Below are 72,089 nucleotides of genomic sequence, written 5' to 3'. Positions count from 1 at the left end.
TTAAAAAAGACGGGTTACAACAGCATCTTCAACTATCACCCCCACCCCCCCCCCCCCCCCCCAAAAAAAAAGTATATCAGCCATTTTTAGGAGCCAAATCATCATACGAAAAAATGCCGCGAAAAATTCTACCCCCAAAAATGGTGCCGCGCACAAAGATCCCCATGGCCATTTTCAAAAGTTGGCAGGTATGATTTCTGCTCAGACACTGGTGACGTTTTACAAAGTCTGAGTAGGAGCATCAAGCTCCTGAATACCGAATAAGTTGGGAAATGTATATTCCATATGCAGGTGAAGTTGGTATATTGCTACTAAGGTGGGGGAAATTGATAATTTCAAAATCAAAATCGTCTCGTTTGTCATAGATTCTGGTACTGAGATGACTGTGTATGTCAAATTCGAGGTATAAGTCCAAAAATGAGGCGGAGGAAGCCGTGTCTGTTGTCTCTTTAATTACTAGTTCTGGTGGAGATATTAATGGAACCCAATCTGAAAAGTTCGGATTGTTAATAGAAAGAACATCATCAATATATCTGGGAGTAAAATTAAATAACCTGGCTTCTTTGATCTTCTTGTTTTTGATAAGTGTGTGAAGGAACTCCGATTTATATGAAAATAAGAAAAGGTCAGCAAGGAGAGGCGCGCAGTTCGTTCCCAGAGAAATGCCGACAATTTGTTGATCTCCAAATTCAACAAACAATAGTTAGACCAAAACTAGAATACTGCTGTACATTATGGGATCCTCACACCTCAGAAAATATACATAAATTGGAACAAGTACAAAGAAGAGCTGCAAGATATATTTGCAACAGATACCACAATACCAGCAGTGTATCTGAAATGATAGAACATCTAAAATGGCAATCCTTACAAGAACGCAGACTAAAAACCAAACTCCAAATGTTGCACAAAGTCATAAACAATGAAATTGCAATACCATCGCAAGATTTACTCATAAAAAGCCAGTCTAGAACAAGAACTACCCATCAACAGACAACTTCAGTGTAATAAAGACACCTTTAAATTTTCTTTTTTCAGCCAAACAATCAAAGATTGGAACAAATTACCACCCGATATCTCAAACCAAACCTCTACAGACAACTTTAAGAATGCACTCACTCATGAGGTGCTTCTTAAGGTAGCACAATACAAAGATTTTTTTACTTCCAATCACTAACCCTTGAAATGCTGTAACTTTCTTATAAATGCATAGAACATAATAAAAGAGGTATATATAGATAGATAAAAGATTAATCTTTTAAACGAATGTAATATTTTTATTATGCAATCATTATGTAATCAATTATTATGTAATTAGTGGCAAAATCTAGGTAAGTTCACTTGAATGAATTTAGCTCTATCATCTCTTTAACTATACTAAAAATTTTAACAGAATCTTAATCAACACATCATGGGCTTCAAAAGGGTGTCTCAGATTGTCTCTATGGTGTTCCATTCTCTCATAAATCTCTAATTAGTGTAAACATCCTAACCACATAAAAGAAGATAATGTTCAATTAGGTGTAAAATTTGTTCTATACATTCTATCTGAAATCTGAGACACCCTTTTGTAGATAATGGCCATAGGAACAACATATAATAAAATCAATCCTCTAGGGATACCTATGCAGAAGCTAATTTCATTTGAAAGTGGAAATTTGGTGAAAAATATTTTAGACACAGTTAACATTATAATTGGTTACATAATTGTTGCATAATACTAACATTGCATTTATTTGAAAGAGTAATCTGTTAGCTATCCAAAACTACCACTTTTATAAATTTTCAAGCATTATTAAGAAAGTTACAGCATTTTAAAACTTGGGAGTTGTAGTTATAAAATCTTTGTATTGTGCTACCTTAAAACATTCTCTCATCTAAACTAAATGTGCTTATTGTTTTTATCTTATAGTTATAAAAAATATATACATAAAAAATGTAAAAATCGAAACTTAAAAAATTGTAAATTTCATAAATAAATAAAAAAAAATGAAATTAACTTAAAGCGACCTCATACAGGCATGCGCCGGAAAGTAATCCTCAAAAAGTTGATGGTATTCCGTAACTAAAGAAGAATGGACGTACTTCAGCGCGGTGATTTAATATGATATAAAATATAAAGGATAAAGCTCCAGTTCTGTACGTGATGTCGCTACCAACTTCAATGTCAGTTTATCACAAATTTTTGCGACTTTTGTGACATGTTCATCCCCCTTTTGCAAATTTTCATCTCAAATAAATGCAGATTGTTGCCATGGTTACACCAAAAAGAGGTTATATTTCACCATTATAACTTTTGGAAATTAAATCTATCGATGGTTCACTTTCCATAAATATACACATGCATAACACAAATATTAAGCCTTATTTGTTAGAAAGGAAGGGAAAGAAAGAGGGTGCTTAAAAATAATGAGCGTCAATTTCAAGTTTTTTTCCTAACTGTGTATTGCTACCTTAACATCACTTTCAGGTATACAGTTGTGCTTTTTTTCTGAGACAAGTGCTTGTCGCACCATCTAAAAGAACTTGTGACCATCCGTTGTTCAGTACTTTAGTACTTTGACTTGTACTGCTACGTCTCACTCATGCAGATCTTCACAGATCATGTTTTTGACGTTACCAACTTCAATGTCAGTTAATCCAGTGCAATATTTAACATGATTTAATATGATATAAAATATAAAGGATAAAGCTCCAGTTCTGTGCGTAATGTCGGTTCCAACTTCAATGTCAGTTAACCCAGTGCAATATTTAACATTATTTAATATGATATAAAAGATAAAAGATAAAGCTCCAGTTCTGTACGTGATGTCGCTACCAACTTCAATGTCAGTTATCTCACAAGTAGATCGATTCAAAGTTCAAACTAATTAACTTTAGCAGAAAACGTAACAATTGCTGACGCCGTGGCAATCACCGGACAAGCAATCCATAAGTCTCGCTTTACGCTACTTTCGCGTCAGGCGAGACACAAACTAGAGGATATAAGGAGTCGATGTCACATCTTCAACATTGGACTCCCTTTTTTTGGAATATCTGCTCTTGCTGATAATTTTTCTTAGAAAGTTTTGATCTCTCTTATATAGCATTCAAGATATAATGCAAAAACGGAACAAATGGTAATAATATTTATGAAAAGACAAACATTTCGGTCTAATTCATTGATATTAAAAAAAAAGATATAAGTATGGTAGCAAATGAGACCACTCCCCAAGAGACCAAATGACACAGAAATAATAAAAAAATATAGGTCAGTCGCCGTACAGCCGTCAACAATAAGAAAAGCCCTAACCGAATAATCAGTAAAAAAAGACCCCGAAATGACAAATGTAAAACAATTCAAACGAGAAAACTGACAACTTTAGTTATGTACAAAGTAAATACAAACACAAATATGTGACACAGCAACAAACGACTACCACTGAATTACTTGGAACAGTCACGTACAGAATGTGAGGGGAATTAACCAGCTTGAAGGCGCCAAGCCTCTACTCTATCTATGTAGTCTAGATTTCAGGTATCAAAGTTTCTCACTATCTATTGCAGTATTCAATATATTAGGCCAACAGTAAACAAACAAAATATTTATTTTAAGGGCAATAACTCCCACAGAAATCTTTTAACAACTTGAATATAAGTGAAATGTCGGTCGATCTCAACATTCTGAACAATCTATCTATTGTTTTTTCTTCTAGATAATAGTAAAGTTTGCGTTTTACCATAATATTCTATTTTTAGCCACGTCAGCCAAGATGGTTGGCAAGTGAAGTGATCGGACAAAGTTTGTCAACTACATACTTGGATTGTAATTGTTGTCAGCTTTTGGTTAATTTGACACCCAAATTGCACCTATTTTGCAAAAGTAGCAGTGAAAATCTTACATGTTTTCTCGGAGACTAAACAATTTGTATTTTGATTATTTGACATTATATAAGTCTTTCAGCATAGGTAAACATATCTAAATATACACAAAACGTTTACAATATAAATCAACAGATGAAGCTGAGACTACTATATAACACAGAGATTGGTCACTACCGATTTATCGTGTAGTGTGAGTCTCCACCTTTTCAGCTACGTTAATATAACGTAGTTTCGTATTTAACCGTAGTTTCGTATTGATCAGTAGCAGACGACATAATTATATATCACCACCTAATCACCGAGACTACTAATTGTCTATTTCAGCATCGGATATAATTAAAAATAAATTATAAAAAAATTGAATTAGAGGGAAAAGGATTTTTTATTTATTAATATCTTTGTATGGAACGCGCAAATCACATTAATAGATAATCACAGTTTATCGGCGACAATGATAGATTATCGGTCGACCATTATAGATGTACGGCGTAAAGTATACTTCACGGTCGACCATCATAGATGGTCTAATTAATGTGACTCGCGCGCAGACAATGATAGTTACTTCTTCGATAATGCATTAACAGTCGATAAGGTGAATTGTTTCGAAAATGATAGTTGACCTCAACACTTACGATTCTGATCACATTAAGAACATTGCCATTTTAATATTTTTGGAACTTATTGTTAGGGTTCACCTGAGAAGGAAGGAATATATACATTGTATTTATATATGTGTGTAGTTCATGATGTTCAAAATATATGTATACTAGACTATACTGTTGTTATTGTCTTATTTATGTCATACATTGTACTATGCTCTTTGTGAGACGTTTTGATGGAAATTAAAATCTTGGTTTTTTCTTGAACTTAAGTCTCGGTAATTATTGATATATAAGGGCTTGAACCCGTATAAACCCGCTGCATTTGTTTGCACCTGCCCTTTGTTGTTCAGTTGTTGTCTTTGTTGGTGTATTAGTTCATTCATAAGTGCTTCTCGTTTCTCGTTTTTCGTATAGATTAGACCGTTGAGTTTTCAGTTTGAAGGGTTATACACTAGCCTATAAGTACTTAAAATTCGGGTGTTTCCTCCATCTTTTTTGATGTAGCAGATAACAATTGATCTTGATCTTTAATGTAAAGGGCAAATTTTGAGAGAAGTATGATGTAATTCAAATGTGTAAGACTTTTAATGTTAATACAGAAAATTATGTGTTTTCTCATATTTACAGCTGTAATTTTTATTTCAGCTTTGCCAAATGAGTGGAGATAACTCAGATAAAGTATTTTTACAATTATAGAAAGTGATGTGAATTTACCTATTTTTAATATGTAGCAAAAAAAAGTTCGGTGACCATATTTTCTTTTTCGTATCTGAGAGCATGTTATAAGGCAGCAACCATTTGATTTTCGGGAGGGGGGCTATGGATTTTTTGGAGAAAAAAAGTTTGTTTCCAGGTTTTTGAGAAAAAAATAATTTGTTTTTGACCCTGAGAAAAAAAGTGTTTGTTTCACCCTCAGCTATATGTAATTCTAAAATTGAAAGAAAAAAATTGTTTTCGTCTTTTCGCCAAAAAAAAGTCCTTGCCCCCTCCCCAGAAATTCAAATGGTTGCTGCCTAAGAGCTATATAATTTAACTAGAGGCTCTAAAGAGCCTGTGTCGCTCACCTTGGTCTTGTGCATATTAAACAATGGACACGGATAAATTCATGACATAATTGTGTTTTGGTGATAGTGATGTGTTTGTAGATCTTACTTTACTGAACATTCTTGTTGCTACAATTATCTCTATCTATAATGAACTTGGCCCAGTAATTACAGGGGAAAATATATTCTAAAAATTTACAAAAAATTACGAAAATTGTTAACAATTGACTATAAAGAGCAATAACTCCTGAAGGGGTCAATTGACAATTTTGGTCTTGTTGACTTATTTGTAGATCTTACTTTGCTGAACATTATTGCTGTTTTATCTCTATCTATAATAATATTCAAGATAATAACCGAAATCTACCAAATTTCCTTAAAATTACTAATTCGGGGGCAACAACCCAACAACAGGTTGTCCGATTTGTCTGAAAATTTCTTGGCAGATAGATCTTGACCTGGTGATTAATTTTACCCCATGTCAGATTTGCTCTAAATGCTTTGGTTTTTGAGTTATAAGCCAAAAACTGCATTTTACCCTATGTTCTATTTGTAGCCATGGCGGCCATCTTGGTTGGTTGGCCAGGTCACGCCACACATTTTTTAAACCAGATACCCCAATGATGAGTGTGGCCAAGTTTGGTTAAACTTGGCCCAGTAGTTTCAGAGGAGAAGATTTTTGTAAAAGTTAACGACGCCGGATGCTGGACGCCAAGTTATGGGAAAAGCTCACTTGGCCCTTCGGGCATCTCCTGCTTCACTCGTGGCATCAATTTGTGTACAATCAGTAAAATGTTAATAGACGATGAAAATAGCCCAACTGAGGTGCTCTAGAAGGACTAGCAACCTCTGTGCCACTAGTGGCACTATATTATGTAAAATAAGTAAAATGTTAACAAAGACACAACGGACGCCAACAGATGATACTATTACAATTAACTGAGGTCGCCTATCAGGATGAGAAGCTCCTGTTGCACTAGTGGCACTATCTTTATAAAAAAATAAGTAAAATGTTAACAAACGTAGACACAACAGACACCAAGTGATGATGCATATAGCTGATCTGAGATCCCCTATAAGGACGAGCAGTTTATCTTACACTATAAAAGCTGTGCAATTCGCCTATGTGAGGACAAATTGTTGATTCGAATTAGGGATTGGGACACTTGCATTTATATTAAACAGGCATTTCAAAAGCCTCAGACAACAATTATTCTTTCCATTTGATGTAATACATGTTTTTGTGTAAAAGTCAAATTGAATTAAAAAGTTTGCACTGCATCAAACATAAAATTGTCCAGGACAATCCATTAGCGATTTTTCTTTTAAGAGCCATATTAACATGCCAATGGTTGGATTTGAATCTTGAATACATGGCGTAGCTAGTTAATTTCTACCCTATGCGGGCTGAATCACTACTTTCACTTTCAACAATATTTTTTCCATATGTTTTACTTATTTCTATATACCGGTAATATATATCATATGCAACCGATAGAACCACTTAAATAGTAAAAATTTCAAAGAAAACAGTAGAAAATTAAAATACCCCATATGATAATTGAGAACTATTTTCCTAGACCAGGAACAAAGGGAATTAGTTGTGGTCTGAAGACTTTATCCTATTGTAATGTCTGTAGTCATGATAAGACAATATGGCCGCTATTCATATAAGAAAAGTGCCCCAAATTACGAACTTCTATTGATGAGAATAGCTGAACTATGGTGCCCTGAAAAGACAAGCATTTCTTACTTCACTAGTGGATGATGTAAAATAAGTACATTTTTCACAGACGACGACATAACGGACGCCAATTGAGGAACAAAGCTGAACTGACTATGCGGTATGGGCTTTGCTTATTTTTGAAGCCGTACGGTGACCTATGGCTGTTAATGTCTGTTTCATTTTGGTCTGTTGTGGATAGTTGTCTCGTTGGCAATCAGACCACATCTTCTTTTTTATATGAGGTGCTCTGGAAAGACAAACAGATCCTGCTCCACAAGTGGTACAGGTTAATCATGTTAATGTAAAGTTACCAACATTATTTATAGATGTTTTTACTATACTGTTAATTGAATGTACAAGCATGTTGATTACCAACATAAATGCGAAATATCAAAAATCATAATATGTACATAGTATGGCAAAAATCATATATAAACACAATTCTATTGTAAAACTCATCCATAAATATTATTATATGGTAACTATCACATAGCAGAAATCATATATAAATATGAAAATACAGTAGCAATCATCTATTTGAACATAAAATACGGTAGCAGTCATCTATTTAAACATAAAATACGGTAGCAATCATCTATTTAAACATAAAATACGGTAGCAATCATATATTTAAACATAAAATACGGTAGCAATCATATATAAACATAATTATATGGTAACACTTATATATAAAGTGATATAATAAAATGTACATGTATATGAACTTTTACAAATTGTGACTTGAATAAAAAGCATACAGAAAAGAGGTGCACGTTTCATCCTGCACGACTACAAATCCGGAGAAACAAGTTGCGATACATATATGCTATTAAAGCTGGGAATACAACATCTATAAGAACAAAGGAAACATCAGAGGCTGATTGTGTTCTACAACGTGATTGGAGTATTGGTGCTGGTTACTGAACCATTTAACTACCTAAAAAAACAGAAACCTAGAGGCTCTCAAGAGCCTGTATCGCTCACCTGACTTCTTTTATATATATAAAAAAAGATAAAATCTGGCTACAAAGTAACAACACTTGGCCAGCACCTCAAAAGGAAAGGAACAAATATGTTTGGTTTCATTTAATTCAGTGGTTCTCTAAAAGAAGAAATTTGTATGCATTTTCCATAGGGTCCTATGTTAAACTAAGTCCCCCCTGGCGGCCATCTTGGATGATAGATCTGCTACAAAAGTAACAACATATGGTCAGGATCTCATAAGGAACATTCATGCTATTTTTGGTTTCATTCCATTCAGTGGTTCTCTAAAAGAAGTCATTTGTATGAATTTCCCATAGGGTCCTATGTTAAACTAAGTTCCTCCCTGGCGGCCATATTGGATGATGGATCGGCTACAAAGTAACAACATATGGTCAGCACCTCATAAGGAACATTCATGCTATGTTTGGTTTCATTCCATTTAGTGGTTCTATAAAAAAAAATCATTTTGTATGCGTTTCCCATAGGGGCCTATGTTAAACTAAGTCCCCCGCTGGCGGCCATCTTGGAATCTGGATCGGCTACAAAGAAACAACACTTGGTCAGCACCTCATAAGGAACATTCATGCTATGTTTGGTTTCATTCTATTCAGTGGTTCTCTAAAAGAAGTCATTTGTATGCATTTCCCATAGGGTCCTATGTTAAACTAAGTCCCCCGCTGGCGGCCATCTTGGATGATGGATCGACTACAAAGCAGAGATGGGTCCAATTACTTTCAATGTAATTGATTAAATTACAATTACTTTGTCATTTGTACGATTAAATTAAATTAATGCTTACATCATTTCTGAAAGTGTCTGATTAAATTAATGATTACATTAGCCAAGTAATCATGATTACACACTTTTTGAATGATATGAATGAATTAACATTTGATACAACTAAAGCACTTTTTAGAAAGGATTTTATTTTATATATTAGAAAATGATAACTTCAAACTTCATTTATTTAATAAACCACAAAAGTTCACTACATACATACATGAACATTGTGTCAGTGGTTATGACCCACCAACTTTATCATCATTGATCTCTGAATTATTTTGACTTCAATTGAATATGGCATTATACAGAGTTTGCTGTTTGTCTTCTGACCTCTTTGAGACTTTATATGTATTTCAAGGTGAGGTTTATGGAAGTTAAAATATGGATGAAATAAAGTCCCCAGTTAAAAACTGTGTAAAATTTTAATAGAATTGTTTAATCAATTGTAAACAAAATAGAAATCCTATAAATCATTGCATTTTACATGTCCAGTTTAAGCAAATACATAAATTTGCTTATCTAGAACAAGATATTTGTCCAACATTAATTTAGTTAGATAAATTTTCACATGTCTGATTAATCTTTTATCATATACATTGTCCTACAGCTGTACTCAACATGCTTAATTGGAAACTGCAATAAATACAAACCTTAATTGGTTTCCTACCTGTCAATTCAGTTGACAAAAATCACAATATTAAAGGGGCACTAGCTGTCAAATTCATGGTCACCGATTTAACTCAAATTCTCATATTTGATTTATAACAATGTAAAACATTTATCCAAACTATCAAAAGTCTAAAATAAACAGTTTACAGAGCATGGGGTAGATAATATATAGGTTGGTTATGTGTGTATTTTAGTCCAGAAGCCATCTAATTAACTATCGATTGACCTCAGATGACCATATAAGCGATGTAAACATAAATAAGGATATGAATGATTAAACCAACACGTGCAATTGGATTTTTATAGGTCTGTTTGATTTTATTTTATAGATTAAAAATAGATATTTCTCATTGTTTTTAACCGTATAAGAATGATTTTATGTGCATCGACTTAGTAATCACATGATTTACCGTAGTTTCACTTTCATTGTTGACATTCTTTTTCTTTTCTTTAAATAACCAGTACACGTACAATGCATGTGTTGTCAATCTCTAGCTAGGGGTTAACTTGAAGTTCACATGAATACGGATTTAAAGAGGTCGACTCATTCACTTGCAAGTGAATAACTAATTATCAATGTTTCTTAGCGTAATTTGACAAAATTGAATCTTTTTGGCTACAAAAAGTGAATTGTTATTTCACTATTTCACTTTCATTATTGATTGAACAGAAAAAAATCAAACTTTAGATTTTTTATATATCTCGTAGCTATTTCCCTTTAACAAAAGATCATAATTCAGGATTAAAGAAAAGTATATTATTACTTGAATATAACAGTTATTATCAAATATATATATGTACATCTTTAAATTGTGAATATATGTACAATATCTTTTACTAAAGCCTCGGTCACACCTTACCGGATAGCTCGAACGGGCGCCAAACGGATAACTTTTTTTCAATCCATTCATGTTCGTTAGACGTCCGTTCTTATCCGTTAGACGTCCGTCCTTATCCGTTGCATGTCCGTTAAAACGTACGTTTTATCTGTCGACGTCCGTTCTTTCCGATTGAAAATTTTTAGCATGTTCAAAACTTTGAACAGACGTCCAACGGATAAAATGTCCATTGAACGTCCGTTAGGCGTCCGTTTTGTACGGTACTCGTCCGTTTCGTTTCCGTTTTGTATCCGTGACGTGTCCGTTATACATCCGTTGGAGGTCTGGAAGATAAATTCACCAACGGACTTCTACCGGATGCATCAGATAAAACAGATGTTGAAAGGATGAGAAACGGACTTCTACCGGACGTATAACGGATAAAACGGATGATGAACGGATATGAAACGGATAAAAGCCAATTGAAAATTTTGCGTCAGAAATGCCAATTATTGGTATGTCAGATTTCTTAAGGTTCATGAATTCTTATTATTCATAATCGATCTTAGAGTATAGACACGTCTTCACAATCAAGCAGTTCATATTCAGGGCAGACACTGCCCTTTGGCGGAATTTTGAAGAACAAACCAAAACAAGTAACACAGAAATATTTTGAATATTTATGCGATTTACATGTTTTATTATTGTCGCCTTTGATTTTTCCGTATATCTTGTTCATTTGTTTTATCCGGTACGCTTCCGTTAGGTGTCCGTTTTAGGCAGTACTCGTCCGTTGGATGTACGTTCGGCATCCGTTCTGTCCGGTACGTGTCCGTTTCTCGTACGTTGCATATCCGGTGTGTGTCCGTTATGCATCCGTTACACGTCCGTTTTATTCGGTCAGTACATCAGCGGACTCCCAACGGTTAACAATTTTGTCAACGGACAACTTTTATTTTCATCCGTTAGGCGTAAGTTCGTGCTATCCGGCAAGTTGCGACCGAGGCCTAATGCCAGTACAATATATTTTACTAATTGTATTATATCATGTATATGTCTCTTCTTAGAATATAAATGATGACTTTTCAATACTGTAACTGTTTATTTTTTACTAAAGTATACAAATCAATTAACATGCTTTAGGCCAACTAAAATTAATTAGTAGATTTTCATCCAAATTTTTGAAAAAAATGGGGCGGGTGGGAGGATTTTATTTTTTAAATTTTATTTCATATGAAACCCTCGTCACAAGTTCTTCATACCCCGGGGTATATGCTAGTGGAAAGCAAGCTTGTATAATGTATATACATGCTGTATAAGGAATTCTACACTATTTTGTAAACCCTTAAATAAAAATCCCTGATTGGCACCACTGTTATACATGTAATTGCCGCTTTAGAAACCTATGTATAGTATATACATCAAAAAGAAGAAAAATGCTCTCTTCTGTTGGGTTATACCTACACCAAATTTATTTTGCTTTCTTTAAGCAATGGTTTGTAGTCCCCATAAAATCAATAAAATGTATTCACCGTGTATCATCGTACATCGGATATAGGTACTAACCAAGCGGGCGTGAGCGATTTTGATCTTACACGGTAACGAAAATCTTTGTTTTGTTCACATAATATCTATGTGTACTATAATCTAAACATAATTGCTGTTTTAAGAAATGATTTGGTCGTATGTTGATGATTAGAGATGTCTCATTATTTTCCCAAAACAAGAGGGATTACTAAAACATTGTAAAAACATGTGCAAGTACTTGTCAAAGAAGGTGGCCCTCGTCTCATCCGATATAATTCTATATTCATTGCAACTCTTTTTCTGATAAAAGGTCAATGTGTGTGTGTAATAAATATAGCTGTTTCAATAATTGGCATTGAAATCTTTCATACATATGTTATTTTTCGATATTTTATCCCTAACGAAGAGTTGTGTACGGTGTTAAGCTGACCACATAAATCCTTATGTACGGTGCATAGTTAAGTTGTTGTACACCGTACACAAACACTTTATTTTCATACTTGTTTATTACCCAAAAAGTTTGTGACTGGTAACTATTACTTTTGCCCTGTATTAGGTTTCTTTCAGATAAAACATATAAATGTCTCAACAACTGTATTGAAATTGAAAGTTGGTGTTGACATTCACAACTATTTGCGCATGTACAAGTTAATTGTTCTTAGATTATTAGAATATCAAAGTTGTTTTATGAATAGAAAAAAATCGATGCGAAAATTATTTGGGAGCAGGAATTTCAAATGTTGAGAAATGTACATTGAATATTGATAAAGCAAAACAAAGATTTTCGTTACCGTGTAAGGTCAAAATCGATCATGCCCGCTTGGTTAGTACCTATATCCGGTGTACTGATGATACACGGTGGTATTGGTATAATTGTATGTAACACAAGTATTATGAGTACAGAATAAAATGTAAACTCAGTGTTGAAAGTAATTATGATGTAAAACATGAATTTAATCAAAAAGTAGTTGTTGTTTAATGACTAAATTGAGGGTATTGGGGCAGTTACAGAGGGTGTTTGGCATTACGCTCCAGATAGCATTTGTACTAAAAAAAACTGTGTTTGCTTTGAACAAACTCTGTCCTGCGCCGAACTTTTTCTTACAAAAAAGGGAAGTGTCTTGTAATGCTAATACGCGTACTGAATCCGCATATGATGAATAAGAGATTGATTCATGTCCCTATTTTATGAATACTTGAGCTATTGTGTGTCGCTTTTAAAAGTTATATAAGGATCATGACTGAATTTGAATTACAACATTAGAAAATTGGCATTGCATTGTATAATTTTTCATCCTTCCCTTAAAAAATCAATGAGTTAACTTTTTTACCAGGATTATCCTACTAAAAAAATGTTCATGCACCAAACTGACTTTGTTTTACACTCAATTTTTTTTTAAACCTCGCATTCGCCTCGGGTGACTATAGTATATTTTGTGTTATTACTGCTCTGTCCAGATTTTACAAATACACAATATGTATTTATCTATAACTAGATACTAATTTTCACAAAATACACAACCTTTAAGATGCAAAATTAGAAACACTGTTTCAGCGCTTGAATTTTGTTTTTTTCAAAGATAGAAAAAGTATTGAAACAATTTGATAAACTGGTGTTTTATACTTTAGAAAATAATTCTGTAATATACTATAGTGAAATACTATACACAATATCAAAGTTTATGGATGTGAAAAGGTCAAGGCCACTTCTTCTTTTGCTATGTCTTAAATGGAAAAAAAGGTTCCAAATCAACGCCATTTTGTAATGGCAGCTCTTCATATAATTAGTCAAATTTGTCGTTTTAACATCGTTTATAGCATATGCTTATGATTGAATCGTTTTTGTAGCATTCTATTGAATAAATATCAGAATATTTCTCTTTTTTGTCCTTGTGTTTGAAATATTGATATTTTTAGGTCTGACCTTTGACCTCAATTTCACAAAATTGTGACCACTCTGGATTTTTACGACCCAGCTTTTCTTATTGTACACGCTGTCCTCTTTCCATCGATATATAATTTAGGTGTGTGTTCTTCCGGACCATTAAAGTTTTAAAAAATGAACTCTGGTTGCAGTACTTTATGGACATATAACTGATCGACAGGTGTAGTGTGTCTCAGATTTGTGGACAAGAACAATGGGTATTTAAGGTAATTGTATTTAGTAGCAAGTAATTTCGTACCCAAAATTAACATTTTATAAACAACATTACCAATTGATAGGCACTTGTGTGAAAAGTTTATACGACGAAGGACGTCTTTTTATGATAAAAGATTCTGATATATATATATTCAGTATAGTTCATATGTAGATCTATGTGGTTTTTCTACTAATAGATTTTAGTTTGATGTGAAGTTGCCATTTCCGTATTTAGAGTATATATATGTTATGTATAAGTTATCATTTGCAATTTTACATTTGTACAAAAATTGACAAAAATTCACTTATAACTAGTACAATTATTTATAATTTAAATGTTGGTGAATAAAAGCATTGATACATTATAGAATATATCTTGAATGACCACACAGTACACCTTAGTTACAAAATACAAAAGAAGTTCTGATAGAGATTTTTTTTTGTATTTTGTTAATATAAATATTTGCTGTGCAGTCATTAAATTAAATACAATTTTATAGTGTGTATCAATACCTTCTTTCATCAGGGGCCACTCCAGTCATGATGCAGTGATACCCTATATAATCACTAAATTTTCCCGACAACAGCACCCTCTCCCTCCCTCGGATCCACCTATGATATTATATATTATTGTACAAGCTATAAGCGAATTTTGGTCAAATCTTGCACAAATTATAATTTGTACAGGCATTTTTTGTGTAAAAATTTAAGTCAAAATTCAAATTATAATTTGTACAATATTTTTGTATAACTCATAAATTGTACAAAATGATAACGTGTACACCCCTCAGCCTGATCCGCATTTATGAGACCTTCATTTTACCCTTTTGTTTGAAATTGATTATGCATGTACAAGTTGTAAAAGTGAAACCAGGGTGAACCATTTCGTTGACTCATTTGATCCACAACAAATATCATTCATATGCAGATAAATACGATAGTTAGCATTTTTTTTGGCCATGAAACAGATATAGAAAGTATCAAGTGCACGCTCTCCCTTCATGTTTTATATCCATGTTTCCATCGTCTTATATCACCGTCAGCAGGAAGTCATCTCGATGTTAATTTGATGGCGTCTAGACTGAAAAAAAAACCCAAATGTTGACATATTGTCAAGTTGATGCAAGTTTTTAAATTATGTCTTATTATGTTATAAATCAAACATGGGTATTAATACATTGATATAACCAGAGGGTTCCGAATAATACAAAAAATCAAAAAACATGACCAGCGAGCATCCTTAAAGGTTTAGAATGTTTTCATTTCTGCCTATTAAAATGTATTAATATGTACTATTGTTTGTGTACCGAAATAATCACATTGCATGTGTGTTTCATTATAATTTTTTTATTGGCTGACAGCAATTGCGAAGTGTTTAAATATCATATTCAATAAGCGAGTTCGGAGTTCTGTAATGCGCAGGTGCGAAAAAATTCAAGGGAGATCACCCACTAAGGTCGAAAGGTCATTGCAGATAAACAAACGGGATAAATACACAACGGATATCGTGAATATGCTTTAAAACGTTAGTAATCGTTGCGCAGGAAGAAACATATTTATTGTTACGCAACATACGGTAGTATTGAATGATGAACAGAGGGTTTTCAAATGAGTTTCACGGAAAATTGTTCCAGAAAAATTAAAAAAACGGAGATATTGGACGGTCATGACAGTACCGATGGCAATAATGCGACTTCTATGTTGAATGATTCTACGCAAGTAATTGTTGGGTCCCGTTATGGCCTTAATCATAGTCATATAACTTACTCATAGCTTGTTGTGATGGCTTATTATAAAAAAAATGAAGGGATAGTTGTATCATTGGCACTCATACCACATCTTTTTATATCTATAAACAGACTTTTTTTTACCACTACTAGGCACTAGTCTATAAACAACACTCGAATAAATACTGAAACACTTTATGTAAGCACATGTGTATTTATTTATTTTTAAATAAGATAAGCACAACTTAATAATAGGTATTTGCAAGGAGCACTTAAATTATTCCACCTACATGTACATGTAAACTACAAATTTATGTGTGAACAGTATAACTTAAAGTAAATATGCTATGTCCAAAATGTGACCATTGACAAAACTCAAAACTCAAAACACAAGAAATATTAAATGCTTTAAAGTTTTAGACCATGTCAATACATGTATAACACAACTACTAAAAATAAATAAAGAAATAGCAAACTGTTCTTAATTAATGCGCATAATGACAGTTTGGAAATGCACAGAAAGTATTTCTTAAAAAGTGTTTTGGGCAAATTCTAACAATAGTCTAACACACATGTCACATCACAATAAAAAAATTCTGTTATTTATAAAAAAAAACAATGTATAAAGTTTATAGTGGCAGTCATTTGTTAGTTTATTCCAAGGATTTGTATAGTTGATAGTTGGACACTGCATAACAGTTTTGTAATATATCTTGGTTAATTGGCACAAGGTACTGGTCATCAGCTAATAATGCAGATCTCTTTCAGCCTTAAACTGTTTTAGTTAACATCAATTAGAATTTGACAAAATATTGGTGCTCACTTCATTCAGTTTACACAGGTTGCTCTGTAATGTTTTATATTACTTGGTGGCAATAGGTTTTTATTGGTCTTTGTTTCTTTCAGGTATTAGTCCCCGGCCCATGAATTAATGTCCAGCAGGCATAGTTTTGTAATAAATAATGTCCATGGACAATATTTACTTATTCAAATGTGTCCAGGTCACAATTTCCTATAAAAATATGTCCCCAGGAATGAAAAAGTGTCCATGAAAATATTGACATAGAAGTAAATATTTGTGAAGTTTTATTCTATTGTCAACTGTCATCCACCCTCGGGGGGGGCTACTTCAAACTTTTTTTGGTAGGGGTGAGCAGCTGAGACATCAAGTACCCCACCCTTTTCATATATTAATTAACAAAAAACAGAACTATAGATATATTTCAATATTTTCCCCACTTATCATCTTGTTAAGAAGGAAAATAGTCGCAATAATATCACCTTCTTTTCCAATAAATTCGTCGTCACATCTTAAACACTTTTTTCTTATTGCCCATTTTACATCTTTCATTATGAAGATATTTCAATTCCAAAATACAATACATGACACTTTTTAGAAGTGGAGCGTTGCCATTGGCTATTGAAACGGGACGATATTCCAGACCGCAGATACCCTTGAATGAACGATTATGTAAACTATGTGACCATTCAACCGTAGAAAATGAAATACACTTCATGATGAACTGTCCGCTCTATTCGGACATTAGATTTGAACTTTTTCAAAATGCTAAACAGTTGATTGACAATTTTGAAATATTAACAACTGCACACAAGTTTACATCTTTAATGAAATGTGATGAAATCCAACCACTTTTGGCTAATACACTCCATAAATGTTTTATGAGACGTAAAAAATTTATATAATATTGTTTAAACTAAATGTAATGATTTAAATTTCCTTTTTTGTATTTTTACTTTGTAAATCTTTACTTAACGAATTTATTTTGAATTAATCGTTAAATTTTTACCGTAAATTTTACTAAAAATTTTACTGAACTATAACTGAATTCTTACTGATTTTTTTTTTTTTTTAACCTTTACCCTAGTGGCGTTTTTAAGCGAACTAAACTGTAAATATACTTCTTTTGTATTTGTTGTTGGTTTTTTTATTAGTAAGTTCTATATTATTATTTTGAAGCATTCATGAATAGATATTTTATAATTGTGTGTACATATTTAATGAGTTTTAAATCATGTAATGAATGACTATGCCTTTTTATAAAAACATTTTCCTTCAGTATAACTGTTATAGCTTTTATTTGTATATACAGTGTCTCGTAAGTCTTTATAGGCTGGGTATTGATCTTTTTTTTTTTTTATGATGTTAACGTTTTTATGTATTTTTATGTAGATCAATATGTGACACTTTAATAAACTATTAGTTATCTTATCTTATCTTATCTTATCTACATCATTGGCGGTTCCAGGGGGGGGGGGGGGGGGGGTTCCGTGGGTTGGAACCCCCCTTTTTTTTAGCCGATCAATGCATTTGAATGGGAGCATATATTTCGAACCCCCCCTTCACTCTGGGTTGGGAATCCCCCTTTTTAAAATGGCTGGATCCGCGCCTGTACATATAAAAGACGTTTGGTCAGATCATAGATGGTATTACAAAAATGTAAATCTGTGGTCAGATAAATGTAATATCACCCAGAGTGTAACACTTTCACTGATTTTAACATGTTTAAATATTAATTAAAAACTGGTAAAAAGTTTCATTGCCGTTCCCTCTTAAAGGACGCTGTCACAATAGAATTTCTTTAAATAATTGTTATCATGTTTTATGTATACAAACCCTTGAATGTTAATTAAGTGCAAATGTCAAAATAGTTGGATTTATTGCATCTATCACTGGCATCAGTGAAAAATACCACATCAGAATAAATAGAGTTTAATTGGTTTGACAAATAACTGCTGCATTTACGACTGTGGTTTAACCGCATCAAGAATAAATACGGACATCTGATTAGTTTCAGATACTTATGATATAATCAAGCAAGGGACAATATTAACCTATTGATATATTAAATCTGAATTTCTCACCCCCTTTTCATATATCATAGAGCATGAACAAGTGACCTATTCCAGCAGCTCATCCCTACCACTAATTATATAGCAAGTAGCCCCCCCCGAGCATCCACCCAAGTTTTTTTTTAAATAAGGGGGCTGAGGGGGATAAAGGATCTAGAATTAATCTTGCTGCCCTTTTTATGACTTAAAATTCTTGTTATCCCTTCATTTTTACATTCACCCCAAATAATACAGCAGTAGTCAGTAAGCATTAAGAACAGAATATACCCATTGTAATATATGCTTTCCTTGCATTTTATATAGACTTATAGTATATGTGAGCCAAAATTTGTTCCTGTGAAAAAAGTTCCAGTGGAACTAATTTCACAGGAAATATGTTCTGGGAGAACTTTTTTCACAGACAATTTCTATATAATTTGTTCCATCTCTATGAAATAAGTTCCACACTTTACTTGGTGAAATAAGTTCTGAGTTGGTGAAATTTGTTCCTTACCTAGTGAAATAAGTTCCATGTTTGTGAGATTTGTTCCTTACCTGGTGAAATAAGTTCTGGATTTGTGAAATTTGTTCCTCACCTGGTGAAATAAGTTCCTTGTCTGTGAAATATGTTCCACTGGTTAAACAAGTTATCTTATATACTGAGCACTTGTCATCAGTGAGTTTAAAGTCATTATAAAAACATGTATTATATTGATAATGTAATAAATAAAAAGTGTAAACATCCAATTGGATCATGTGGAGTAAAGCAAAAGTTTAATAACATGCTCAATTAATAATACTAAAAATGGCACTTATGAGGCAGGAAAGAGTAGAATAAGAAATAATAATAAAAGTTATCCTGAAAAAAAGTATTATAGTTAAAGATGAACATTTGTACTTTTTTGAAAAGGACAAAGTGACTGATCAATTATATTAAAAAACATAAAGAAACAAAAAACACACTCTTTTAAAACTATACAATGACCATAGCTAAGTACATGTATGATTAGAACACCCATGACAGATCATCAGGAAAGAAGGAGGTCGAATACCACATAAACGATAAAACATAGATACATTATCATCGCTTTTATTTCTTATCTTCATCCTACAGTCATGCCTTCAATTGCAAATGTACCCCATGCGAGCACAGAACTTATTTTCTGTGAAATAGGTTAGAGCAGAACATTTTCATTGATTTCTATAAAATACCTTCGTTTAAAACTAATATCACAAGAACTTATTTCACTTTTTTTTTTTAATGTTAATATTGGAACAAAACTGATGGTTCTGTGATTTTTGTTCCGGAACTTATTTCACAATTGGTTAAAAAATTAGTTCCGGAACAAATTTTATAGTGCTGGAACATATTTTCTGTGACATAAGTTCCGGTGGAACATATTTCCTATGAAATTTGTTCCGGCGGAACAAATGTCATGCCGGAACAAATTTTTTGTTACATATACAGGTATAGGCTGTCTGTATATCTTATATTTTTTTTTATAAGAGCTATGGGTATTTTGCAAAGTAAATGTATTTTTATAAAGGTAACCTTTTGGTGCCTTCAATTTGTCACAGTACTGATCAGCTTTCAGTTTTCTCTCTTCGGCGGGTGTTAGCACTGGCTTAATCTTCATCAAATCAGCGGAATAAACCAGTGCTACAAGTTCTTCTTTCTTCCCAGATGTTTTCAAACCACGTATCCGCAGATACTGTTGTAGCACTGGTACCGTCCACCGTTTAAAAGTATCAATCGTGGTGTCATTTTCAGACATCTCGATAAAAACCAACTCTCTCTCCTCAAAATGTAACCGCCAAAATGCTTTGTTTATCTTCCGTCCGATCCCACAATGCAAAGCGGCAAATCTCCTATGTACCGGAAGTAATCGAAACTCCGAACTCGCTTATTCCGTATAGATAAAGCAGCTATGAATGCACGTGCTTTCCGTCACAATGTGTAAAAAGAGCATTACAAACACACGGAAAGCATGAGATAACTTTCAATTGTTCATGGTTGTAGCATGACAATGTACTTATAAGAATTTGATGCTTCCTTCATCAGGATTAGACAGTCAGGATTCTACTTTGTCAAAATTATCTCCCCATTACGCCAGTCCATTTTCACAATCGTAGAAATGGAAGCCATTGTAGGGATGACGCGCTGCCAATTTATCCACATTGCACCATTACGATCCTTATATGTCAGTTGTATTGTAAAAGACAAATGTATCAACAAGCTAATGAGCATCAGTTAATGATCTTGTGTGCAATGAGTCGACTGAAACTATTGTCTGATCGGTTGTCAGGTGGAATTTTCGAAAATTCATAAACATTTAAAAAAAGTTCTAATTAAATATTTCGTTGAAGGGCAGACTAGATTTTTTGGTGGTCAAAGTTATTTTTTTAATTGCATGTATAAAAAAGGTAGTCTCAAAACCTCTAATTGGCCGTTTTAGAGTCCAAAGACTCATGGGTAATTTCATTGTTCAGAATGAAAATAATGTCACGTCATTGGTTAACTTTCCATTGTTTATGACATTTATATAAGTTACCTCATGTTATATTTTTTTTACAGAAATAACCTCGATATGGATCTTATATATAAAATGCACTTTTTTAATTGCATGTATAAAAAGTAGTCACGAAACCACCAATTTTAATTCTACTATCTGAATCTTATTGATACAAATTAATAATGTCTTTAAAAACAGTCCAATGTTAAAATCTATTGAAAAGATATGTTGTAATCTCTCATCTGGATAGTATTTTTTAAAATGTCTTTGAAATGGATACCTTGTTATGAAAAAAAAGTCGGGTAAACTTTTACATTCAAAAATACAGAACTCCGAGGAAAATTCAAAACAAACAGTCCTTAATCAAATGGCAAAATCAAACGCTCAAACACATCAATTAATGGATAACAACTGTCATATTTCTCACTTGGTACAGGCTTTTCTTATGTAGAAAATGGTGGATTAAACCTGGTTTTATTATCAGCTAAACCTGTCAACTTTATGAAAGTCCTTAATTTGTTCATTTTTAAATTAAGACAAGAAATTATGCATTGTAATACGTCTATCCATTAAAATATAAAACTGTTATGTCACGCTTCCTGCTTGAGTAATCAATGGAACGAAAGTCAAAGGTTCTTTAAAACGTACTAACGACACTAAAGTTTAAGAGTTTGAAATTACAATTATTCTGAATTATTACATCTGGTTATATCTACGACTACTAGAACATTCTCAATTTTATTTTAAAACTACTTAGTGCTATAGTAGTCTCACTTTTAACTTGTATGAATAGAATGACTACGAAAAAATAATAAATATGTACAGAAATTGTAAACAATTGAATACAAGATCTATAAAAATGTCGATATTTTAAAAACCCACATCGAACTAGGCACCTAATTCCATGATTATAATGGAGTTAATCAGTTCTTTAAATCAGTCAATTTAAAAACCCACGCATCGGTACTTGGTATCTTTGTAAATGATATAACTGGTAATGTTATATTAATCCCGGATGGTTGCACTATTGAGTAACTAAAATAAGCTGAATATCCTAGCATCGTTATAGAAGTGCTGCTACTGGCCACAGGTGCACTCAAATACAAATAACTGGTGTCAGGCCAGTCTAGTAAAATGGCATAAACGTTGGTTCCGCCTTTCGTTTTCTTCATTGTATACCATGCACTCGTGGCGTTGTCTTGCTGTGTTGTCCATGACTTTGAACTATAAATTGCTTCCCCGTTTATTGTCATCCATTTTCCAAATTGAAGAAGTCTTTCTTCATAGATAGGCTGGATTGTTCCATAGCTAGTTGGTCCAACGTTCATAATCATATTTCCTCCGCTGCTTATAGTTTGAACAAATGTAGATATCAGTTCTTGTGACGTATAAAAGTCTTCTATTTTTGCTTCTCTTCGGAAGCCCCAATGATCTTTGTCTATCGTCATCGTGTTTTCAAATTTTCTTTTCTGTAGAGTTTTAGGATTATACCTATTTTTACACGAAAGATATCCTCCATGGAGACAAATATCGCCGCGCCCCCATCTATCATTGGTGACAACAGTATCCTTGACTGGACTGTCATTGTAGAGCCAAGCGATGAATTCCTTTGACGTCCAGTAACTGTCCGATGCTTCCCAGTCACCATCTGACCAAATTACTTCCGGTTTATATCGATTTACCAGTTCATATAGTTCTGGCATTGTTTTTGTTTTCACAAAATTTTGTGTTGTGAAATTATTTTTTTTGTCCTTCAGATACAACGGATTGAACCATTCAAACAGAGAATGATATAAACCAAATCGAAGATCTGTTGTCTCCCGAACCGCAGTAGCTAATTCACCGACTAGATCTCTATGTGGTCCAGTGTCGTAAGAATTCCAGTTCCATGAATAATTTGACGGCCAATTTGTAAATCCATCTTCGAGTTTAGAAACTAACACAACGTATTTAGCCCCGGAGGCCTGTATTATAGCAGCCCATCGTTTTGGATCATAGAACTCTGTTTTGAAATCTGCTGCAAAGTCAGCATATGTAAAACCCGGTCGATAGTTACGTTTCATAAAATTGTTAATGTCTTTATGTCCATTTTCCCAATATTTCCAGAACCAAACAGCACTATAACTTGGGACAGAAAACACTCCCCAGTTTATAAAAATACCAAACTTAGCTTCATCAAACCATGTCGGAAGTGGTCTGCTATCAAGAGATTCCCATGTTGGCTCGTATCGTTGTCCGACTGATAAATTTGCACAAAACAAAAGTAAGAATACACTGTAAATAGCCATGTTTGACTTCCTCCACTTTTGTGAGTATGTGTTCCTCCACCTGTTAAATAATCAATGATAAATATAACATTACCAGTTATTATTTTATTTACTATAAAGTTCTTTACAAATCCTTTGATAAAATTGACTATGAAATAACGAAGTATTCTTTTTTCTTATTATGAAATTTGAAATATCTCCACTTTTGCTTAACTCGTTTTCACTTTACTGACAAAACAGGTTGTTTTTCAATTTCAACGGTCTCAATTATCATCATGTGTATATGACACCTTAAACAAATAAATATGTATAAATTTGTGATGCATATTATTTATAAAAGAACAATAAATGTCTAGTAAAAAAATACCTGGCTATACTTTTATCTCATTAACTTACCTGGAACTTTAATGTTTTAGCAGAAATTTTTTGACTCTTGAAAAAAGATCAGTATCCTTTTAAAAGACAGCACATTGATAGAAGTACTAACTATTCATCTCAATTTGAAATACCAAGGAAGTCATCATAGGTTTTTTTATTATCTTTTTTGGAAAAACCATAAAATTTAAAAAAAAAAAAGAGTGTAAATTGACACAAGGAAAATCCTATTACATTTCTAAACCTGATACTACTTTCAGTAACACTGTTATACACCTTGTGATATTGGTATTGAAATCGTCGTAATAAAAAGATTGAATGGTTTTGTGAGGAAAAAAATAAAATCACAAAAATACTGAACTCCGAGGAAAATTAAATCGGAAAGTTCCTAATTGTATGGCAAAATCAAATGACAAAACATATCAAACGAATGGACAACAACTGTCATATTCCTCATATGATACAGGCATTTTCAAATGTAGAAAATGATGGTCGACTGAACCTGGTTTTATAGCGCTAAACCTCTCACTTTTACGACAGTCTCATCAAATTCCGTTATATTTACAACGATGCGTGAACAAAACAGACATAATAAATAAAATAGTCAAATTATATGTGTACAACATTCATCACTGTGTTACAATCTTCAAACAAACAATTTTACAAAAAATCACACAAGCATATGCATCTATCATATTAAAATTACAGTCATTGCTTCGAATTTCTGTAGAATTCTAAGAATCCAAAAAATTGGTAAATACCACTACTCGATTAAACTATAGTCCGGCCGATTGGTGCAGATATAGAGCAGAATTGCTCACTTGATGAGGAAAGCATGAAACTTTGCATAGTAGTTTTTGGTTATGTACCATTTGATTTCAGCTATGGACCCACTCTGAAAAATCCAATATGGCTGCCATTTTCAAGATTGCGGAAAACGGTATAAATATCAAGATTGTCCTAAAGGTATTCTATATAATTTCGGAAATTAAAGTAATGATTCTTTAAAAATGGACTTCATGTTTTTGAATTTGTTATCAATTAATTTTAAAATATAAAAAAAAAATAATAAGGTTATTTCTATAACACATACATTTGCAAATATGGCTGCATATACTAAAACAAATAGTGAAATTCAAAATGTTAATCAATATTTTACATGTTATTGTAATTGTTCTTTAAACGCTTTCAGTTTTAATGGTTGGAATGAAATAGGTTGAAACTAGTCGATTGAACGTTAATATAGGTCGGTTAAATGTGGTTGAATAGTAGGTAACTCATATGAATTTTGAGGCAGTGCCGAGGGCACCTTGTCTCGTGTCTCTTCAATGCCACGTCTTACGTCACTTATCGCTTTTTCATCTACATCGTAAAACTATTCTATGTAATGCATAGGTGTACCTTTCTTCAGGCGGATTAGACGATTGTCACCATTTAAAATGGTTAAGGGGCAACCATTTCCTTTCCAACTACGTGCGAAACAAATTTGCAATTATTCAGCGATCATGGTCCTAAAATGCACTCCTGGTCAGCGCTTTTATTAGTTTTAATGGTAACAGTCATTTTTGAGATTAGCGGAACTGTGATGGTTCGTTTTATGCAAACTTGCTGAGTTGAAATCTCGTTTCCACTGTTAACAAATGCCGCATTTATCACTTTAGTGTTGATGGTAATTGTGGGAGTACTCAGGTTTATCACTGCACTCAGTGTGTCCAGAATATCTAGCCTAAATATAACAAAACCACGTAGCGTTACTTTCTCCAAATCTCCATTTTCTGCCGGTATTAATTTCTCATTTACTAATGTTATCATTATAGCAGTGTCCACAATCATGCTCAGATTCTTGTCATGACCTCGTACTGCTAAGCTCTTTCAAATGGTTCGTCTGATGACAATATCGGACGAGGCCGTGGGCCTCTGTTCGATTTTGTAATGAGGTGATGTTTCATGGCCAATATACTTTAGAATCGTGCGTTGGCCTACTGGCCCGATCCTTTGCTGTTTAAAGACTCCATTGTTGGGGTTGCGCTTTTATTTGGTCCGTATCCTGGTGAAGGTGACCGTTGTCTGAAATAACCGGGATTTCTTCAGTTTGTCCGTGAAGATGCTAACCGTTGTCTTTATAGACTATATGATATCTAACTTAGTGGAGAGGGGGGTGCGATCGATGGACATTAAGCTAGGATGTATTTCTATCTGGCGATCTACCGCGATTGTATTGCTCAGAAGATCTTCCACGTGTTTATTGATCAGGTGATCTTCCATTGAACTGGTGATCTTCCATGATTATTTGATAAGAAGAACCGAGGTTATATATTAATCGGCCAATCCACGGTTATGCTGATTAGTTGAAAGCATAATATCAGCTAGTTTTGTGACAATTTATGTCAGGTTATGCACCTCGTTATCCAAATGACTGCTTATATTTCCTTTATCGGTCGGTGATACTGCGCCATCAGCAAAGTAGACTTGTCGATGGTCATAATTGGCACTTTTTGATCCATATATCGCCATATGGTTTGCTATTGAGGTTTTCAATTGTTTGAACGCCTTGTTTAATGTTCCTTGGTTCCTGTCTATTACATGCCTTGCAGAATCTTTGTCTTTACATCCTCGACGGAATGCTTCAGTTCCAATCTGGTTTGATCGTCTTTCTTGTTGAAGCGCTGCTACACACATTTTTTCTGTTTTCGCATTTTCATTTACCGGCAGTTCGTTCAAATTGGTAAATAAACGACTCCCAAGTCATGGATCCTCTTAAATTACGTTTTTGCATTTTTGGGAGCTGTAGGCTTCGGCTCCGGTCCCTTGCACCAATATTTTCTTGCCATCGGGTATATTCTCTCTCCAATGAGGAGTCTGAAGAAGAGGTGTTGTCACACTCTTTTGGTTTCCTCTGCCCTTTCCTGGATCGGTCAGTGGAGTCAGCTTGCTGTTATGTGAAGCCTGTTAGAGCTCCAGGACCTGACGAGGTTGTCATAATTGGAGTGTTAAATGTGGGATTTACCATTGACTCGACGGGGATGATACCGTAAGTAGGCACTGCATTCAGCATTGGAGAAACTTGATAGAATCCACTTGAAGCCAATTGTTTCTGTAATGGTGTGCGTAAGAAGACACAAGCCTTTTTCTAGTATCCTTGATAAGTACTAGAGGTTTATAGTATGGTCTTAAATGGAGATTGTTGTTGAATACTTTGAACTGTCTCATGCAGGGCAAAGGACCTTGACATAGGACTTTTGACTTAAGGTGAAGAAACCTTCAATCCACCTGCCCAGTAGTCAGCACTTCGGTGTTGACATGAATATCAATTATGTGGTCATTTTTATAAATTTTCCTTTTTCAAAACTTTGATTTTATCGAAAAACTAAGGATTTTCTTATCCCAGGAATAGATTACCTTAGACGTATTTGATACAACTTTTTGGAATTTTGGATTCTCATAGCTCTTCAACTTCGTACTTGTTAGTCTTGATACATATTTTGATATGACCGTCACTGATGAATCTTATGTAGACGAAACGCGCGTCTGGCGTACAAAATTATAATCCTGGTACCTTTGATAACTACTAACAACTTCAACAGAGTTGGTGCGGTTGATAGTTCATGCGAACTACAATAAGGGAAAGACCAAACGCATGGATTTTGTTGTGTATTTTTGGTAAACTTGCGTTGTACTGGCTAAGGTCAAATTTTGGCTTAGAGGATGTGTCCATTGCAGGAAGTTTTACTTCTTTATTTCGATTGTCCACTAATTCAATTACAACCGATGCCAGTTGTTGGAAGGTATCCTGCTGTTCAAATGCACTTCTAAATTCAACTGTGTCTCTTTCTTCAGTTGTTGTCAGCTTGTCCATTCGTCTCACCACAACATTGAATATCTTATTGGTCTGGCCATCAATTCCGCCAGGCAATTATTACTAGCTTGTGGTCTAACCTGTCTTAAGACTGCTGAAGTTGCTGAGATATTGCTCTCATCTGTTCGTTATTAATATTTATTGCTTCTTTCTGTTCAGCTTGAAACGTAATGAGACCAACACATATTTTATCAATTCGCACTTCGCTCTGTTTTATATTGCAGTAAATCTCAGCTGTTCTTTGAGCATTAGATTTACTATCTGCTAGAAATTCTTAGTATAATTGTTTAATAGTCATTTCTGAGCTGTCTTCTGTTAAAGCGTCTTCAGCTGTGGGTGACGCCATATCCCAAAGTGATTCAGTTTCTGCCATTTCAATGTTCTTTTCCTTGTTGTCCTCAATTCCTGCAATTTCACTGATATGTGTTTAAATGATTCTCAATTCAGTTTAATATCTCAAATTGCAAAATATTGCGACCCAGAAATACGATAGGCACTGCATAATATCTTAACGCAAATAAATCCCAAATCACAGCTTGTATGTGTGACCCAAGATAACAAATAGTGCAACTTTTAATGAAAGCTACTACTACAGCCTTTTATGAAAGCTACTACTGCAGCTTTTTTATGAAAGCTACTACTTTGTGTATGAAATGACAAGCAAGGCAAAATCAAAAAGGACAGAACTGGGACATATACTAAATGACACTATACATCAATAAAATGCTTATATTCAGGTCAATTCTCAATAATGAATATTTGCTTATTTTTCAAGGCGGCCATTTTGAAAATAGCCGCCATTTTGTATTTCAAAGATAGATCAAAACAAAATCTTGCTAAGAATACCAAGTCATTCAAATATGTTGATTTTAGTGCTTCCAGCATCAAATCCACTGTGGTTTGTGCAATACTGGAAAATATTTTAGAACGTACGGCAGCCATCTTGAAATAAGCCGCCATATTAAATTTTGAGGGTGGGTCCATAGCTAATATTGCTCAGTCCACAAAAATGTGCCATCATGCAAAAATTGGTGCTTTCCTCATTATTTGAGCAATTTTTTCACCGATCGGCCGGACTACTAGTTTTGTCGTTTGTCGTTCAACGTTTTTTCTCATTTATGATATAACTATAAAATAATGACATTTGATAGAAGAATAACATAATGACGGGATCTTTTAAAGGGACACTAGCTGTCATGGTCACCGATTTGACTCAAATTCTCACATTGTATTCATAATAATGTAAAACATTTATCCAAACTATTAAAACTGTGAAATAAACAGTTTACAGAGCATAGGGTCAATGGTATGTAGTTTCGTTTCATGTGTATTTCAGTCTAGACTCCATCTTATTAAATATCGAGTTGACCTCAGATGACCATATAAGCGATGTAAACATAAATGTACTATAGTGTGTGATAACATTGTGTGAGGGAACTCGACGTTTGATGTACCACTGTTCACTCCAGTGCAATTTATGACAATACCACTGCATCAATCAGAATTATTTTTTTTGCAGTGTTTTAAGAAATGATTTTGCTTTGTTGTCGCGTATTATTTGTGAAACATTCAATGTTTTAAAAAGGCGAATTTTCTTTATAAAATCAATGATTATGTTGACTTTTGAAGGCCAAACTTTCTACAGCCTTAAATACGCTAATGAAAGATCCAAAAACTATACCAATACATAACGACATGTTTATGAAATTATAACAAATCTATTGGTTAACAAATTTTTACTCGTTATTGCAAAATAATGAACTTAATATATCTGACATTTTCTCCCTACCCAGTTTACCCCTATACATTTTTATGATGTGGACTGGTCATTGTTATTGAATCGTAGGCAATTTGATTGGATTAAGTTGTTATTAGTTTACCTTCAAACTTGTTTATGCTTTTCATACATGACTATTGATTAATTAGAACGTGCATGAATGTGTACGGTAACTAAAATGACCTTCAAACTGGACACTGGACGAGTCAATATTATGTTTATCAATGAAAGTTAAGGTATGAAAGGTAAGAATTGCCACTTATTCGATTTTCACAAAATTTTCGGAATATACAGTTGAATGGTTATTTTTTAAAAGCCTATTGTGAAAAGAAAAAAAGAAAGTTTACAAAGAATACGTTTTGTTCCATTAAACAAGTCATTTTCGTAAGAGAAATACCGAAATATATTTTACGCACGACTACGGCAGGTAAAATTATTATTTATCATAATAAAAAAAAGCATTTTTCAGTCTCATTGGAATATGTTGGTTACAATTAATCCCAAACTTAAGAAGTAAGTAACTAAAGTCAAAATATGTCCGATCTGCCTATTTCTGCACATCAAAAGTCAATACGATCGTGTCTATCTCACAAAATCTTGTTAGGCACTATAATGATTAGATATAAATAGACCAACACGTGCAGGTGAATTTTTATAGGTCTGTTTAATTTTATTTTATAGATTAAAAATATATGTTTCTCATCGTTTTTACATGTAGAAGAAAGATATTTAGTGTATCGAATCAGTCATCAAATGATGTACCTTTGTTTCACTTTCAATGTTGACATTCATTTCCTTCAAATAAACAGTACACGTACAAAGCATGCGTTGTCCATCTCTAGTTAAGGGGTTAAATCGAAGTTCACATGAATACGGATTAATGAGGTCGACTTATTCACTTGCAAGTGAATAATTCATTATCAAGTGTTTAAAGTTGCGTAAAATAGCGATCAATTAATCTTTACATAATGCTTTAATATATGACTATAAAGGGTACGACAATCTATTTAAACGACCCTGAAAGTGTGGTATCATTCACTGTTCATGTGTCTTCAAAAGTGGAAAAATATGAATGATGTTGAATCTTGATTTCGTGGCATTTTGAAATGCGACATAAGAGCTCATAATAAACTCATCATAGATACCAGGACCAAATTTAGTATACGCCAGACGCGCGTTTTGTCTACAAAAGACTCATCAGTGACGCTCGAATCAAAAAAAGTTAAAAAGGCCAAATAAATTACGTAGTTGAAGAGCATTGAGGACCAAAATTCCTAAAAGTTTTTCGAAATACAGCTAAAGTAATCTATGCCTGAAGTAGAAAAGCCTAATTATTTCCAAAAAAAATCAAAAATTTGTTAACAGGTAATTTATAAATATAACAATATCAATGACAATTCATGTCAGCACAAAAAGTGCTGACTACTGGGCTTGTGATACCCTCGGGGAAATAAATCTCCACCAGCAGTGGCATCGACCCAGTGGTTGTAAATAAACTCATCATAGATACCAGGATTAAATTTATATATACGCCAGACGTGCGTTTCGTCTACAAAAGACTCATCAGTGACGCTCGAATCCAAAAAAAAAATAAAAAGGCCAAATAAAGTACGAAGTTGAAGAGCATTGAGGACCAAAATTCCTAAAAGTTTTGCCAAATACAGCTATTCAAATTTAAAAATTTAGTATTTTAAAACATTCTTAAATTTATACAATTAATTACTCTGAATATCAGTCTGATCAAAATTAATTTGCAACAGAATTTAAAACATCTCTTATTGGACCATGAACCCAAGTTAATTAAACAAAAAATCAAACTGTTTGTATTAATATAACAAAAATGGCTGTGTGCATGTTCAAAGTTCAACCCGTATAACTCTGATAAAACTAAAACTGTTAAATGTTGGTATAGTCTTCTCAACACTTCTGATCACTTTGTATCAAAATATTTTTATAAACTTCTTATATTTTGATTGAAATAATCTGCTTTTTTTTTTTAAAAAAGAATCAGTTATTGGCTACATTGTAAAAAAAAAAAACAGCTTACTTCAAGTCATGACAAAGTAAATATAAAAAAGAGGATATGGTATGATTGCCAATGAGACAACTGTCCACAAACACCAAAATGACACAGACATTAACAACTATAGGTCACCGTACGGCCTTCAACAATGAGCAAAGCCCATACCGCATTATTATAAGTCAGCTATAACCATATTTGTATTTTGTATTTTAAATTATATGCCCATTACGTAAACCAGAAACTCATGATAGAATGAAACGTGTAAATGACGCTCGTATATTGGTATACTACAAATCATGCAAATAGAATTGTGAGTTTTAATTTGCTGAGCCCACATTTTGTTCTATTGAAAATAATGAACTCGCTTTTCAAATAAGCAGTCTCAAAAATATCCCAGAACGTTACGTCTGTCATAAATGTCATACCGCATCTATAAACATTGTAAGTATTGGTACTTTCATTTGAAGAAACGCGCGTCTGGCGTATAAAATTATAATCATAGTACCTTTGATAACTATATACAACACTGGGTGGATGCCACTGCTGGTGGACGTTTCGTTCCCGAGAGTATCACCAGCCCAGTAGTCAGCACTTAGGTGTTGACATGAATATCAATTGTATGGTCTTTTTTATAAATTTCCTATTTACAAAACTTTAAAAAAAAAAACAAAAAAAAACTAAGAACTTTCTTACCCCAGGAACAGATTACCCTAGCCGTATTTGGCGAAACGTTTTGAAATTTTGGGTCCTCAATGCTCTTCAACTATGTGCTTATTTGGCTTTATAACTATTTTGATATGTGCATCACTGATGAGTCTTATGATGTAGACGAAACGCGCGTCTGGAGTATAAAATTATAATCCTGGTATTTTCGAATAATTAAGTTTAGTAAAATAGTTACTGAATTAAACCTTCCTTGATTACTAAAATAACACATCTTCTTTGACAGTTTTAAGATATAATTTTCATTAAAAACGTCAGTCGGAAAGGAATGAATATTGTTATGAATAATTTTTTTTCACACAAGGAAATATTTTTTTCATAATAAATCTATGCGCTCTTTGAATAGTAGAGAAACGTGCTATAGAAAAAATATATAATAAGACATTTAGAAAATATGTCATGCGTTTTGTCAGTATACTTTCGGGCAACAGTTTTTTATCGATATATCGAGGTACTAATACTAAGTCAGTGGTCGTTATAACATTAACGATACAATCTTTTCTGTATCAGATTCGCATTTCGATAACTAATTTCTCTACCGTGATGCTCGTGACCAAAACTTATCAGAAATGCATGTACACGAATAGCTTATAAACCAAATAAAGAGAGATTTTTTTACCAAATGCATGCATGGGGTAGACATATTCCTTGATTTAAAAATATTTTTTTTGTAGCAATAATTAAGAACCATAAATCGAGGTAACAACTATAAATAAAAGTAATTTCTTTTAATTTTCATTGAATTTTCTGTTGTTAAATATATCTAAGCTTATATTTTTTAACACTGTTTGCTTATCGTACATTATAAATTTAGCAATTGATTATATCGACAGGTGGATAAACAAAATATGCCATTTTTTACACACTGATCGCTTACCGTATATTATATATTTAGTACACATGTTACAGGTGGATGAACACATATACCAACACAGTGGAGGAAATCAAACATGGCTATTTACAGTATATTCTTACTTTTGATTTGTGCTAATTTATCAGTCGCACAACGATACGAACCAACATGGGAATCTCTCGAAAGCAGACCTCTTCCGTCATGGTTTGATGAAGCTAAGCTAGGTATTTTTATTCACTGGGGAGTGTTTTCCGTTCCTAGTTATAGTGCAGTTTGGTTCTGGAATTATTGGAAAAATGGACATAAAGACATTAACAATTTTATGAAACGTAACTATCGACCTGGTTTTACATATGGTGACTTTGCAGCAGATTTCAAAACAGAGTTCTATGATCCAAAACGGTGGGCTGCTATATTACAGGCTTCCGGGGCTAAATACGTTGTTTTAGTATCTAAACACCACGAGGGCTTTACAAATTGGCCGTCAAATTATTCGTGGAACTGGAATTCTTACGACACTGGACCGCATAGAGATCTAGTCGGTGAACTAGCTACTGCAGTTCGGGAGACAACAGATCTTCGATTTGGTCTCTATCATTCTCTGTTTGAATGGTTTAATCCGCTGTTTCTGAAGGACAAAGAAAATAATTTTACAACACAAGATTTTGTGAAAATGAAATCAATGCCAGAACTATATGAACTTGTGAATCGATATAAACCGGAAGTAATTTGGTCAGATGGCTCCGGCCAAGCGCCAGATAGTTACTGGATGTCTAAGGAATTCATCGCTTGGCTCTACAATGACAGTCCTGTCAAGGATACTGTTGTCGTCAATGATAGATGGGGTCGTGGCGATATTTGCCGCCATGGGGGATATCTTACGTGCAATGATAGGTATAATCCGAAATCTCTCCAGAACAGAAAATTTGAAAACCCAATGACGATAGACAAAAACCACTGGGGATTCCGAAGAGAAGCAAACATAGAAGACTTTTATACATCACGAGAACTGATTTCTACATTTGCACAAACTGTAAGCTGCGGAGGTAATATGCTTATGAACGTCGGACCAACTAGCTATGGAACATTCCAACCAATCTATGAAGAAAGACTTCTTCAATTTGGAAAATGGATGAAAATAAATGAGGAAGCAATATATAGTTCAAAGCCATGGACAACACAACAAGACAACGCCACGAATGCATGGTATACAATGAAGAAAACGACGAGCGGAACTAACGTTTATGCCATTTTACTAGACTGGCCTGAGAAAAACTATTTGTATTTGAATGCACCTGTGGCTAGTAGCAGCACTTCTATAACGATGCTAGGATATTCAGGTTATTTTAGTTACTCAATAGTGCAACCATCCGGGATTAATATAACATTACCAGTCATATCATTTACAAAGATACCAAGTACCGATGCGTGGGTTTTTAAATTGACTGATTTAAAGAACTAATTGACTCCATTGTAATAATATAATCAGGTGCATATTTCAATGTCACTAAAGAGCAATTTGAGGGTAACTGAAATGACAATGTTTTGGTAGATCCTTTATTGTTAACAATATCTTTCATATTTTTTCGAGTCATTCTATTTATACAAGTTAAAAGTGTTACATAAGACTACTATAACACTGGGTAGTATTGTCATAATAGTTGTAGATATATCCAGATGTAATAATTTTAGAATAATTGGCTCTTCAACTTTAGTGTCGTTAGTATGTTTTAACTTTGTAAAGAACCTTTGACTTTCGTTTCATTGTTTGCTCAAGCAGGAATCGTGACATAACAGTTTAATATTTTTATGGATAGACGTATTACAATTCATAATTTCTTGTCTAAATTTAAATAAAAATGAACAAATTAAGGACTTTCATAAAACATGTAAAAGTGACAGGTTTGGCAAGCAATAAAACCAGGTTTAATCCACCATTTTCTACATAAGAAAATATCTTTACCAAGACAGGTATATGACATTTATCCATTCATTGGTGTGTTTGAGCTTTTTATTTTGCCATAAGATAAAGGACATTCCGCTTGGAATATTTTTATTGTACCAAGATTGTGTTGGTTTATAATTTAGTTGTGAGTTTTGATTCTTCTGCTTCACCTCAACCTTTTTTTTAAGTTGAAACAGTTATTGTAGCATTAATCTGTTTTGGTATTCAACCACCTGTTTTGATGACTCATTATAACCTATGATGTTTTATTTGAATATAAACTGTTGCGCCTGTCCCATGTCAGGATGCTATGGCCTTTATTATTCTTGGTTTTTTTTATGTTTTGGGGTTTGCTGTTACATCCATTTTCATTGAACTAATACACATTTTGTTGAAGGGCTAGCTGAATCCCGACTCCGGGTTTGGTATTTGCTCGCTGTGTTGAATACCCATTGATGCCTTCGTCTATTTTCAGCTCTTTGGTTGGGTTGTTGTCTAATTGACACATTCTACATTTTCAATCTCAAGGTTTTTATTCAAGGTGAAGCTTAATAAATATAAAATTGATAAAATTAGAAGGTAGAAGATATATATATGTGTGTGTTTAATTTATACTTTTTAAACATCGCAGTGGCGTCAAACATGATTTAATGTTAAAGATTACCCGACTTACTCTTCATAACAAGGCAATTATCCATTTCCAGGAAATTTTTTTACAAATACTCTGGCCAGAAAAGAGATGAAAACGAGTTGATTTAGGAGATTTTTACGTGGATTTTTTAAAAGTAATTTGTTAATTTGCATATAGTGCTTGTACATGATGTAGTGCATGAAAAGATTTTGTAGACGAAACCTTCCTTACAATTATTATATTGGCTTTTATGAAAAAAGAGGGGGCAGAACGGTCATATTTAAATTTCATCTTATCTCTTGCTTTGTTTTGGTTTTACTATTATTTTTATGCCCACCTACGATAGTAATGGGGCATTATGTTTTCTGAAATGTGCGTCCGTTCGTTCGTCCTTCCATCCTTCGTCCCGCTTCAGGTTAAAGTTTTTTGTCAAGGTAGTTTTCGATGAAGTTGAAGTCCAATCAACCTGAAACTCAGTACACATGGGCCCTATGATATGATCTTTTTTTTTTTAATGCCAAATTCGTGTTTTGACACAATCTCATGGTTCACTGAACATAGGAAATGACAGTGCAAATTTCAGGTTAAAGTTTTTGGTCTAGGTAGTTTTTTATGAAGTAGAAGTCCAATCTACTTAAAACTTAGTATACATGTTCCCTGTGATATGATCTTTCTAATTTTAATGCCAAATTAGAGTTTTATCCCAATTTCACGGTCCACTTAACACAGAAAATGATAGTGCGAGTGGGGCATTTGTGTACTATGGACACATTCTTGTTTGAATTGTTTCATACTTTATTGATAGTTATGACATTTGTTAGTTAGATATAAAAAATACCGGTCCATTATCCCGGGCTCGTTCACCATTAGTAGTATAGAATAATTTGATTGATACTTATTAGTTTCTTAAATATATACAGTTCTGAGTTATAATATATCCAAATAAAACATATATCAATATAGAAACATCTAAACTGCTGTATAAGGAGAAGACAACAAAAAAGATTCACTTAAACTACAGAAATTAGGAATTTTGGCAACAGCAAAAAAACGAAGCACTTCTTACTTACAGCATTCATTGCAGCTTACAAGATTTTTTCCTTTTGGATAATATTTGTACATGTTACTATAAAGAACATAAATGCATATATAAACTAAGACAAAACAACAAATCAACATAAGAAACCAACAATAAAGATATTAAATCATAACATAAATGGTGATGTGGAGAAGGTAAAAAAAGTGTAGAGACTCATTGGATGGCGGATGTCATTCTGCGGGTGTCATGTTTTTGTAATGTACTATGATGGTAATTATTTTTGTATTTCTCTGTGTAGACAGTTCTTGCGTTTGTTTGAACTGTATTCCTGTCACGCAGAGTTGTATTGTTAGTGGTATTCTTTTACATTGTAATATAAGCGGGATGGTTAGCTAATCATAAAAAAAGGTTCAACCCACATTTTTTTCTTAAAATGTAGTTTAGTATTTCTGTTGTTTTTCTCTTGAATTGATGTGTTTCACTCGGTTTTGGTTTGTGATACTACTGTTGCTTAATTAGGTATACAAATGTTTGGTTTTATTTGAGTGACAATTTAAAAAAGAAGGCAACAGTAGTATACCGCTGTCCCTTATGCACCTAACATCAAATTTACAACTAGAACATACTGTTACAAAACCAGTATCCGAACTAGTTATACTAGTTTCCATCTATAAATAATTACTACAAATAGCCAGAGGCAGATTTAGGGGGGGGGGGGCAAGGGGCCCGGGTCCTCCCTTTTTGGGAAAAAAATTGGTTGCTTGTGACTGGAGCTGACCCTCTCTTAGGTCAGTCAGTGGGCCCCCACTTATGAAAATTTCTGGATCTGCCACTGATAGCAAACGGGAAAACCCCTATTTCAAACGAAATAAAATACATTTAAAACAAATTGTTAACATCACCCCTGGATCAGTTAAGAATATAGTGGTTATTTTGGGTAAATTTATTGATATGAATCAATCCTTTAAAATACTTAAAATAGCATTCAATACTTATCATTCCATATTGTTGTTGCTAAGATCATGAAAACTCGATTTCTATCAAGTTATTCCTTTTTTTTTTACATGTGCACTTTATTGTGAAAGCTCATGTCATCATGAATGATACATTTCATTTTGAAATGACGATTAATTAATATATTTTACCAAATCATTGTTTTCATATGGTTTGATTATGTTTGCCCAAATATTATTTAAAGGTATGTCAGAGAAGTATTTGCTGCATTCTATTAATCAGTGTATTGTTATAAAACTGTTCACTACACTATTGATATATAACTGAAATTGTTTAAAATTGTCATAAAGCGGGAGGTCTAGCTAGCTATTTTACCAGATCCAACCTGAAATGTCCTGTACCCAGTCAGGTATATGGCAATTGTTATTTATAGTTCATTTCTATGTATGTTGACGTTTGTTTTTGTGCAGTTCGGTGTTCCTGTTGTTATTTTTTTCTTCTTATAGTTTGTGTTTCCCTCGGTTTGGATTTTTACTCCATCGATTTGAAACCTTCGAACTCCGGTATACTACTGTTGTTTTTTTTTTTTCTTTATTTTCTACTTTCCCACAAATATGGAAATATTCAGCGTTGTCAATTAATGTGGCTATATTTATATATAGTTATATAGTATATGAATATGCAATAAATTCCTTAATCCTATATGTGTGCTTTCGTAAGCCAGTGTATTGCTTTCAGAGGTTACATATGATGAATCATAAATGAAATGTAATCATAATTGTATAATACTAGTTTTGCTCTCAGTGCTCTTCCAAAAGAAATACTGACTTGTGTGTTGAAACACAGGTGATTAAATATGAAAATCTTTGTCACTAGTCGCTTATCGTATATATTCTAAATTTAGCAATGAATAAACAGGTCGATAATCTGATACCAAAACAAGTCAAGGAATTCAATTAAATAAGGCTATTTCTTACGTACAATACCTACGCATTCTAATTGATAACATCAACCTGTGATAAAAAGATGTACTGTACTAATATAATTTGTGCATGCTTACAAACTACTGTTGTAATAACCTCTGACTTTTCTGTTCTAAAATATACCTATTTTTAACACTGTTTGCTTATCGTACATTATAAATTTAGCAATTGATTATTTAACAGGTGGATGAACATAAACCAACACAAGTCAAGGAAATCAAATATGGATATCTACAGTTTATGTTTCTATTTATGTTGTGCATATTTATCTGCTGCACAACGGTACGAACCAACATGGGAATCTCTCGAAAGCAGATCTCTTCCGTCATGGTTTGATGAAGCTAAGCTAGGTATTTTTATGCACTGGGGAGTGTTTTCCGTTCCTAGTTATAGTGCAGTTTGGTTCTGGAATAATTGGAAAAATGGAAATAAAGACATTAACAATTTTATGAAACGTAACTATCGACCTGGTTATACATATGCTGACTTTGCAGCAGATTTCAAAACAGAATTCTATGATCCAAAACGGTGGGCTGCTATATTACAGGCCTCCGGGGCTAAATATGTTGTTCTAGTTTCTAAACATCACGAGGGCTTTACAAATTGGCCGTCAAATTATTCATGGAACTGGAATTCTTACGACACTGGACCGCATAGAGATCTAGTCGGCGAACTAGCTACTGCAGTTCGGGAGACAACAGATCTTCGATTTGGTCTCTATCATTCTCTGTATGAATGGTTCAATCCGTTGTATCTGAAGGACAAAGGAAATAATTTCACAACACAAAATTTTGTGAAAATGAAAACAATGCCAGAACTATATGAACTTGTGAATCGATATAAACCGGAAGTAATTTGGTCAGATGGCGACTGGGAAGCATCGGATAGTTACTGGATGTCAAAGGAATTCATCGCTTGGCTCTACAATGACAGTCCTGTCAGGGATACTGTTGTCACCAATGATAGATGGGGGCGCGGCGATATGTGTCACCATGGAGGGTATCTTACATGCAGCGATAGGTATAATCCTAAAACTCTCCAGAAAAGAAAATTTGAAAACCCAATGACGATAGACAAAAATCACTGGGGATCCCGAAGAGAGGCAAATATTGAAGACTTTTATACATCAAGAGAACTGATTTCTACATTTGCGGAAACTATTAGCTGCGGAGGGAATATGCTTATGAACGTTGGACCAACTAGCTATGGTACAATCCAACCAATCTATGAAGAAAGACTTCTACAATTTGGAAAATGGATGAAAATAAACGAGGAAGCAATATATAAGTCAAAACCATGGACAACACAACAAGACAACGCTACGAATGCATGGTATACAATGAAGAAAACGACGAGCGGAACTAACGTTTATGCCATTTTACTTGACTGGCCTGATAAAAACTATTTGTATTTGAATGCACCTGTGGCCAGTAGTAGCACTTCGATAACGATGCTAGGATATTCAGGTTATTTTAGTTATTCAAAAGTTCAACCATCCGGGATTAATATAATATTAACCGTCATATCATTCTCAAAGATACCAAGTACTGATGCGTGGGTTTTTAAATTAACTGATTTAAAGAATTGATTCCGTTGTAATAATGAAATGCTCGAACATAAGTACCTCTAGTTGTTGCTGACGTGGAATCATCCCTTTTTAGGAGGAAAAAAACGGATATTCATATTACTTTCAGACATATAAAACATACAAATATATACAGGGACTTTTAATGCAATTAATTTTGAGTGCAACTAGATATTAGCTTAAAGCTCAATAATTACTAGTAACTAGTGTGAACTTTTCTTTCTTTGTAGCAAACTATTCATGTTATTTTATTACCTTTTAATTTTGATATTTGTGCTTTTGCTCACTTTTTCGTCGTGTATTTCATTAAAATCCTCAAAGAAATTCGCAAACACTTTGGAGTACTCAAGTCATGTTTAGCATTGTTAGTTTCCTAGTTTCAGAGGGGAAGATCTCTAGACAAATTCAAAGTAAAATTGGTATTTATAAACAACTAACCAGTTATATTCTCATAATTCAAACTATAAAGACAACAGTAGTATACCGGTGTTCAAAAGTCGAAAATCGATTGAGCGAAAACAAATCCGGGTTAAAAACCAAAACCGAGAGAAACAGATCAATTATAACATGTTTAAGTGGGAAACAAAGGAACAACAGAAACAACAGAAATACTGAAGTGCAACAAAAACAAACGTCAACGAACATAGACATGAACGATTTGATAACAACTGCAGTAATCCGGACTTGGTACAGCACATTTTAAGAAAAAAAAGGTGACTTGAACCTGGTGTAATGGCATGCCATACCTCCTACTTTATGACAATGTTAAAAAAAATATCGCTAAAACACTACGTGACAGAATACAGCATAAGCACACGTTAAAACATTCACAACAGAGAAACGCAAATACAAATAATATAATAGTCAACACAACATCACATTATGCAACCCGCAAAACAACAACGCACATTTACCATCGAACGACCAACACAACAGATGATTAATATACAGTGACGCGCTAACTTAACTAACATGCAATCTCGAATTATATTCACAATATTCGTCTAAACAATTTCATGGCAATGGTGGTATGGAAAGGCAATTGGCCGTTTCAGAATCTAAAGCATCATGGGTAATTTCATTGTTCGTACCCCAAAGTGAAAATAACGTTACGTCATTGGTTGAATTTCCATTGTTTATAACGTTTTAAACCAATCAAAACGCTTCGGTGTACGCTTTTGAAAATATTACCCAGGATGCATTAGATTCTGAAACGGCATTGTTTCGATCATTTCAGTTATATATATGTCTTAACTTGATGATTATTATTGCTGTTCACAATTTCAGTATATCTGTAAAACAAAATTTTGTTAAGACACTACAAAAAGAAACGTTAAAATGTCAAAAATCGTCATTCTGGAGCAATATTATATTAATTTGATGATTTTGGAAATATTGACATTTTTGTAGCATAAAATTCAATATCCTATTATGATTCAATTGAACAGGTTTTGTGTTGTCATTATTTAGATCTTATTCTATTGGTCATTTCTATGAGTAGTGACAGATGTTATCCAATCGTTTGATGTGTTTGAGCTTTTGATTTTACTATTTGATTTACAACTTTCGGGTTGAATTTTTCTCGGAGTTCGGTACTTTTGTAATTTTACTTTTTTCTATCTTTATAACAAAATCGATAAATACGGTGAGTCACAGGTTCCAAATAAAATCTTTTAAAAAAGTGACCACAAGGATGACCATTGATTACACTAGGTCATACTGAGCCTTTATTATATTTAAGTCATGCCATGAAAGAAGTCATGACTACTTGATAAATAGACAAATAACACAACAACTACACATTTCTATCAGTACAAACATGTCGTCAGTCATCACACTCGTTCCTGAAACAACCTGCATTAGGCAAGAGAGATTATAAATGTCCGGGAAGACTTCACATAAAATCGAGAAGCTTCAAATCCAACATTGACCTTAACATGGCAGCTTAATTATTAGATAAATGCTGTTTTGGGGAGCTGTAACTAAGATCTAGCATGATCAATAACATTCATCGTGTATGAAAAACGTGCCAGTTCCAAATTACCTTTACCTCTTGGGTTGCTTTCAAAAATATCATCATATTCATACAAGTCCAATCTGACTTAAGAACTATAAAATTACATAATTCAAGCATAGTAGTTTCCGGTAAAACGAAATGTAGTTCGACCTACTAATTATTTGTGTATGCCCTTGCTTTTAGTATTGATCGAAAGAAAACACAAATACTATAATGGAAGGCAAAAGGGAAAACAACAAAAATACCGAACTTCGAGGAAAATTCAAAACGTAAAACACCTTCATCTTTTAAATAGCAAAACCAAAAGGTCAAAAACATTAAACGAATAGATAACAGCTGTCATAATCCTGACATGGTACGGGCATTTTCTTGTGTAGAAAAGTGGTTTTTAAGCTAGCTAAACCTCTCGTTTGTAGGACAGTTGCTTAAAATTTCATATTGACAACAATGTGTGAACAAATCAAAGACATAAATGGTAAAAATGTCAAAAATAGGGGTACATTAGTCAACATAATGTTATAATCTTAATTCCTAAAATGACAAACAACTATATCAACAAGGATAAACCAAAAAACAAAACAAGAGAAAGAACACTATCAGCATACAGATAACCCTACTAATGTGTATCTGGGTATCAAATATCCACCTCTGATTCGTTATAAGGGGAGACAATTCGTTATAAGGGGAGACAATTCGTTATAAGGGGAGACAATTCGTTATAAGGGAAGACAAATACACAAAACAGTTCTGGTATGATTGTCAATGAGACAACTATCCAGCAAAGTTGAAATAAAGTGGATGTAGCTTAATACAACATTTCATGCGAGCACATTTTGTAGTTCCTAAAAAAAATTAAGAGGGAAGAACTGACACCTATAAATAGAAAGACAGGTCAACAAGTTTTATAATTTTTAATTTGATTTTTTGGCAAGTTATCAAGGGGCACAACACGGACACCAGACAAATCAAGCTATTTCAACCCTCTTAAAATCAAATAGGCACGGGGGTCTCAACACGAGTTTTTGGGTACATATTTTTGCAGCTAGAATTTCAAAAACACTCCCCATCCATATATTGTAGTCTTGTGAAATCCTGACCCATAAACATATTTCATGGCAAAATAATATCCCATTCATATATTCCTCAATTATCATACAGTATCAAATTTAACATTTTGACATGATTTTAAACGATAAAAACAGCATTTGTACAAACATCTAATCGAAAGATGAAATTAATGACCTATTGAAATATTACCTTGGTCAAATCGCAACCCATTGATATATTTGATGTGTCAAAAAAGGCACCCATCCCAGCGGCACATCTATATACAACTTCATATAGAAAAAAACCCTGTGCAAATAGGGAGGGTGACTCAGCTTCATTGGGTTGCTACATTTTAAGTTCTGCCTTACCATAACATAATACACAATCGGATGAGTCCTTTCTAATGCTTATAATTTGTTTAATTGTATGATCATGTAACCTTTCAAATAAAGTTTTCTTTTAACACGTCCCACTCAAACCAGAATATCTGGATGTACTGTATGATATTGCAGTGACTTGTGTGCTTTAACTCGATATTGACTTTGAGATAAGGATTAAATTGAGAATGGAAATGGGGAATATGTCATAGATACAACAGCCTGACCAAAGAGCACAAAACAGCTGAAGGCCACCTATGGGGCTTCACCACTAGAAAATCCTGCACCAGGATGGCTTTAACTGGCCCCTAAACAAAATGTGTACTAGTTCAATGAAAATGAACTCTAAATTTCGAAACATACTAGAGGATCTAAAGAGCCTGTGTCCAACACCCTGGTCTATGTGCATATCATAAACAAAGGACACAGATGGATTCATGACCAAATTTTGTTTTGGTTATGGTGATGTGTTTGTAGATCTTACTTCACTGAACATTCTTGCTGCTCACAATTATCTCTATCTATAATGAACTAGGCCCAGTAGTTAAAATATTTTGTAAAAATTTACAAAATTTATGAAAATTGTTAAAAATGGACTATAAAGGGCAATAACTCCTTAAGGGGTCAATTGACCATTTTGATCATTTAACTTATTTGTAGGTCTTACTTTGCTGTACATTATTGCTGTTCACAGTTTACCTCTATCTATAATAATATTTAAGACTAGAGGCTCTCTGTCACTTATAAATTTGCAATTTAACTCTGGAATCCAATCTTTAGTTACTTGACTTCCCATAATTGAAGCGCGTATAGAACAATTGTTATATTTTGTATTTGGTCAGGTTTCTTCAGATCTTATTGATATAAAATGAAAGAACACAGTTCCAATGTCCACTGTGTTGGGAATTTCTGTCTAAGGGCATCAACTAAAAAATGTTTTTTGTTCATGTTTTTTTAATCTATTTTAAGATGCGGGAGTGCTTACACTTTTCCAAATTAATAAATTTTCCAAGAGGTATGACTCAATAAATGACCTTCTCTGATTTTCTAATTTGTCCAAGTCATGCCTGAAATCAAACTATGATATGAGTTTCATAAAAATCTGGCAAGAATTATACATGACAGTAAGTATTTCCAAGGGGCATAACTCTTTCGAAAATTGTTAATCAGCAATGATTTTCAAAATTGTTCCCAAGACTTTACTAATATAAATCTAAAGCAAGTTTCATAAATATCTTGACATAGATATACACATGATAGTATTAGCAAGGCAATTGTCCGTACAAAAAATATTTCCAAAGGTCATAACTCTTTCAAAAAAGTGCACCTGCACATATTTTTGAATTAGTCAAGAGACATTGTTATAAGCCTTTGGTAAAATCTAATAATATTCTGGCAATAATTGTACACATGAAAGCTTACAATGTAAATTTCTATATAATTCACATTTTCAAGGCTCTTTTAACAAAAGAACAGAGTTCCAATTTTCCTGTTTGCACATATTTGATCCATCCAAGGGCATTAACTAAAAGAAAACTTGTTTTTGCAATTTATAAATATCATAAGAGAAAATGAAGGTTTCAGAGCAAATTCATAGTGATTATCTTCGTAAGATACATTTCCACGTGTGAGAGCAAACTATACCAGACATACTTTTGAACAGATTTATGGTATTTCTTCAACTCCAGCACAGCGTATGTGGGGGACATAAGTAGTTGATCAGTTTGAAAAGTTACCTGAAACACTGCTGATATAAACTGGAAAATAAGTTGTATAAAAATCTGGCAGGATTGTACATATAAAAGCCAGACAAGACTCACAGGGAAGGACACACAATACTTTTATGTCCCCTGCATCTTTTTGGGGACAAAATGTGTTTCTTTTATGATAAAGGAAGCCAGGTAGTGAAAATGGCTGGACCAGATTTTAGGGCCAGATCAGCAAAAAAAGATTCATTACAACAATGTTGGAAATAGAATACCACTTGGTACTTTTAAAACAATGAACTCTCTATGTTGTTCATTAATTTATTCTATAACAAGTCACACATTTAAATGTCTACAATGACATTTTTTATAATATTCCCTGACATACATAAAAGAATTGTTATTCATCTTCTCAGTTTCTAATTTTTTTTTAAATCACATTGACAAAGAAACACATATGCAGTCGTACGTAAGAAGAAACTCTTGATTTAACTATGTTGTCCTCAGGGATATTTTAATCGCTACTACTGGACCCGTCTGTTTTCTTTTCTGCTTTAGCCAGGTCAGTTATTCTCTTCTTGTGTCTGTCAATTGCTTCCTGTATAAAAAAAATAACAAATTAAAAAAGGCTTAAAAAAAATATTATTCTATAATCTGAATTTACAGTATCTGATTTCAACATAAATATATTAGCTGTTTGTAGAATCTTATTAAAATATGTTTGTAGAATCTTATCAAAATATGTTTGTAGAATCTTATCAAAATATGTTTGTAGAATCTTATCAAAATATGCTTGTAGCATCTTATTAAAATATGTCCCTTAAATGTTTTAAAGGTATTATTTTCCTTTCTTTTGATATATAATTTTCAATGGGTCACCGAACTCCTTTTTCATATATTAGCCGTTGAAGGGGTGTTGCTGACGGGAAAAGAGGGGGAAATCATGACGTCGCCGAAAGGATTACGCAACGTCAAGGCTTTCTCAGCAGAATTGTCAAGACAACGACCGCTTCATATTTTTTTTTCTTCAGCACTACTAATGCGCTATAGAGAATATTATCATGTCTGAAAAAAAGAACGAATTACCTATTATTATTTTTTTTCAGTGATTATACAAGATCCTATGTATTTATAACTAGTTTAAACTATTTTATTGATTTCAACTAAATCTGTGTTAAGCATTGTGTATAAGTTTCTTACATTTGGTTGAGGCAAAGTAAAGTAAAAAAACGGAAACAAATTTTGGGGCGGACGGACGGACAGACAAGTGTAAAACTTAATGCCCCTCCGCTTCGGCGGGTGCAGAATAAAACACAACAGTAAAATTTTATTCACCCGATACTAGCAGAAAATCATGAATATAAAATATATAAAATTATGTTTCAATGGCACGAGAACGCAACACAAACATAAACACATAGACTAGTACTGGTCATTTGGAATTTTAATTGATGTGTTTATGACACGAAAGGAGATGTGGGATAAAATTTTTGAAGTTTGATGCACATTATCCCTACTTTTTTCCCTGTCGTCGGTTTTGTTCCATTATTATAGTGACGGCAATGCATAGATGTGAATACTTTAAAAACAAATGTATATACATTCCAACTTATTTATCTTAGTCGGGGTTTCCGTCAAACTGTTCTGTGCGCTATTCGTGTACAGCATCAACACCTCCACTTTTTCCTGGAAGGATTAGATCTTGCAAAAAAATACCCTTTGAAAAAGCATTGTCAACCTTGGCTTCCCCGCGGTTGACACTGTTTCCTCGGGGTAACAGTCTGCTCTATCCCCCTCTCAGCTATGTGTTGTTTATATATTGTTCAACACGGACTTTGAACACACATTAGATGACTTTCTGATAAATGTACTAGTATCCAGTCTAGATTTGTGTGCCAAATTTCATGCTTGTAGCAGGATGTGCACATTTTTTCACGAAGCCGCCGTACTATTTGTGAGCTGTAATGATCAAGCTAACAATGTACTGAATAGAAATGCTGCATGTAATTTGAAAAACCGTCTTCGAGGGAGTTTTAAAGTATTAAATTGATGTTGCAGCCATTGGACATGGACAACGGCATTATGTGCCTCGTAATTTATGCTCACAATATTTCTGTTCGTACTTCAGAAGTTTTTGCAAAGTTTTAATTATTGTGAAAATTTAGAAGCAATACGTATAGCAAAATTAAAAACACATATTCTAACTTTTGATAGCAGCATTTGCACATGTATACAAACAGCATCAACTTTAATCGAAATAAGTAATTACGATATTTTGCGCTTTTTAAAATGAATTGATTGATGCACGCAGAAATTTCTGAATCTTCAGTATAATATATATATACTTTGCAAATTATTTTATTTTTCAAGTGGAGGTAAAGAGTAATTTTCATGCAGCGGATCTTTTTTTTCCCTTACCGCGTTTTCATGCTGGAAGCTTGTAATTCACAATGTTCCATTCAATTCAACTAGAGTGAAAAGCAATGTGTAACATTTTTTACTAGTACTTTCATTTTCAAATTATATTTATAGACCATATCGCGGACGTGAAAGAAAGCACTGTAAAGAAAGGTTTTTTGTTTGTATGAACATCCATATGTTTATATTCAAATGCGAAAATAGTTATACAACAGGAATATAAAAAAAGAGTATCAGAATTAACCTATTTTTTGTCGAAGATTGAATACGTCCTAGACGTTTTCACAATTGTTTTGAGAAATAAATTTATTTCTTTGAGTGCAAATGCATGACTGAATGTAAGTCTGTGACTACTTTATCTATAGAATTTCCAAATAATAAAATCACACTATATAGTGTATGCTTTAATTTGTTATTGTGGGAGTGTATGTGTGTAATGCATCACGGTACGTGTTTATAATATTCTTATCAATACTACATTTCGTTTTCACGGCCCGTAGATCAACATTCCCAATTTTCAAGTTAAGTCTCTGATCTGTGCCGATTACCAGCGTGTAGTAAGTTTAAATGTATGTACAGTTACCCCAATTAATGCATATACAAAATACTTCCGAGACCGATTCTTTGTTCTTTTAAACAGTTTTGTAGAAACATTATGGTTAATAGCAGTTCTTGCAAGCTTTTTAAAAGTTGGTCAGCTCACTCTCCGACTATCACGTAAAGCCAAGTTACTTTATTTTCATGGAAGGGAAGTACTGTTTAACTGTGACAAGATATTTCATTTTCATACTTCAATTTTTGATATATTTTGATGAGGTGCTTTCAATACTTGACCATTATTCCGACGAAGCGGAACATATTCCGACATCTTGAAAACATTTTTTCTGGTGTACGGGAGATAACTCCCATAACAATAGACGTCGATTTTCTCGTTTTCCGCTAGAGGCGTTCGTTTACGTACCTCTCACCTTAATGAAGATTTTATCTTCAATTTTTCATATTTTCAATTAGATTTTTAAAGTGTACATTAAAGTAAGAGCGACATTATGTTTTAGTTGTTCCTTTCATTTCTAAACTGTACGACATAGCTTTTTCACCTTAGGCGATAGAAAAAGACTGTTTCATATGTCAGTATATTAATTGCTAATCGAAATCTTTGTGCCGGCGTTGGATGCAAATTATGCAACAATTTCATAGATTTGCATAATCTGTTACCCGAGATTCAGAACCAGTTTTGTTTAAATAAAATTGAGAATGGAAATGGGGAATGTGTTAAAGAGACAACAACCCGACCATAGAAAAAAAAACCAGCAGAAGGTCACCAACAGGTCTTCAATGTAGCGAGAAATTCCCGCACCCGGAGGTGTCCTTCAGCTGGCCCCTAAACAAATATATACTAGTTCAGTGATAAGACGATAAGTTGTGTTGAACCAAAACACTTTATTAAATTACGATACTCATATAACCATACATGTCATGTGAATGAATCATACCATGTGGTCTAAATGATCATTTTGTTGAAACACGACATATGTGTTTTTGTGTAGGTCAAAGTTCAATCAGGACTATTTTCAGTTTTTCACTATCTCCATGACTTTGGTCGATTAAGACTTTTTGCAGTTCCGTCGAATCGAAGCGAGTCACCAGGTATAGATGTTTAATTTTGAATGTTACGCGTCTTCTGATTGGCTTACAGTTTTTGTCTATTAGCTCATAGACATAATTTTGTCATGTGATCGTGACGTCATCAACGTTTTATTCACGATTTACTCCGACTTAAAATGGAATTTAGAAATAGATAATAAGAAATGACTATAATAAAAAAAAACTTTCTGTCTGTTCGAAATAACATAAAAAATGTGATGCACATTTTTAAATGACACTCTACACAGGTTATTCAATGTCTCACATTGTTGATGTTATTTCTTCATTGAAAGGAAACATATTACAGTCAATCCTTGAAATATTGAGTTGCTGATATATTATTAACATGTATTAATATATTGTTTGAAATGAAGAAATATCTACAATTTATTTAACTGAAATATTGTATCGCATCTAATCCTATGTCTGTGTTTGTCTTGTTTATAGACTAATGAATTTACAGTAGAAAGTCTTTAAAACGGACAAGCATAGGTGAGAGAGAATGTTAATCATTGTACTTTCACATTCATGAATTTTAATACTGTTTTCTTCATAGCTAACCCTAACCCTAACATCATCACAGATTTAAAACTACGATTTACACTTTGAAAAAGAAAACAATATTTTTCAATTTTTAATTGTTGAATGATCTGGAAAACGAAATTCACTCCATAACATTTAACCCTAACCACAATTTTATTTTAATATTGAATCATATGAAAAGATATACGTATATCCGCTTCCATAAAGAGTACAAATAAGTCATTCACATGGTCCTGTGTAATATGATTAAAGTACAAGAAATTTCATTTTTTTTCCGAACGTCACGGAGAAAACTGTAATCTATAATTAGTTTATCTTCAATTTTTTCATGTTTTCATTATTTACATTTTCAATGACTAACCTTTAAAAGGACACTAGCTACGAGATAAATAAAAAATCTATGATTTTATTTTTACAAATTGATGTGAAATAGCAGCCGTTATGGTGTTTGTCAAATTAAGCGAAAAAACATTGATGATGAATTATTCACTTGCAAGTGAATAATTCGGCTTCATTAAATCCGCACTCATGTGCACTTCTTAGCTAGAGATGGACAACGCATGAATTCTGATGAAGTGTTTTGTTTATTCAAAGGAAAAGAATGTCAACATTGAAAATGAAACAGAGGTAAATCATTTGATTGACTGATTCGATCCACAAAAAAATCATTCTTATACAAAAGTGAACGATGATGAACATATATTTTTTTATCTTTAATATGAAATTAAACAGACCTTTCGAGCCTATGCCTATACATTATCATTTTAGACTTGTTAACACTTGGATAAATATTTCATATGGTTATAAATCATATATAAGAATTGAGTCAAATCGGTGAACATTAACATGATTGCTAGTGCCCCTTTAAGTAAGAACCGACATGGGTGTCCCTAAGTTTTAACAAAAATTATCAACGAAACATGATCTATAATTTCGTTTCGTCTACATAAGACTCATCAGTAGCGAGTTAAAATATTTGAAAGGTCAGAACGATGTAAATGTCGGAAAGCACTACAATAACAAGAAATCAAATAATGTAAAACTTATTATCGCGGATACTATATTTCGCGTTAAGTCCTTTCATGCCAATTTTGCGATTCTCAATTTTACTTAATGTAATTCAATAAGGAAAGATTTACAAGTTCGCGACATTTATTTTCGCATTGTTTTTCTAATTGCGAATGTCGCAAAAATTAGTTGGTTTACAGTATGCATCCTAGGATGGTTCTCTTCCCTTGCAATGTCCTGTACCAAGCTAGGAGTGTTGCAGTTGTTTTCTAATGTTTCATCATATGTATGTTGCATTTTCGTTTGTTTTTTGTTGCATTTTAGTGTTATTTTGTTGCCACGCACTGTAGTGTAAAATTAAGGACATAGTAGTTAACCGTATTTCTTACTATGTGTGCATCAATAGTCATACCAATAAAATAGTGTTATGAAAAAAATCGTGCCAGTAACCAGGACGTTTGTGCTTGTTTTCCCCCTTCGTATACAAATTAAAATATCAAATCAATGGGTGTATTTTTGAAATTCAAAATTCAGAATGGTATAAAACGGACAAATAACACAGTATCCGTCATAGCTACAAGTTATTTGTCACATAGATAGCGATCGACGAGTGTCTTAAGAAAACAATGTCTGACATTAAACGAATCGGTATTATTGGAGCCGGACTTCATGGTATTTCAGCACTCCGACGTCTTTCTCAAAATGAAAACTTCAAAATAAAATGCTTTGAGAGAAACTTTGATTTAGGAGGAACATGGCTGTATACAGATCAAATCAAAGAAGACATTTATGGACGACCGATAACCAGTGCCATTTATCATAATTTAAGGTATGTTATTATTAGGCAATAAATATTTCACGCTGTTGAGTTATAAGAAGATGCAGTATGAGTGCCATTGAGACAATTCTCCATCCAGATCAAAATTTGTAAAAGTAAACCAAACGACAACCACTGATACCTTGTATATGCAATTGTTTGTACCTGTTCAAAGTCGGGAATCTGATGTTCAGTGGTTGTCGTCTGTTTATTTGGTTAAAAAGTGTTTCTCGTTTTTCATTTTTATATAGATTAGGCCGTTGGTATTCCCGTTTGAATGGTTTTACACAAGTGTTTTTTGGGACCCTTTATAGTTTGCTGTTCGATGTGAGCCAAATCTCCGTGTTGAAGGCCATACCTTGACCTATAATGGTTTATTTTTCTAATTTGTGACTTGGATGGAGAGTTGTCTCATTGGCATTCATAACACATCTTCCTATATCTATATAGTTTTTCTAAAGTTTGCAGACCTTAAAAACACTAATGACTTGTGTTTTTAAAAACATTTAAATACCAGTAATTAAGAAAATATCGGCACTAACATTGATTGTATCGTGAATATGTACGGACATTGCACAATATTGACTGCAGAACCACAATTGTTTTCAACTATACCAATTATGCTTTTTTTTTGTATCAAACTTTGTTGTTGTCAATATAATGAACTTCTATGCGACTGTCAAACAAGTGATAGGTTACGCTAGCTAGAAAACTTAGTTAAATCCACCGTTGATAAACATCAAGAAATGGTTGTTGCAAGTCAGGAATATGACAGTTGTTTTCTACTCGCTTTTTGTGTCTGAGCTTTTAATTTTGCCATTTGAACTTTCATTGGAGGTCGGTTGTTTTGTTATTATACTTTTATAAAGTACATTCCACTTTCTTGAAATCCTGATATTAATTTTATGTTGGAATTTCACATATGTTTGCTTTTCCCTGTTTAGGCTAAACAAAACAATATGTGTGTTTACTGTTACATACTGAAAAAAAGTAGAGTAGGTAGGTAGAATTTTATTTTGATTTTAATATTGGTTTCAAAATTGAGTTATTGGTAGCAACATTGGGACTTTAACAGCGCTTGATCATAAATGTTAAAAAAAACTTTAGTGGATAAAAATTATGGAAGGTAGGGGTACTGTTAACACACATACATATTTGTTGGGCTAATGCTGTAATAGTTAATCATTTTGTATAGTCATAAAGGGTCTATCTGTTAGCTTGCACTTATCTTTCAGTTAGCTTGAGTACCGTTTGTATTTTTTTTTGCATTATGATAGTTTCTATTTCAAATGAAATATATTGAATAAGTAAAGTCCTTTACAAAAGATCTTTACAGATAGTTTTTATGTTGTACTGTTACGTTATATTCTATAAGGCTTTGAATGTTTCCGGTATCTGCCGCCTTTTAATCTTCATCATAAACGATCGAACCTAAACATCCAACAGTTACGGATGCGTTGAGAGATGGGGAAATACGATCAAACGTAAAGAGTTTTAAGCATTTTGATTTAAACTTTTGATTTTGACATTTCATAAAGGATTTTCTTAATTGAATTTCCTTTGAAGTTCAATATTTTGTTATTTCACCTTATTCTATGTTCGGTATATTAATTTAAAAGAATAAATTTACATGTATATGAACATGCAAGTCATTTAAAGTTTTAAAATTTAGTTGCACTTTACTTAACTTTACTTTCACGATATTGATAAGATATGCAATAGTATTGTTAAAATTGGACAGCAGTTTTTGATAAGGTGCAGGCAACCAAGGGGCACACGATTCCCTGATATGAAAGAACTTCAGGATAAACTTGTAGTACCGAATATTATTTTCCACTAGCACTGTAATGTTTTTCAAATTAAAGTTTTTGAAAGCGAGTATAACATTATGTTTTTGAAGTACAATCATATTTATGAACTGTTATATTCGAACGGCATTGATGTGTGTTTTTTTTTGTGTACTCGAAACGCGCGTCTAGCGTAAACTATTATAAGTATTGTATGTTTTATGAGTTTATTTATATATAAACATACCTCTTATCTGTTGTAGAACAGTAACCCCAGGACCACTGATGGAAATTGACGATTATCCATTAGAAAAATATGGTTTACCTTGCTTTATGACACATCAGCAGGTTTTACAGTATCTTAATTGGATTGTTGATGACTGTGACATTAGAAAATTGATCAAGGTAAATTGATAAAGTATGTGTGATATGGTATCAAGCATGCTAAAGAATGGCGGGTGATGCTTCCAAAGCAGGATACGATTGCACTGTTCCTTTGTAATCCCTTCATTATCTTATTAAAAATGTAATTTTAAGGAAGATGCCATTTTTTACGACTACGAGGTTTGAAAAGCGGTTCATTATACTGTCACTTAATACTTGTACTGAACTATGTTTTACTAAAAAAAAATCACATGTTTCGACCAAAAAACTAATAAACTTATCTATTTTGTTGTTGTTGTAATTAATATAATGATTATTAATAGCCGATTCGGTGCAATCTGTATAAATACACCTTCGTCTGGTAATTTTTGTTTTTCTGCAACCGTAATCGATAGACATTTTTTCATTTTCTAAAGAAAAGAATAGATCTGGTGCCGGCCGATTTTGGATTAAAACTTCATGTTCATCTGATGAAAGATTTTTTGACACTTTTTAAACACTTAAGTGTCTAATTTAGTATATTCAATGAGTTTTGGGATCTATTTGGACTAATTTAGTCACAAAATACGCTCAAATTCAATTTAAATATTCAAACTCTATCAAATTTGCCATTATTTGTCACTTTTCAGATTGTTTTGTCAAAAGTGAAAGTGGCCGCATCCGTGTTTATCCTCAACTTTTATATATGTTATGTATTATTACAAAATACATCTTGCTTTTAGATGTTTAGAATGGACATAATTGCTGCCACTTCCATTTAAGACGGAAACCGTCAAAATTTAACTCAGATGCTAAGATTGTGAAGATTTCAGTAAATCAGCATGACTTAATGATGCTAGTATCCGATACTTGTGTATTGTATTGTCAAAATTAACCCATATTTATGTAACAAAAGTATTTTTCTTTACAATGAATAGCCAAAAGTAAACATTTTAACAATTCCGTAAAACTGCTATATTTTGATTCAAAAAAGGGGTTATACCCGACCTACTCCACTCACATATTAGTCAAATAAATTACAAACAAGGAACTCGTCAAACAACCTCTTAAACCAGTGACAGTTATGCAATATTTTCCTTTGATTTTTAAGCAAATTGATATAAAGTAATATTTAAAAGATTAGAATATTTATTACGACACTTGCATCAGAATTATCAGGGGATTGTCTCATTTTTGTATATACTTGAATTAAATGAAAATATTTTATCATATATAGTAATATTCTATCTCTTTTTATGCATCTCAGTTCAATACAGAGGTTAAAGAGGTAAAACCTGTTGACTTGTCAGCAAAAGATACAAAATGGAAAATTACATACGGTGACATCAGACATAAAAACGATTTGCAAACAGAGGAATTTGATGCCGTTGTGGTGTGCAATGGGTGAGTAAAAAAATATTAAATGTTCATTTACAAAACAGTACAATCACAAAAATACAGATCTCCGAGAAATTCAAAACGGAAAGTCCCTAATCAAATGACAAAGTGAAAAAGCTCAAACATATCAAACGAAAGGATAACAACTCATATAATCCTGATGTTGAACAGACATTTATATAATGTATAAAATGGTGAATTAAACCTGGTTTTGTAACTATCTAAACCTCTCACTTGTATGACAGTCGTATAAAATTCAATTATATTGACAACGATATGTGAACAAAAGAAACAAAAATAATTAAAAACCAATTGTTCAGAGAACAATTGAAGGTCTTTCCACCAAAACAATGTATTTTAATATGAAAGGTGTAAAAATAGGTTTAAAATGTCATTTCAATCGTCAAATGATAGCTTATTGTACGCTGATTCCAAAAATATATGGTTTCTAAACAATATTTTTTTAGATAAGGGAGATAATTTCTTACTTCCGGTTTGAAAAACTCTATTTCCGATAATATTTGACTATTTACTTGACACTGATTCCAAAAATATCTTGTTTTTTATACTTTTATGTAATAAAGTACAATAAATAGCTACTTCCGGTTTACAGAAGGTCACTTCCGGTTGTTTTTTTTAAGTTTAATGGTTTGATACCGTTTGTCAAAAAGTCTCATAACTTTATTATGTATACAGATGGGGTAAAAGCAAAGGTCAAAATCTAGAACGTCAAATTAAGCTATGACCTTGTGATCAATTTCAAGGTCATTAACCAAGAACCTCAAATCAAAAGACCATAGGTCTTAATTATGTTTAGTTAATGAGTTATATCACCATACGCGTATTTTTAAATACCAAAGGGGAGAAAACTCCCTTTCACATTCAACGTACCCTTGCAATCAAAATTTACGTGTTACGACATGTCACAACAAACGATTTAGAAAAAATAATTTGTCGATATCTAAAACGTTTTTTGGAAATGAGCCATATTCAAAAATTAGAATATGACCTTGACCTTTGACCTTGACCTAATTTTCATTTTTTTGGACCAAGGACCTCAAATCAAAAGATCCTAGGTCTCTATCAATTATGGTTTACCAGTTAGAAATGCAATTCACTTATATCAAATGAATAAGGGGAAATAACTCTCGTATGGAGCATTCATATCACTTCGGTCAAAATAGGACAAATCATGCAAAGGATATAACGAGCAATTTTGTAAAATAAATTTGTCATAATATTTTACGTTTGCGAAGGAGTTGCGCTCACAAGGAAAACAGTGTTTGGGGAGATTACTCCTACAAAGAAAAGTTTTCGGTTACGCAGGGTAAATTTCAAAAGCGCATCAATTGTTCGATATCATATACCAAATATCTAAGCGACATATTGCAAAACAAATGTTTATCGCAAGAACAAAATTAGGCGGAAGAAAAAAATAAAAAAATTCAGAGAACAATTGAAGGTCTTTCCATCCTTTTTGATATGAAAAGTTGTGAAACTAAGTTTAAAATGTCATTTCAATTGTCAAATGATAGCTCCTAGTAAGCTGATTCCAAAAATATATTGTTTCCATACATTTTTTTTTAAATAAGGGAGATAATTTGTTACTTCCGGTTTGAAAAATGTTACTTCCGATTATATTTAATTATTTACTTGAAACCGATTCCAAAAATATCTGGTTCTATATACTTTTATATTAATAAAGTACAAAAAATAGCTACTTCCGGTTTACAAAAGGTCACTTCCGGTTGTTTTTTTTAAAGGTTAAATGGCTTGATACCTTTTTCTAAAAGTTGTATATCTTTATCATGTATACATATAGAATAAAAGCAAAGGTCAAAATATAGAACGTCAAATTAAGCTATGACCTTGAGATCAATTTCAAGGTCATAAACCAAGGACCTCAAATCAAAAGACCATAGGTCTTAATTATATTTAGTTAATGAGTTATATCACCAAACGCGTATTTTTTAATACAAGAGGGGAGAAAACTCCCTTTCACATTCAACGTACGCTTGCAATCAAAATTTACATCTTACGACATGTCGCAACTAACAATTTAGTAAAACTAATTTGTTGATATCTTATACAGTCTTTGGATATAAGTGAAAATAAGCCAAATTCAAATATTAAAATATGACCTTGACCTTTGACCTTGACCTAATTTTCATTTTTTGGGACCAAGGACCTCAAATCAAAAGATCCTAGGTCTCTATCACTTATGGTTTATAAGATAGAAATTCATATCACTTATATCAGATGCATAAGGGGAAATAACTCTCATATGGAGCGGTCATATCGCTTCGGTCAAAATAGGACAAATCATGCGAAGGATATAACGAGCAATTTTGTAAAATAAATTTGTCATAATCTTTTACGGTTGCGAAGGAGATGCGCTAACAAGGAAAACAGTGTTTGGGGAGATAACTCCTACAAAGAAAAGTATTTGTTTACGCAGGGTAAATTTCAAAAGCGCATAAACTGTTCGATATCATATACAAAATATCTAAGCGACATATTGCGAAACAAATGTTTATCGCAAGAACAAAATTAGGCGGAAGAAAAAAAAAAAAAAAATAATCAGAAGAAAAACAATAGGTCTTTCCACAGAAAAGTGGAAAGACCTAATAAGAATATCAAAACAGGAATACTGCAGTCAACAATGGGTTTGTCAGTTAACTGCTAGTAGTCAGTTGTTATTTATGTATTATTGTCATTTTGTTTATTTTCCATGGTTACATCTTCTGACATCAGACTCGGACTTCTCTTGAACTGAATTTTAATGTGCATATTGTTATGCGTTTACTGTTCTACATTGGCTAGAGGTATAGGGGAGGGTTGAGATCTCACAAACATGTTTAACCCCGCCGCATTTTTGCGCCTGTCCCAAGTCAGGAGCCTCTGGCCTTTGTTAGTCTTATATTATTTTAATTTTAGTTTCTTGTGTACAATTTGGAAATTAGTATGGCATTCATTATCACTGAACTAGTATATATTTGTTTAGGGGTCAGCTGAGGGACACCTCCGGGTGCGGGAATTTCTCGCTACATTGAAGACCTGTTGGTGACCTTCTGTTGTTGTTTTTTTCTATGGTCAGGTTGTTGTCTCTTTGGCACATTCCCCATTTCCATTCTCAATTTTATTTAATCTTAATCACTATCAAAACAATAAAAAGCACAAATATGTTACAAAGAAGCACAAAAAGGCAACACATATTGGCAAAAATGAAAGACAAGGGTACATAATTTTTACCATAGAACAATAACACAATGACGGGATGTTAAGTGCAGAGCCACGTCATATGTAACAACAAAAAACTACAAAAGGCATTTAGACAAAGCACATTAACAAATATGAAAAACAAGAATACAAAAACTATACCATAGAACAATAACACAATGAACAAGTAACAATTTTGTCATGCTATCTAAGGATGGGAATTGTTACATTGCATGTAGCTATATTGTTTCAGTCTATATATTCACTGATTCAAACTTATCTAACATTGCCCATGTGAAATTTTAGAGTTGTTTGTATAACCATTGAACGTTGAACAACAACAATATGTGACGTATAATTGTTCTGACGTCAGACACGCGAAATTGTATCTTTTAAAATTATAACACGATGATGACTGATGTACCCGTATTTTGACTATTTTATTTCTTATGTCCGTTTAGTTCACGCATCATCGTAAATAAATCGGAATTAAATGAGACTGTCGTATAAATTGAGAGGTTTAGCGCTATTAAACCAGGTTTAATTCACCATTTTCTACATTTGAAAATGCCTGTACCAAGTCAGTAATATGACAGTTGTTGTCCATTTGTTTTTGATGTGTTTTGTCATTTGATTTTGCCATGTGATTATGAACTGTCCGATTTGATTTTCCTCTGAGTTTAGTATTTTTGTGATTTTACCTTTTTTTACTGTAAGATAAACCTTAAATGAAATATAGTACCCTAAGAAATTTCTAATGAATGTGAAGTGTTAACAATTTGAAATCTTTGATTTTGTTTGCAGAAATTGTTCGGTGCCTAAATATCCGGACATAGAAAACCAAGAGGAATTTGAAGGGCTTTTATTACACAGTATGTGGTACCGTAGACCAGAAAATTTTGTAGATCTGAAAGTTGCATTACTTGGATGTCGGTATACTGGGATAGATCTTGCTTTTGAACTATCAAAGTTTGCTAAGAAAGTAAGTTATATATTTATTGTGAAACATATGCACCGTTTTTTAGAGATATTTTATTTATTATTATAATAAAGCGGAAGGCTTGGCTGACCATTAAACCAGATTCAATCTTCCATTCTTCTTAAAATGCCCGGTACCATGTCAGGAATGTGCCAGTTGTTATCAAACAGTTTTTTTCTCAATCAATTGATAAATTTTGAACACTGGTAAACTACTGTTGACTTTATTTGTTTTTTTATTTTAACAAAAAAAGACACCAATGGGATACTCATACCATAACTCCCTTTTTAAAATGGCAAATCCAATGCCGAAAGAAGAACAACGAAGAGACAAACAACATTACATAACATTAAACTTAAAAAGAAAATTTTAGCAACGTGAAACCCTCCAAACTGGGGGAGGGACACAGAAATAGAGCATATAAAACTCCAATATAGTTCAGTAATATACAAAAATGACTGCATCAATTTGAAATAGTTTACAACTATGGGATATCTAACCATCTCAATCTTCAATTTCTTAACTAAAAGCCTATTAACAAAAAACATTTTTTGAACAGAAAAAATCCTGATGTTTCGATCCCCGATTTATTTTACAGTTTTCTTTTAAAAGTCTTTACGTATTTCAGATAGAGTATTTATTCTTTTCTACCTATTACTGGAAAGTCACTCTTATGCTTTCACCAAAATTCGCATTTGGCACACACATAGGTTTAAAGCCCTACCGCAGCACATGAAATCACCCCAAGTTTTTGGCGGGATTCCTTGTGCTAAGTTTTTAGTTAATTTGTCGTGGTTTGTGCTCTATTGTTTGTCTTTTTCATTTTTAGGCATGGTGTTGTCAATTTTATTCCGACTTATGAGTTTGAATGTCCTTATAATATCTTTCGCCTCTCTTTTTAAAAAAAAACTTTCTAGAAAAATACATTTTTTCCCTATTTATAACATGAATATCATGATATGACACAATTTATATGATACCACAAAAACCCTATTTTTAAACTAAAAGAAAAGATGATGTTTGGACGTCCGATTTATACCTGATTGAAAGTAACAACGGAAATCAATAACATTATTTGATTTTGTTTTTTGTTTTTGAACAGTCCATCATTTATTTAACAGGTTTATCTTTGTCATAATTGGACAAAAGCACCAACAATCCTACCAGATAACATAACAGAGAAACGTTCGTCGTTTAAGCGGTTCACCAAATCATCGGTCATTTTAGACAATGACGACGAACTTGACGTCGATGCTGTTATCTATTGTACTGGATATAAACACGAATTTAAATTCTTACCGGAAGGAATAGTCAAGATCGGGAAAAATTCAGATGTTAGCAACTTCTTTAAATACATATTTCCCGCTGAGTGGCGCACTCTGTTTTTCATGGGTATACCACGGCAGGTGTCGTTTTTCAAAATGAGTGATCACGAAGCACTGTTTATTCGTTCGGTGTTGGAAAACAAAGCAAAATTACCGAATGACGAAGAAATGCAAAAGATAATTGAATACGATGGCGCCAATCGACGAATCACGTGTCACAATCAGTTTGACTGGGATAAAGAACTTGCTCATTATGCTGGAACGTTCCAACCTTATCCACCAGTAATGAAGAAAGTTTGGGATCACTATTTTAACTCGTGGTCAAATGATTTTAGTAATTGCAAGAAAAACACTTACAAAGTACAAGGAAACGAGTCATTCAGTGTAGAGTGACAATGATAAATCTCTAAAATACAAACAACTTCTATTTTGTCTTTGTAATGTAATTTCTAGTATTCCACCACATGTTATCGTATACACTAAAATAGACATTTGTGAAAGAAAATAAACTTGTTTGACCTGGTGTTCGATTGTTTATTCTCTTCAACTCTGTACTTGTTTGCCTATAAATATTTTAATATGAGCGTCACTAATGAGTCTTCTAAAGACGAAACGCGTGTCTGGAGTATTTGATTATAAGCTCAGAACATTTAATAACTATTACATAGCTTATTGTTTTGTAATGTGTTAATCCGCAACATTGTTTATGTGCCTGTCACAGGTCACTGGTAAAGCGCCTGTACATTGTAGTTCAGTTTTTGCCCCTGGTTCATGTCTATCATGTTGCTCATAGGTTGTCTTTGGTTAATGTGTGTCATTTTGAACGGCTGTTGTCTGCTCATTGGTCAGGTTGTTGTCTCTTTGACATTTTCCCCATTTCCATGCAACTAAATCGAGAAGATGCGATAATGGGTTTTTACCGCAAAGACCTCATTATATATTCATTAATCGCAAACATTTTAAAAGACCATTCAAGATGTTCTTATTATGAAGACTTATCTTAAAACTTGTTTTTTCCTTAGATAGTCTTCATAGATGTTGGTTGAAATTAAAAAAAAAACAATTTAACACATAAACAAGTAAAAAATGTAGACCAAGTAATAATGACGTCTCTTAATGCTTTTACAGTTTCAACCAAAGACGAAGAACTGGATCTTCCATCACTGTATTGTATAACTTAACTACATAAGTGTCATTTAAAACAACGGTATTTTCCTGGGTCTTCCAAGTACTACACGAAACCTTTATCTGAATTATTGACATCTATTTTATCAGTAATCAAAGCCAGGCTTCAAGGTTATTTTGAGACTGCCTATTCAAGAGATGTTATGAATTAGATTTCGATAAAAAAAATCCAAAGATCCTTTAGAGTACGCCCAATCTAAGATTTTTTTCATCTGCAATAGTATTAAAACATTTGACTTTTCTACACTTTACACCAGTATTCCCAATTCCAAACTAAAAGACAAATTGAAAGTGTTGGTATTGCTTTGTATCATGAAAAAGAATGGTCAACCTAGATACAAGCATCTTGTCTCAGTTAGTGATAAATCCTACTTTGTAAAGGATCACTCTTTTTCAAACGAAATATCTCTGAAACTGACATTATCACGATGCTTGATTTCTTGATTGACAACATATTTGTTTCGTTTTTCAACAGACCGTCAGCATTCCAATGGGAACCAATTGTGTTCCTCTTCTTGCCGACTTGTTTTATTATTATTATTATGACTTCATACAGCAACTTCTTAGGAAAAAGATTATATCCTTTAACTTTACTTTCCGCTATATAGATGATGTTCTCTCATTAAATAATTAAAAACTTGGTGACTATGTTGAATGCATCTATCCCATCGAATTAGAGATAAAGGATACGACAGATACAGTAAGGTCTGCATCATATCTTGATTTAAGTCTAGAAATTGACAATGAGGATCGGTTTAAAACAATACTTTACAACAAAAATTAAAAGAGATGATTTCAGTTTCCAAATTGTGAACTTTCCATTTTTATGTAGCAACAGGAAATCAGCTCAAACATGCGTATATATCTTGCAATTGATACGATATTCCCAGGCTTGCATTTTCCTATCATGATTTCCTTGATAAAGAGTTGCTGCTCACAGGGAAGCTATCAAACCAAGAGTTCAAAATGGTGAAGTTGAAATCATCCCTTCGTAATTTTTACGGACGCTATCACGAGTTGGTTGACCGTTGTGGAATTTCCGTTTCACATATGATATTGGATCTGTTCCTTATGTCGTAACTACAATCCCCTTCCCTTTTCATGAATGTGAACTACCGAATTAGACTATTTACCGGGTTTGTAATAACATGAGCAACACGGTGGTTGCACATGTGCAGCTGAATCTGCTTACCCTTCCGAAGTACCTGAGACCCCCATAGTTTTTGGTGGAGTTCATGTTGCTTAGTATTTAGTTTTCTATGTTGTGTCGTATGTACTACTGTTTGTTTGTTTGTATTTTTCATTTATAGTCATGGTGTTATCAGTTTATGTTCGACCTATGAGTATGACTGCACCTCTTTCTTATTCGTATTTATAAGACTATCCATCAGTTACTCCAAAAAAAAAGAAGCCGTATTTCGGCTTAAAGATATGTAGCCTTCTGATCATAACGGCCCACCTTGATATATTCTCTTTACAAATGGTTATACCAGTATGAAAAAGAACACGGCATATATGTAGATGATGTCTATGTATGTTCTTGAGTCATAGTTGACATTGACAAGGTAGATAATATTTTAATAAATATAATATATACTTCTTGGCAAATTTGAAACTGTTTCATACACTTTTTGTCACCATGTTCTCTTTCTGTGATGCATTTTCCTTTACTTTGGTCGACACAAAAATTTTAGATATATCCTTTATATTATACTTTTTTGTATTTTCCCGTATGCCATTAAAAGAGACAGTGGCTCCCCAATAGACTCATAGACAGAATAAAATCTCTACTTACTTATCCATTCGTTTGATGTGTTAGAGATTTTGATTTTGCCATTTGATTAGGGATTTTTTTCTCCTTATACCAAAATCATGTCCATAAAAAAACATTGTGTTCTTATAATGTTTTATGTATCAATGTTAAGTATTAAACTGTATCTTGTAGTCATGGAGCATGACAGAAATACGTGAAACAAAAGACTGTGTGCTTGCATCATCCGTTTGTGTCAAGCAGTTCATAAAACCCTGTTAACTTGTACAAAATATCTGTACAAATTATAATTTGTACAACATTACAATTTGTACACAACATATATACGAATAGCAATTCTTAAATGTTGCCCTTGTCTTTCTGTGTGATTATATTCAATCTCAAGCTACTCCATTTTGTATCGTGTTTCTCAGTCTAGTGGATTGAAAACTAGATGATATCACTATACAGTGTCATTAATGTTGCCGCGGGAAACAGTATTTATAGCCAGGCATTGACTAAACTAGACCATAGAAGCCGGGAAAAACCTTTTACTTTTCGGTGCTGTATAACCCATAAATTTGCAAGTCTTTATATTGTACGTTGAAACAGCTAAAATATTATATATTTATGATAATTAACTGCTCATATTACTTATTTGTATATATGCTTTTAAGATTATTATGTTCATTTTACAAAAAAAAACAAATATTTACAAAATTTTATTTTGTTCATTTATATTTTTAATGAAATAATGATATTGTGTATGTCATGAATAAATAAGCTTAAATATTATACATAAAGAAAACGATTATGATATTGAATTGTTAAGTAATATTCTCAATAAAATACATAACTTGTCATGATCAACTTTCTATATTTGATATAAAATTAGAATAATAGGGCATTGAAATTCAGCCACGAGATATGTTAACAGGAAAGGTCAAGAGAAAGCTATAATCCATATGTTTTTAAGATTGTGTTGCTTTGTTCTTTCGCATCTTGAGTTTTTTCTTTATTTTTGTTTCCAATGTACTTCGCATGGCGAACATAATATGTATAAGCGATCATGACGCTGTAAACATATATTTGACAAACAAACAGATTTTTAAATTTCGTCGAAATAGAAACTTCTCCTTTAGCACAGAAATTTAGGTAAGGGAAGTTTTTATCTACAGGAAACTGAAAACACGTAGGTGTTTTCTTCCTTGTGATTAACTGCACTTTCGTAGAGGGTTTATGACCTTGTAACTTTTCTACTTCACCATGTTTGATATTTTTGCCAATTTACTTCCCTTTCTTCTCCCGTAAATTGTATTCTCAACATAACTTCCCCTTTTTAATTTCTAACTGAATTTGGGTCAACAAACGTTTGCAATTGGTGCTGAAAGTGAAAAAAAAGTTATATATTATAATATTTAAAACTCATATATGCAAAATGTTAGTATGAAAATTTTCTAAAAGTTTTTTTTTTTTTATATTTTGTTTTTGTCCTCTTTTTTTTTTGGTGGCGGTGGGAATTTTGATTACTAAAGTGGTAAGCTGTACTGCGCAATAATCGTTTTTATGTGCTATCGTTTTATTTATTTTACAAAAAAGGGATATATATACATAAGATATATAATCAATAAAATATACACGCTTATGGCTACATAACAAAAACGACAAAAGGACAAACCTTTAAACGAAATATTGAACTGCGCAAAATAGAATAAGCAGCACGAATTACATTAAATTTGGGATTGAACTCAAGTACTCCAGAGATGTGGCACCCGTCGGTTTGTAAAAGCAAATTATCTACTGTCAAAAGTGGCTTTCGGTAATGTACTAATAGAGGGAAATAGGAAGGCATAGTGGTCACTGAAATCATATGTAACAGTTATATTCAATAACGGTCAATCAGATGATAGTGGTTTCCGCAAAATTTTAAAAGTATGATTTCCTTTAAACTACTTAGATGTGATGCAATAGCTAACTTGTATTTTTTTTTACATCAACTTCATTTGACCTCTTGGTAAATAGTTGTCGCATTGGCACTCATACTACATCTTCTTATATATATGTTGTGTATTCTATATTTTTATGCGGTTGCTACGAATTGGAAGATAACCGTCCATTTAAACCGAGCATTTGATTATGAAATACCAAGCGTGAAATCAATTTGATCTATTGTATCCAATTTCACTAACCTATTTATTGTGCCCATGAACTCACTGATCATGCACGAGTGATTCTATTCACAAAAAAATGTACTAGTAACAACTAAAAAGAGTCCGGGTATCGTCTAAAAGAGTCCGTGTAACACCCGTTAATGTACTGTTCTTTTCTATATAGCTCTGCGGGGGGGGGGGGGGGGGGGGGGGCAAAGTCGTACAAAGTGAAAAAAAAGGAAAAAAAAACATGCTACACAGAGGAATAAGTATTCAGATGGCTGGAGTTTTGGAATTTGATGGGACACATTTTCAACAATTATTGGATTTCCCATGCCATGGGAACGAAATGTATTCATACCCTTGACGACCTTTTCTTATTTTCATATGAGCCGGAATTACTTCAGACACTATTAAAAAAAGATATAAGACGTCAGATCATTTTATATATAAAAAAGGCTCTCAAGAGGTGTTTTTCAGAGAAGAAGATTTTAAAATGTTAGCAAACTTGATGAACAAATTGTAAACCTTACAATGGGTTGTTTAATTCGTCTGAAAATTTCGGGGTGGATAGATGTTGACCAATCGAACAATTTTTACCCCATATCAGATTTGCTGTATAAGCTTTACTTTTTGAGATATATGCCAAAAACACCATTTGACTCCTATGTTCTATTTTTAGCCATGACGGCCATGTTTGTCGATGGATCAAAACTTTGGATACCCTAAGAAACATTAAGTTAAAGTTTGAAGGTATTTGGTCCAGGAGTTTCATAGGAGTAGATTTTTTAGATAGTTTACGACGACGACAACAGACGACGATGAAGACAGACAACGGACAAAGACGGACGCCAAGTGATGGCATAAACTGAAATGGCTTAAAAAGTAGATTTAGTATAATTGTAAATGAGACAACTCTCCACAAAAGTTTATATTTAGACATATTGATGACGTTCTTTTCTTTAAAATGGATAAATTGGACCTCGTCATTGTAGAAGTATAGATCTGCAAAACTATTTCAAAACAGAATTCTAGAAATTTCTGCAGGTTATTAAAATAACTATTGTACCGTTATAAACATCAGCAAAGCATGAGTTTCATTTTTATTGCAGGCTTATTAGGTCTTTCCAATTTTCTGTGAAAAGACCTATTGTATTTGTTTAATTATTAGGTCTTTCCACTTTTCTATGGAATTACCTTTTGCATTTGTTCTGATTATTATTAGGTCTTTCCACTTTTCTGTGGAAAGACGTACTGTTTTCTTCTTCTTATTTTTTTCCGCCAAATTTTGTTCTTTGAAAAAAATTTGTTTGGCAATATATCGCTGAGATATTTCTTATCTTGTATCATATAGTTTATGCGCTTTTAAATTTTACACTGCTAAGACGAACAATTTTCTTTGTAAGAGTTATTTCACTATTCACTGTTTATCCAATGTGTGCATCTTCTTCGTAACAAAAACAGATATCGACAAAATTCTTTTTTTTAAATTGTTTGATACATCTTCAGAATTTTTTGTGTGGCTAATTTTGATCGTAGTGACTCGATGAAATTTTATAGGAGTTATTTACCTAAACCAAATAAATTTGTCGTTTTTTTTAACTAATAAACCTTGAATGTTTTACTTGAGGCCCTCAGGTCCTATCTTAAAAAAATAAGGTCAAGGTCAAAGGTTAAGGTCAAGTTTTTAATTTGGATATTTCCCTGCTTTTAGATTTTTTCTGACACTTATAAACCTATTAACAAAAGATCAAGTGCAAAATTTTTGCTTCATTGCAAGGAAGATATAATACAATTGGTTTGAAACAATCTAATGTCATCTGATAAGAGTGAATTTCCTTGAAATGTTTAAACATAAAGTTAATTGATTATTCCTTCAACTTGATTCATTATAAAGCCATATGACCTTTTACAAAAGGTTGGGTGACATATGACCTAGAAAAATGACAACCGGAAGTACCCCTTAAGAAAACTGGAAGTAGACATTTTTGCACTTTCTTCATGGAAAAGTACTCGGAAACCATATATTTTGTAATTTTGCACATAAACTTAACATTAAAGACTAGAAATGACTTTCGATAAACTGCAAGTGTCAATTATCTCCGAGTTTACAGACAAAAGTATATAGAAACTATATATTTTTGGAATCAGTGAGATAGAAACTATCATATGAGACCGGAAGTGACATTTACTTCACCGGAAGTAGCTTTATTTCAACCAGAAGTATATAAAAAATAATTTTATCGCATCAATATGAAGAAACTGATGATAAAATGTCAATCTTAACTTTGAGTAAACGCGAACTATAAGTACTTTCAAAAACTTGATGTGCTCTGGACATAAAATGCAAACACTGTTGTATGAAAATTGATCTATAGATACCATATCAATAGAAACAAAGCATTCTCAGTTGCTCTAGTTGCAATGGTAAGATAAAACAGTAACGATTTTTAACTTTAATACAGGGTTGTCGTGGCTTTATTCGAAAGATACGGGTTTCGACTTATTATGCATCTTCAGTGGTTGTTCCGGGAACCAGCTGAGAGAAATGTGGAAGAGCTTGAACAATCATACTAATCACTAAGCCAACATATCTACCGCATGAGCTACTACTGGTGAAACTTATATTTAATAACCTCATAAACATTCACTTTTCGCATAGACAATTTCTTTTAAGCGGTAAACATATTTCATGTCAAGACAACAGAACTGGAGTATTCAATCTATTGAATCTCAATGGAATTATCAAACCACTTGCAGGCAGACATTGTTTGTGAAAACTAGGTGCTGAAACTGTGCAATATGTTTATACAGTTATTCCACTATCAAAGTCTATATGTTGCAAATATAATTCAAATAGAAATAAGAATAAGAATACATGTATGTGGTATCAGTGCCAATGAGACAGCTCCAATCCGTCCTTGTCACAATGAGTAAAAAGTAAACAATTATATGTGAAAGTACGAACAGCAAACTATAAAGGGCCAAAATTGACAGAAAAACCAACGGTCAATCTAAAAAAAAATAATTTTTAGATAAATATGTTCAATGTAGTATTGGACATTTGACTGCCACTATAATATTATAATCATTACGTTTTTTAAAAAATAGATTAATGACTCAATTGGATCCGTTGCGCAGAATGTTTTCAAATATTTGGTTTTAAGTTTTGTGTGTTCCTGGTGAATGTAAATCAATAAAGACGCTCCTCACGCTTGTAAAAAATTGTTGGCTTATTTTTTTGGGGCTTTACATGACTAAATTTATAATCTAAGCGAATTCTTTGAAGAAAAAAGTACAGAACCACGTAATGCCTTTTTTTACTATTCTGACGATCTTTTTGAATTGCTTCTTTTGCCTTTTTTCATTGGACATATAAATATACATGAAGTTCTAAACTTCAAATACATGATAAAGCAGACGGATGTTGTTTCTTTCCGTTGTGACGTTAACTTTTTCCTATGTACAAAGTTTTAATATAGGGAAGTATTTTTATTTTAAAAGTTTGCGTGGGTTTTTACTTCTGCTGATTGATCTTTCGTAACCTTGAATTTTCTATATCAAAATATCGTATAATTACCATTTTCCTTCCTTCTTTCAATTTCGCTTTCGACTTCTTCCCCATCTTATTTACCACTTTTGGAATCCGATACTTTATTTTAGTAATACAATTGCAGTGGCTTTTTAAAATGATAAACCACTAAGTAATCACAATATTTAAAAGTTGAAATATTACATATAGTTTAGCATTCTACTTTTTTCATTGGTTATTATAGATCACGTGTTTGAAACGTTACTTCATGTATCTGAGGCCTCGAATCTATTTTTATGTATATTGACGCTATTTTTCTATTTATATGTATTTTAACGATCAATGTAAAAAATCTTGCTAAATTTAGATCCAGATTTAAGACGTTCCTGTCCAAAATTACTAAACGTCATGACGTCAGTCACACATAGCAACCAAGAGAGAAGCACCGCAGCAGACGAAAATTATATAATTTGAATTCTTATTAGTTCTAAACAAAAACAAATGTTGTGTTTTAGTTACAATAAAACAATTTCACCTTATTTTTTGTTATTTGCAATAGCATGTTAAAATCTTGCAAAATACAATTTAGATATACAAAGAAAGATCATTGAAGTTCATTTTCCTAATGCATTATTTACATATGTAAAATCTAAATTAAGGACTTTCACTCAGTCAATACATTATATACGGACCTGTTAAATTATATTGAGACTCGGACTTCGTCCTCGGTCAATATCAGTAATCTGAACAGGTCCATATATAATGTAGTGACCTCGTCAAAAGTAAATAATTGATAGATTTATCATATGTCAATTGTCAATATAAATGCACTTTCGGAACTAAATAAACATAAGTTGATATTGTTGTAGGTTGATGGTGTGATATGCTGTACTCTTCTTTAGATTTTTGGGGGATTTTTTATGTGTATTCCTTAACAATAACATTAGAAAGGGGCAAAATATATCAACAAATACACAACATCATGGCCAAATACAAAAACGACAACAAGAGAAAAATTACATAGAAAATTAAAGACTATATAATACGCATCCCACCAAACACAGGAGTGAACTCATGAACTCAGGAAGGGTTAGCAACTCCTTTTCCAACTGTGACACCCATCAAGTAGCTCGTGCAAGTAAAAATCCGGTTCATTAGTGCTCTCGGTAATGAGAGTGGTATTGTGATTACAATAAGTTTAACATATACGTTTTGTATTCACGTCTGGCGTACTAAATTATAATCCTGGTATCTTTGATAACTATATAGTGGTAATTCAAATAATGAAGTATCCGAAAAACTTTCCAGTAACACTAGCTAAACCATTTGGTACCATTGATGCAATAGCTAACTTGAATATTTCTTGTTAAAGGAAGACTGCAATAAATACTTATATGGAACTGAAAATTTGAAATTTAACCATATATTGGGTTATCTGTATCGGGATCTAGGTCGCTGAGTCGTCTGAGTAGTCCAACCACTGTATCACTAGCCTGTTAACACTGGGTTGTGTATTCGATTCCCGCATGTGCGCTCGACTCTAAATTGAATAGGATGGTCCATGATTCTGTCCGTGACTCCATTTTTTTCCACCAATTAAAACTGCCCGCCATAGTTTAGCACAATTGTACACAAAGTTGCGTTGAACCCTAACCAATATTTATTTTTTCTTCTCACTTGAAAAAGTTGCAACTACTAAACAAAAATAGTTTACGATTTATTGTAGCAGTACAAATACTCTACGACTTCGTATTTGAAAAGGTCGTCTGAGCTGTTTTGAATTTGTCACAACAGATGAAGAAGAAACCTACGTTTGGCATATCAATTGATATGCCTGGCATTTTAAATTAGTTTTCTATTTGATAGAATTTATCTTTGAAAGCCGTAAAAGATTAAATGGAAGTTGTTATTTGCAAAGGCGATAACAGTAGCATTATTGGGTTCTGCGTTTTCATTTTAAAACGACCTGTTAAAAAACAGTCAAATTCTGAATTTTTAACGCTTTTTGGTGTTAACCAATCGACAAAGCACATCTCATTTTCCATATGATGGGTACTGTATGAATCCGGAATTTGAAGTAGTATGAATAGAAACACTACATGCATGAATGTACTAACAAAACTATATATATATCACAAAGCACAATGCACAAATGATTTTCAAAACATTTCTCTATATAGATGCATGAATAGCCGACATTCAATTCTTATTATTTTATTTTCCATTCTTATAAACTGAATTTAATTACTTCTATTTATTATCTTGGATGTGTAAACTAGGTGACGTCTGTCATTTTTATTTACTTATAAAGTAAAATATGTTATTTTCTTCGAAAATAGAGGAATAAATTACTTTTGGAGTGTCAAGAACTCGTTGGAAGTACTTGATAAATTGCATGCTTATATTGGTGATTTTGAATCTGTTCAAAGTTTTGATTTTTCTACCCTGTATACCACATTGCCTCACATTCTCATTAAGAAAAAATTCACACACCTAATTAAATGGGCATTCAAAAAATCAGAATGTGAATATATATGTTCAAACTCTTTTAGGTCATTTTTTAGTAG

At 32.9% G+C, this 72,089-nt stretch overlaps 3 protein-coding genes across 5 annotated transcripts; 2 read left to right on the top strand and 1 right to left on the bottom strand.

Annotated features, from left to right (window-relative positions):
* Nucleotides 1-14,024: 14,024 nt before the first annotated feature.
* On the top strand, nucleotides 14,025-40,587 carry LOC139499007 (alpha-L-fucosidase-like). Of its 2 annotated transcripts, none has more exons than XM_071287660.1 (2): nucleotides 14,025-14,167; nucleotides 38,856-40,587. In XM_071287660.1, the coding sequence occupies exon 2, from the start codon at nucleotides 38,860-38,862 to the stop codon at nucleotides 40,258-40,260; it is 1,401 nt and encodes a 466-aa protein (XP_071143761.1). In that variant the 5' UTR covers nucleotides 14,025-14,167; nucleotides 38,856-38,859; the 3' UTR covers nucleotides 40,261-40,587. The 2 variants fall into 2 exon arrangements, with proteins under 2 accessions (XP_071143761.1, XP_071143762.1); XM_071287661.1 differs by lacking the exon at nucleotides 38,856-40,587 and adding an exon at nucleotides 33,177-34,834 and having other exon boundaries at nucleotides 14,038-14,167.
* LOC139499006 (alpha-L-fucosidase-like) lies at nucleotides 21,973-24,018 on the bottom strand. Its single transcript, XM_071287659.1, has 2 exons — nucleotides 23,910-24,018; nucleotides 21,973-23,574 (listed from the first exon to the last, which is right to left on the bottom strand). The coding sequence occupies exon 2, from the start codon at nucleotides 23,532-23,534 to the stop codon at nucleotides 22,170-22,172; it is 1,365 nt and encodes a 454-aa protein (XP_071143760.1). The 5' UTR covers nucleotides 23,535-23,574; nucleotides 23,910-24,018; the 3' UTR covers nucleotides 21,973-22,169.
* A 10,986-nt stretch (nucleotides 40,588-51,573) lies between the features above and the next one.
* On the top strand, nucleotides 51,574-61,428 carry LOC139499003 (uncharacterized). Of its 2 annotated transcripts, none has more exons than XM_071287657.1 (5): nucleotides 51,574-51,846; nucleotides 53,885-54,026; nucleotides 55,252-55,388; nucleotides 59,406-59,583; nucleotides 60,702-61,428. In XM_071287657.1, the coding sequence occupies exons 1-5, from the start codon at nucleotides 51,644-51,646 to the stop codon at nucleotides 61,296-61,298; spliced, it is 1,257 nt and encodes a 418-aa protein (XP_071143758.1). In that variant the 5' UTR covers nucleotides 51,574-51,643; the 3' UTR covers nucleotides 61,299-61,428. The 2 variants fall into 2 exon arrangements, with proteins under 2 accessions (XP_071143758.1, XP_071143759.1); XM_071287658.1 differs by lacking the exon at nucleotides 51,574-51,846 and adding an exon at nucleotides 53,539-53,678.
* Nucleotides 61,429-72,089: the final 10,661 nt, after the last annotated feature.

The sequence above is a fragment of the Mytilus edulis genome, chromosome 12 (assembly GCF_963676685.1).
Source record: "Mytilus edulis chromosome 12, xbMytEdul2.2, whole genome shotgun sequence".
In the NCBI taxonomy this organism is placed as follows: Eukaryota; Metazoa; Mollusca; class Bivalvia; order Mytilida; family Mytilidae; genus Mytilus; species Mytilus edulis.
This window is presented reverse-complemented; position numbering and strand designations above follow the sequence as displayed.

Excerpts from the sequence above, each read along its gene's own strand:
- LOC139499006 (XM_071287659.1), bottom strand. The coding sequence starts at position 23,534 with ATGGCTATTTACAGTGTATTCTTACTTTTGTTTTGTGCAAATTTATCA.
- LOC139499007 (XM_071287660.1), top strand. The coding sequence starts at position 38,860 with ATGAACATAAACCAACACAAGTCAAGGAAATCAAATATGGATATCTAC.
- LOC139499003 (XM_071287657.1), top strand. The coding sequence starts at position 51,644 with ATGTCTGACATTAAACGAATCGGTATTATTGGAGCCGGACTTCATGGT. Across the intron at positions 54,027-55,251 it reads ACATTAGAAAATTGATCAAG|TTCAATACAGAGGTTAAAGA; the intron begins GTAAATTGATAA and ends TATGCATCTCAG. Across the intron at positions 59,584-60,701 it reads TATCAAAGTTTGCTAAGAAA|GTTTATCTTTGTCATAATTG; the intron begins GTAAGTTATATA and ends TTTATTTAACAG.